Source organism: Epinephelus lanceolatus, chromosome 11, assembly GCF_041903045.1.
Source record: "Epinephelus lanceolatus isolate andai-2023 chromosome 11, ASM4190304v1, whole genome shotgun sequence".
Lineage (NCBI taxonomy): Eukaryota > Metazoa > Chordata > Actinopteri > Perciformes > Serranidae > Epinephelus > Epinephelus lanceolatus.
Genome location: NC_135744.1, coordinates 9340753 through 9412841, shown reverse-complemented (window position 1 = coordinate 9412841; position 72089 = coordinate 9340753). Strand labels below are relative to the sequence as shown.

General features: G+C 40.6%; 3 protein-coding genes across 6 annotated transcripts; all 3 read left to right on the top strand.

The window, feature by feature from the left end:
• Window positions 1–5849: 5849 nt before the first annotated feature.
• On the top strand, window positions 5850–13832 carry pcdh1g32 (protocadherin 1 gamma 32). Its single transcript, XM_033635710.2, has 4 exons — window positions 5850–8572; window positions 11710–11771; window positions 11877–11989; window positions 12338–13832. The coding sequence occupies exons 1-4, from the start codon at window positions 6041–6043 to the stop codon at window positions 12607–12609; spliced, it is 2979 nt and encodes a 992-aa protein (XP_033491601.2). The 5' UTR covers window positions 5850–6040; the 3' UTR covers window positions 12610–13832.
• A 5696-nt stretch (window positions 13833–19528) lies between these two features.
• On the top strand, window positions 19529–26834 carry LOC117271867 (protocadherin alpha-C2-like). 4 transcript variants are annotated; one of them, XM_033650395.2, is made up of 3 exons: window positions 19529–22112; window positions 24276–24312; window positions 26163–26834. In XM_033650395.2, the coding sequence occupies exons 1-2, from the start codon at window positions 19677–19679 to the stop codon at window positions 24285–24287; spliced, it is 2448 nt and encodes an 815-aa protein (XP_033506286.2). In that variant the 5' UTR covers window positions 19529–19676; the 3' UTR covers window positions 24288–24312; window positions 26163–26834. The 4 variants fall into 4 exon arrangements, with proteins under 4 accessions (XP_033506286.2, XP_033506277.2, XP_033506268.2 ...); XM_033650386.2 differs by having other exon boundaries at window positions 26160–26834; XM_033650377.2 differs by lacking the exon at window positions 24276–24312 and having other exon boundaries at window positions 26163–26349.
• Window positions 26835–40036: 13202 nt separating this feature from the next.
• LOC117265881 (protocadherin alpha-C2-like) lies at window positions 40037–66962 on the top strand. Its single transcript, XM_033640676.2, has 4 exons — window positions 40037–42871; window positions 47845–47903; window positions 55577–55662; window positions 64176–66962. The coding sequence occupies exons 1-4, from the start codon at window positions 40331–40333 to the stop codon at window positions 64484–64486; spliced, it is 2997 nt and encodes a 998-aa protein (XP_033496567.1). The 5' UTR covers window positions 40037–40330; the 3' UTR covers window positions 64487–66962.
• The last annotated feature ends 5127 nt before the right edge of the window (window positions 66963–72089 follow it).

Sequence of the window (72089 nt, the reverse complement as noted above, 5' to 3'; positions counted from 1 at the left end):
TTGTAGGCACTTAAAGAAGTGTATTATTATGCATCTATTAGGAGATTACTATCCACCTATCCACCTCGGGTTAATAAATCCTTTATTTATATTTTTTAAAAAGATAGTAAAAGATACAGGGAATGACACATAGCAAAGGCCTATGGTTAATATTGAACACAGGCTGCTGCAGTGTAAAGTCGTTCTTAGTGTGCTCACTCAAGGTGAGCTACTGGGCCACCCTATACAATTATTAATAGGTAAGTGTACTTTCCGCAGCTCCTCCATCAGGAATAAGCACAAAACACACTTTAAGACAGCCTGACCCTTTGCTGCATGTCATCCCATCTCTCTTTAGATATCTTAAAAAAAAAGTAATAAGTGCATAATAAAGAATTTATTAACACTAAGGCATTGTTCTCACTTAAGATCTGCTGCAAAAGCATAACTGTTAATAAGTGCACAATAAAGCATTAATTAACCCTAACAAGGCATTGCTCTCGCTTTAGACCTGATAGCTGCAAACAGCATACTTAGCTGGTAATAACTGCATAATTAACTGCTTATAAATGCATAATAATGCTTTTCTTGTAAGTGCATATAAATGTTTTATAATATGAAAATGTGTATGGTGCTATTATTAGTACTTCAATAGTTTTATTAGATAATAATGTTAATAAGCATCTTAAGGACTTATAAAGCTCTTATAACCTACTTAATAAGACTTATAACAGGACTTTAATATGGAGCGTTGCTGGAGAAACCACCAGTATTTGGAACACATAAGATCAGAAGGGGAGTAAGAAGTTTGTAACAGCAGACATGATGACTTTTAGAAAGTGAGAAGCCCATGAGCACACAGTCATAAATGTTTGTAAGTCATTATTAAAGGAACCCATCTACTCTGCAGTTACACATATTACTTAAGAAGTCAGCAGTGACATTTAGAGGACATACTCTGTCAGTGTGGAATGAAGAAACCTGAAATGCGTATATATTATATTCCCATATGTTACTGTCAGCTTCCCTCTGCAGACATGTCTGTGTACAGTCAATGCCATGGCAACAGTGTGTCATACTGTCACTGTTTGGCAAGGAGGTAGTTGCCTCATGCACACATCAATTTGTAAATGGGAAAACAGATAGAGAAACAGGCTCTCCAGCTCTGCCTTTCACTTCTTGGTGGCTGTGGGTTGCCCAGACAAGAATTTAGTGATGATTCCAGAAGGCTTCTGAGCAACTATCAGTATCAAGAGGTTCCTATGTGACAACTGCAACAATAACTGTGCTCCCAGCTGTCCCTCTGTTCCTCTGACATCCATGTCAAGTTCCAACAAACACATTGAGTCCAGCTTAATAACTCAGGTGGTGACCCATGTGCTGCCACATTTATAAGGGGCATAGAGAAGGATAGGTTCACACCAAACTGAGCTTCCAAGGTTTTCTTTACAAACAGTATACACACAGTTTAATGTTGGTAATAATACTTATGTAACATAATATTGAAAAATGACGATAAATATCAAAGCACTGGCTCCATAACAATTTCTGTAAAAATGAAATGAGAACAAAGGACTTTACATTTCATCTCCTCTAATTCCTTTCGATTGCTGATTTTTCTGCACTCTGACAGAAAAGAAAACATTTTTTGTGGTGCAACAAAGATTTTAATAACAAACACAATCAGCCATACGCATGAGGTAATATCCAAATTGATTTTTTGCAGACTATTGAATTGCTTAATTTATTAATGAAAATCTATGTTTACAGATGGAATACCCAAATTGAAGCCAAAATCCTTTTCTTCTGGTAATGTTATTTGCTCTGAGTGAGTGCTTCTGATCAACTCAAACCATCACTTTCTTTCTGACCAACCCACATTTGAATGTTTGCACATGCCTCACACTAGCGCAGGATCTCATTCCAGCCCAGTCGTCAGAGGAAAATGTTGGCATCATACATTTCTGCAAACTACAAATGCCTTACATTTACATGTGTCATATCTATAATATCAACATTTCTAAAGTGATGCAGTATATCAGCCAGCTTTGTCTTTAAGAGGTGGAGGGGTTGGTGGATAACGTGACACCCATGAGAGATGCCTGCCAAGCTGCAGACCACTGTTCAACACAAGCAAACAACACTGGCTGTTTTTCAACTGAGTGTCCAGCTGCTTTTTGCCTCCAAACGTGGGTGTTCTTTAGAAACCCCTTGCTGTTTTTCCATCAAGAATAGTGCTGGAGAAAGTGATTGTTTTTTCTAAAACATCACTGCTTTTCTGCTGTAATAGTGCAATGAAAAGTGAGTGCTTTTTGCCAAGATATCAGTGCATTTACTGCCAGGATAGTGCCATGAAAAGCAGTTGTTTTTTACAGAGACATCTGTGTTTATCCAGGCAGGATAGTGCCAATAAAAATGTCTGTTTTTACAGAGACATTGGTGTATTTCCAGATGAGATAGTGCCATAAAAATTGTTTTTACAGAGACATTGGTGCGTTTCCTGCCAGGGTAGTGGCATGAAAAGCAGTTGTTTTTTACAGAGACATCTGTGTGTTAACTGCCAGGATAGTGCCACATAAGGCGATCGTTTTTTACAGAGACATGGTTGCATTTCCTGCTAGGGTAGTGCCATGAAAAGTGATTGTGTTTTACAGAGACATCTGTGTGTTTCCAGGCAGAATAGTGCCATGAAAAGCGATTTATTTTTTTGTAGAGACATTGGTGTGTTACCAGGCCAGATAGTGCCAAGAAAAGTGGTCGTTTTTTAAGATATCACTGCTTTTCCAGCCCCTGAGACCTGGTATTTTAAGCCAAAACATGATCTTTTCCTTGCCATAACTAAGTGGAGTTTGTACCTAAACCTAACCACATGATAACCACAATATTGTTGAAAAGTAAAATTTCAACGTATCCAATACAAAAATTTGCAGTGTGTTTAATAAGTCCCATGTTATTTCATTTTTCTGTTTTGAACCTTGCTCTCATAGTCTGTTACTAATATAACAGGAAATACAAGTTGTATTTGTATACAATGTGGCAGGTCAAACAGGAGACTAGATGGAAGAATTTCCCTCATTACCACAGCAGTCAATCATGTGAGAAGTCATTGCTGTCAGTTTGCTGCTGGCTCTTCATACCAGGTGGTGCAGAGCATCTGTAATGTCTCACAAGAGGTTAAATAAAATTCAGAATAATTAGGTACACTCAGACTACATTACATGACAGACATTTTACCATTAGAGCGGAATGCACAACACTGTGTCCAACTAAAACCGCTTAAGTGTTAAAAGCTGCAGAATATAGGCTAACCTGTTCTAATCCTGCAATTTTAAAACTGGGAAGTAGTTAAAGACAAAGGGATTGATATTCTACTTTTGCCCTTGAGTGAGAGAAAGAGGGAGGGAGAGAGACTGTGTATGGGTGTGTGTGTGTGTGCGCATGAGAGAGAGAGGGGGAGTGACAGAGAGATAATCTCTTTTGTATTTTTGATCCCTAAATGTGGTGGTTGTGTCCCCTTATCCCAGCTACTTAGTCTCTGCAGTTCGTAAGTGATGCCATGCACTTAGGCTGTGAAAAGCAGGTCAGTATGACCACTGAGAGAAAACCACATGTGCATCACATGGATAGCCTTGGGATTATTCCTCACAAAATGTCTTAATTCCTCTGTTCACTAATGATCCAGGGAAAATGCCCTCTAATCTCCATTCCATTAATTAAAAAGAGCATGAGCCCATGGAAAACCTCACCATCTGCTGCAGTTTCATTCCTGCAGACAGATTGTGTTTTCAGCTTTTAACCAGGGGAACTGGGTTTTTCAGAGCAAGCGGGTGGAGCATGCATTGAGGTGGATGGTAAACAGATACAACTGCTCTGTTTGAGTATTAATACGCTGAACTATATGCTGAAACGTCTGTTTTATTAAACAGGAGCAATCCTTGCCGGGGTATACTGTGTTGATGTCTGGGAATTGGAGCTGCTTCCTGAGGACAATTTTACAACTTACAGATATCAAACCCACACTATTCATAGAGTCACTGCACATTCCGCTTTCGAGACTTCATAGTTGTTTTATCATGAGTTTCTAGCAACTGTTTTTTATAAACAACAGATGTACTTTCCTTTTTATAATGCGAATGCTGTAATGCAGTCACTGTATTCTACTTAACAGGGAACTACACCCATTTTGAAAACTCATACATGTTATTCCTGTGGTCTAAGACAGTCCAAAAATATTAGTAAACATGAACAACTCTCTCCTAAATCCACAAACTAGAGTGCTAAAGCTCAAATTTGTGATATCATAGATTATAAAATGTGGAGCTGCTCCACTGATGACATATTCACAATCTGACCTTGTCACTTATCGACATTTGGTCATGGACTTTCAACGTCAAGATATGACTTGCAAGGTACCCTTAGTGCGTTGGTTGTTGATGTTCTGGGAAGACGTATCAACCTCTGCCTGTTACATGCATTGTCTGTTTTCAAAATACACCTCCGTTTTCACAGGAAATGTGCAGTTTGCACACAGTCTCTTTCAAAATAAACACACTATGTAGGTATAACACCACAGATTGAGTTTTTTTCCCTTCAAGAACAAACGCACGTGGTTGGGTTAAGGAAAAAGGAACAGGGTTTGACTTTACAATCGTACAGAAAGTGAACACCGGCCTCCTGGGTGAAAGGCGGTGATTATTTGACCCATCCACCTCCCCTCCTGCCCACCCAACTCTGACTGACTGCCACCAGCTGAACTTTTGCTGTTGTCCTGTTGCGTTTCCCTGTGATGCCGCTGGGAGATGTTAAACAAAAAACAGCGATGATTGTATATCACACTGACGTGAAAAGATGGCCTTTTTTTGGCAATGTCTGACACCAGAAGTCAGTGACCAAGCGCTGGTTTTTGACAACGTTGGAGTGAGACCAGGTTGCCATTGACAGTAAATGGTGCAAGATTTTCTAGATGACACCTAGGGGAATTTTCTGAGCATATAAGCACATTTTTTGTTTAAGAACTGAGAACACTACAATAAAAATAAAACTCATTTAAAAACACAAAACATTTTGTGGGTCCATAAAATCAGTCTCCCATGAAGCAGCTTCAGACTTTATACATGATGACATGACAAGTTTGAAACTTATTTCTCTGGTTTCTGACTTTGACAGAGAGAAGCTAATGTACATATTGGAATTCCTAATTTAGGTGGTGTTCCCCTTTAAGGATTGCTATCACTCTTTATTAACTGGGTAAGGTCTTGAAAGCTGGGTTGAGTAGAGGCTTCTTCTCCTCTTTTAAAAGAGAAGAAGAAGCCTCTACTCAACCCAGAATTGAGAACTTAAGTCATCCATGGATGACTTAAGTTCTCAATTCCAATCATAAACAAAAAAATAAAAGATTTTCACAGTGATTTCCTTCCACAATCTCAGCTTGTTATGAAAATTAATTTATTGAAAAATAAATAAATAAATAATCCCTCTCCAAATCTTTAGAAGCACAAATTCAAATACATCTTTACTGCACTGTAACACATAACAACACTTAATCCAGTAAAACATTTTATTCAAATGAAAGTAGCTTGATAAAGAATTAAAAGCCTACAACTGTAACTTTTTATTGGTTTAGTGAGATAGAGTAAATATGCTGTTTATATCCGCTTATGCTAAACTCCATCCGTTGAAAATAATGAAACACTCCTATAAGAAATTGAATCAAATAAGTCTGACCTGCGGTCAAAGCGTGGAGACTATGACATGAATTTGATCGGGCTAGTAGGCAGGAAAGATTATCAGAGCAGATGTCGTTTCCCTCCTATTGGAACAGTAGGGCCAATAATAAACACACGCACACACAAACCCACACTAATCTGAGACAGGCTAGTAGCCCTTGCACATCCCTTTCTCTCTCCTCTCTTTTCTCTCAGGCAGACAGCCGCTGTTCCAGTCCCACCAATGTCAAGTTTTTTCCACACTGTATTTTGCACAATTCTGCCTTAATCATCTTGTATGAGTGCACCAGACACATAGTGCTGGGTGTGAGTTGCGGCACTGCTTCAGCCTACAGATGGACACACGCGGAGAGAAGAAAAGACTGTACTGTGGGAAATGGCACGTAGTTTGCCATTTTGCGTTGTTCATTTGTTTCTTGGATGCAGTCCGGGGACAGATTCGCTACTCGATCCCTGAGGAACTGGAGCATGGAGCTTTTGTTGGCAATATAGCAGAGGACCTGGGCTTGGATTTGGGAAAGCTCTCTGCGCGCAGATTCCGGATAGTCTCAGGTGCCAAGAAGCAGTATGTGGAGGTAAATTTAGAAAACGGAGTTTTATTTGTCAATGAAAGAATTGATCGGGAAGAACTATGCGAGCAGAGTTTGTCCTGTTCTTTTCACTTGCAAGTGGTCATTGAAAACCCTCTGGAGCTGTACAGGGTGGAGATGGAGATATTGGATGTGAACGATAACTCTCCTAGTTTCCCGTGGACCGAGTTTAATTTGGACATATCGGAGTCCGCTGCGCCAGGATCCCGTTTCCCACTTGAGAGCGCACAGGACTTAGACGTCGGGTCCAACTCGCTCCGCACTTATTTGCTAAGTGTCAATGATCATTTCCTTTTGGATATACAGACGCGCAGCGATGGCAGTAAATTCGCAGAGCTGGTCCTTCAAAACCCACTGGACAGAGAGCAGCAGAGCGCGCATCAAATGGTCCTGACGGCGGTGGATGGAGGCGCGCCAGAGAGATCCGGCACTGCGCAAATTGATATCACCGTTTTGGATGCAAATGATAACGCGCCTGTGTTTGATCAGTCATTTTACAGAGTGAGGCTGGCTGAAAACGCACCCAAGGGCACAGTTGTCATAAAACTCAATGCGTCCGACTTAGATGAAGGTCCCAATGCTGACATCACCTATTCATTCAGTGGCCACGCGCCCATCAAAGTGCGCCAGCTTTTCAGCGTGGACTCGCGCACAGGGGAAATCAAAGTTAAAGGAGTGATAGATTATGAAAAGTCCAGGATGCATGAAATTTATGTACAAGCAAAAGATAAAGGCCCCTCTGCTGTAGCAGTTCACTGTAAAGTGCTGGTGAACGTTTTAGATAAAAATGACAACCTTCCAGAGGTGATTTTAACATCAGTGTCCACACCTGTGCAGGAGGACGCACCACCGGGAACGGTGATAGCCGTCATCAGCGTGATGGACAAAGACTCGGGTGAAAATGGGAATGTGGACTGTGAGATCCCCCATCACGTCCCATTCCAGCTCCACTCATCCTTTAAGAACTATTATACATTAGTAACGTGTGATTTTCTGGACAGAGAGGCGGTCGCAGAGTACAACATCACCCTTACTGCGCGAGATATGGGCTCCCCACCTTTATTCACAAGGAAAACTATTTTGGTCCAAGTGTCTGATGTGAATGATAACGCGCCCCGCTTCAAGCAACCCTCCTATACTGTGTACCTGACTGAGAACAATGCGCCGGGAGCATCTGTTTGCTCTGTGACTGCACTGGATCCAGATTCTGGTCAAAACGCATACCTCTCCTATTCTATACTGGAAGGTGACATACAGGGAATGCCCGTGTCCACATACGTGTCCATAAACTCGGACAACGGGAACATTTACGCACTGCGATCCTTCGACCATGAACAACTTAAAAACTTTCAGATCACAGTTCAGGCTCAAGACGCAGGGTTCCCACCTCTGAACAGCAACGTATCAGTGACTATTTTTATTTTGGATCAAAACGACAATGCACCTGTAATTGTTTCACCGGTTGCGCAAAATGGCACCGCGCCCAGCGAAGCGGTGCCCAGATCAGTTGACGCAGGTTACCTTGTCACCAAAATCAGCGCGGTGGACGCAGACGCAGGTCAGAACTCGCGTCTTTTTTATCAGATGCTCCAAGCAACAGACCCGAGCTTGTTTAGCATCGCTCTATACACAGGCGAGATCAGGACGATACGCCAGTTGGTGGAGAAAGAACCCACGAGGCACAGATTGGTCATTCTTGTGAAGGACAATGGTCAGCCGCCCCTCTCGGCCACTGTTTCCATCATTCTGTCAGTGGTTGACAGCCTGCCAGATTCGCAGCCCGATTTGGGTGACCTGTCACTAAGCCCACATCACAGCTCCAACTTCACCCTGTACTTAATCGTGTCTCTGGGCGCAATCTCCTTCACATTCCTGGTGGCTATTATCGTCCTGGTTGCAGTGCGGAGACTGAAGGGCAGGCCGTCCAGCAGAGAATCCAACTTCCCCTCCATCGGCGGGTGTTGCTGCTGCTGCTCCCGCTCAGAAGCATCCACCACCACAGAGGTGTTCAAAAAGTCCAACTTAAATGTTCGGATGTCTTCAGGCGCGTCCGGCTGCGCGGAGACAAACAGCAATGGGGCGCTCCCTCAGGTCTATTGCTACAAAATGTGTCTGACACCGGAGTCGTCCAAAAGTGACTTCATGTTCCTTAAGCCTTGTAGCCCGGTAATGTCAGTTCAGCAGAATAATGCCAAGAGCACAGATTACCTCACCTCTGGCTGGAGCGCACTGGACCGTAATGAACTGGCCAACAACAGAGCAGCGACCCCAAACGAGGTAACACACTGAAATCTATCGAAGCATACACATCAGCACAATAGAGGGGTTATTTCTGTTATCATTTCAGAATTACACTTATCCCCAAACTATATCCATCCAGCTATGTCTCTAACTAGTCCGCCTGCTGTCTCACTTCAATTAGAAATGACAGACGGGTTGACTCAGGGGCAAATGTCAAAATGCATTTTACACAGTAGGGGGCGCTCTAACACATTCTGTCATTTATTATTAATATAATTATGATTTTGATATCATTACTAATTGAAATATTATTGAAAATGGTTTTGCAGGAGATGTTGCCAAACTGTTAAATACCATAATTATTAAATATATGGAAAAATAATGAGATGAACATCACATATATGATATTACAATCACTTCAACCCCAGTTTGTTATCTTGGATAAAAACTGTTCTGCAGTTTTGTGCAAGTAATGCTTTGGAAAATATATCCTCAACCCAGGCCTACTGTAATGGGGGTGGGAGGTGGGTTAAAAGGCAGAGGTGACCCTGGCCCAAAGCCCAGGGCGGCCTTGCTAAGGGTTATGCACCACTGTTGGTGCAGGAGTTAGTTTGGATGAGAGGCCCAGTTTGGAAAATTTAGTCCCCCTGCCTTTAATTCCTAATGGCTGGCCTACTTTAACTAACCCACAAGTAGTGAAAACATAATTATGATAACAATATGGCAAATTACCAGTATGTCATGGTGTGTGACATGCATAAAAGGTGTTGCAGGGATAGAAGAGATATATGTTTTTATCACTTGAAGTTGTACTTAATACTGCTGCTGTATTTTTGCTGAAGTCAACAACATCAGTAAAATATCTATCAAAGTTAACCCTCACATCAGTCACATCAGCAGATTGGACACTAACTTTGCAATTGATGTGACATCTTCTCCATCATTATAAAGTAGCTCTGGGGAGCATTTTATGTCCCTTTCTCAGTTTAAGACATGTATTACATAATGTAGTAAAACCTGACTTTGTTAGAGTTTCTTTTTATGGAACTTGACTGTCGGCTGTCAACATGAACGTCAAACACAAAGTCATGTCAGTCACACCGATTTCGACTATACAGTATGATGCCTTTAGCCCTGCCATTACAGAGTGCTGCCAGGATGACGTTTTTCTGTAGGCTGATGCATAAGTAAGCGTCACACTGGTTCCCTTGTCAAAAAGCCTGGGGATTTCTCCATTGGACTTTGGGTCATTGCTGGAAATAAGCTCTGTGGCGAACAAATGTTTATGATACTTACATGTTTTGTTCAGCAAGATAATCTTCATAAATGCACATCACTTTGATGACTATTGAAGCCTAAATGCAATCACCAGAGGTAAAAGGCTAACGTTGGGCTTTTAACAAACTACACAACGGTCTCATTACGTAATGTCACCGCCATAACAAGACTGTAAAGCCTTGGCTTGGCTTGGTGTGATGATGTTTAGTAGTTTGATTTAGCCCCTTGTTAGCAACTGCCTTTTTTTTTAAGACACATAGAAGCTCCCAAGTTCACAACTGGAGTATTTCCTAATGTATTTTATGTTGTAGAACAAAACATGAACATCTCCCAATCTTGTGTTAACAGCAGAACTTGTTTCAGACATCTAACCAAAAACCCATTCAAAAAACCACTGACTATGAGATAAGGGAACTGGGAGTGCAAAAATGCTAACTAATTTCTGGGTTTTGGGAGATCTTTCTTGGGGCACTGTATGCATGACTGCATCCAGACAAGGCTGTAGCCATGCAGTCACCATTGGAGGGGGGGGGGGCACATCTATTGGGGATAAAGTATTATTTATTGTCACATTTATAGTTCCAGTGCAAAATGACACATTGATGTTAACATTACCTTTTCACACACTTCCTGACTGAAGTGGAGTGTTAATATTGGTACGGTGTGATAATAATACATTTCCATTAATCAACAACCAATTAACAAATCTTGATGTTATGCAAAGCTAGGGAGTGGAATGTATTCAGAATGTACAGCTATCGGCTGTTGGCTAGAAAATGCACGGGATGTATGCTTGCGATATAACGTTCATGCAGGTGTTTAGAATAATATTGTAAGGAGATAACCATTCATAAGGTGTTCACTTTCATAACACTTAAAAAACTATCACAATCAACAATGATTTAGCCAACATTACAATCAAAGTACACTCTAGTTTTCCAAATTTTATACATTGATAGTAATAAAACAGAGACACATTAGGGTGTTTGACACTGACTGTACCTGCTTACAGCAGACGAGCAACGGCTTCTCCTAAGACAAACCACACGCCGAACTGCAGCACACCGCAACACTAGAACTGATAGTAGTAATGATAGCATTTTTTAAAGTTCTTTTATGATTATAATTACATTTGCGAATTATTATTTTGGACTAACCAAGTCTCACTATGAAGTCATCAAAACCTGGTGGCTGGTCACTGACTTCCGGCGTCAGACACTGACAAAAAGCGTCAGCATTACACACAGCCAGTTGCCATTATTGTGTAACGGCGCCCAGCGGCAACAGGAGGAAAAGCAGTACACAACAACTTAAGTTAAGGGGGCAAAAAGTCCAAGTGGGTGTGTGGGTTGTGTCGCGGATGGGTCCAGCAACCACCGACCTTCATCCAAGATTGGACCCCAGATTGGATGAAGGTTGGTGGAAGGTCAGTAAGATTGTAAAGCCAAAGCCTGTTCTTTTTTCCTAAACCCAACCATGTGCTTTTGTTGCCCAAACCCAAACACCTGTGTGCTGGCTAAACATAACGTGTGTTTGCTGCTGAAGGAAAGAAATGTCAATTCGCGGTGTTGTACCGACATAGGGCATTTATTTTGATAGCGACTGTATGCAAACTGCACATTTCCTGTGAAAACGGATGTGTATTTTGAAAACAGACAATGCATGTAGCAGGCTGAAGTTGACACGGTGTCCTAGAACATCAACAACCAACCCACCCAGGCTACCTTCCACGTCACATCTTGCTGTGGATAGTCCATGGAATGGTTGGAATGAGAATGTGTTGTTTAGATGGTGGTGTGCAGTTTCCTGTTGACATAAGACATAAATGCAGTGCACATGTTCAAATTGAGTAACTGAGCTGGTCACTAAGTGTTTTTTATGTTTCATCTGTACAGCTTAGGTATTCAAACAAGGACTGGACCTGGACCAAGAACCAGCGCAACTCAGCATACAAGAGGTGAATACCTTGGTTGACCTACAGTAGTTATAATACATACACATGCACACAGACACACATAAATGCACGTGCCTAAACTTATATGTTTTATCTCTTTATCTTCAGATACAGTTCAGCTAATATGGAGGGCACTCTTACTCGTCAACAAAAATATGATGACCATGGGTTTTCCTGCTCTGTGGCACCACAGTACTGGACCTGGGGAAACCATATGAACGGTGGGTGAACTGTGCAATTTGGGTTCATTATTGTTCACATGAAAGAGAGTGGTGGGTTGGGGGCTCTCCCTGTGTCTGTGCCTACGGATTTATTCTGAAATATAAAATGGTAAACTGAAAAGCAGATAATACCAGGCCCCAAAATTGGTGGTGGGGGGATTTTAATGCATCAACATGAGGATTAGTTAAGTCCCTGCAAGATGTGTTTGGCTTTTTTTTCTTAAGCTGAAATTAAGAGGATGCCTTTAAAGCCACCTTATTCAGATCAAGTATACTGTATGTAAATACGGGCTCTTTGCAGAAATAATCTTCTGATACAAACTGTAATTTATGCGCATTTTTTAACAGACTGCAAGATGTCTCTTCAAGAGGGAACAGTTCCTCACTACTCATGGACCCCAAAGTACACTCAGCCTCATTCTGAACCACCAGACTACCAGCACAATGTGTACATACCTGGCACCACGTCTGACTACAGCACTCTGAAGCTGGCACCCAGAGGAGAGCTGGATGTGTACAACACTTTCTCTACTTTTGGAAAGAAAAAAAAATTCATCTCCAGCTACGAACAATCTTTTGACAACGACGATGGTCTCATAAGTAATGACATCTACAAATGATACACCAACTATACTGTATATTCTGTGTCTGACATACATATATACCATTGCTAGTTCCATTTATAACTATAAGACAGACTGTGTTTCTCCTTTCCAGTGGAATTTAATAGCACTACTTACCAGAAGCTATTTTTTGTTTTTTTTGTTTATACTGATATAAAGAATAAATAAAGTCTATTTCGAGTCATGGTGGGATTAAGTGATAACTTTTCCATCATGAAGTTGTATCTTTATTTAAAGGGAGTAAACCACTAGAGAGAAGACTTTACTTTTCCAGCAGCAGTGAGCTCAGGTACACGTGATTTGATCTATTTGGAGCCTGCTGGTTCTCAGTAGGGTTATAGTGAATGTCTAACTTCAAAAAAGGCTTGCAATTTCAGCAGCTTACAGTTTATTGCACAAGGGTCGTCCATGTACCAGTCACTTTTATGTAGACCTTCTTTGTTGTGCAGGGACACCTGCTGTGTGTCAAAGTTGTGAACTGACTAACTGTACTAGCAGGAAACTTTATACTTCATAGCCTTCAAAGTAGTTTCTACTTTAAAGCTAACACACTATGTATTTCAAACATCATAACTGCTTTAGTCCACATGAACAACCTTTGTCGACATGATTTTATCCGACCAAGATATACAACATTTTCTACAGTTGCAATTGTCTTATAAGTTCAGCCTCTTTCATCAAGTCATGCCTGGTGCATTTAGTGACGTCATTTGTTCACAGTCTGAATGCAGTCCAGGCACAATGCACAAACAATGCAAACAGTTAGCAGAGGTAATACAATAGCAAAAAGACCCAAATACATCTGATTTCAGAGATATAACATTGACATAAGGAGTGTAACCAGCTATGTGTCCATCAACCAGGGGTTACAGGGTTTTACAACAAGTATCATCACAGCTGTGACTGTACTCATCGGGCCTGTGCAGCAGACCATTACACTGACACATCACATCCAACAGTTGGCACAGAGAAGGGCAATAACACAGGTGTAATGTTGCTGCAGGCAACACACACATCCCAAGACTACTCAGACTGTTTGATTACAAGCAACTGCTGACATGATTCAGTCACTGGTTATATGCATTCCAATTTGTATTTATCTTTGAGTATGATTTGTGTATCTACAGATGATTACACAGTTATGCTTGGTGAAACTATTCTCTCTGTAAATACTCTATGTACAGTATATATTAATATCAATAAATCTGTCTGAAACTCTGCAGCTGTTGCCTTTTTCACAAAACAATCATGCTTTTATTCCTGTGACTAATGGATGATATGCAGAACCAATGTGTTTATGTGGCTCTGAAATAACTGCTAGAATAACTTAGTGTTCATTTCATTATGAATAAATAACCCAATTGCCAGAAAAATGTTGGCATATGTTACATTTGTATGCTATTATATAGTGGATATGTTGAATTTTTTTATAGTTTCAACAGTGTTGTTAGGTTTAGGCACAAAAAACACTTTGCTATGGTCAGAAAATGTCCATGTTTTGGCTTAAAGTACCCAGTTTCGGGGCACAATCTAGGCTAAAAACACAGCGACATCTTGGTAAAAAACAATCGCTTTTCATGGCACAATCCTTGGAGCAAATGCAGCGATGCCTTGATAGAAAAACAAATGCTTTTTATGGCACTATCCCGGCTGGAAGTGCAGCAATGTCTAGGTAAAACACAAATGCTTTTTTTGTGAAACTATCCCAGGTGGAAACGTAGTGATGTCAAGGTAAAATACAAATGCTTCTCATGGCACTTTCAGGGCAGGAAGCACAGTGATGTCTCTATAAAAAAGAAACAAGTTTTGTGGCACTTTTCCAGACAGAAATGTTGCAGTGTCTTGGTAAAAAAAAAAAAACAAGCACTTTTCATGGCACTATCCCAGCAGAGAGTGCGGTGATGTCCAGGTAAAACACAAATGCCTTTTGTGGCATGACACTGGCAGCAAATGCAGCCATGTCTTTATAAAAAAAAACCAAATGCTTTTCCTGGCACTATCCCAGCTGGAAGTGCAGCGATGTTTAGGTAAAACACAAATGCTTTTCGTGAAACTATCCCAGCAGGGAACTTAGTTATGTCAATGGAAAACACACATGCTTTTCGTGGCATTATCCAGCAGGAGACGTAGTGATGTCTGGCGAAAACATGAATACTCGCTGTCTGTCACTGTCTGGGCAGGAAGCACAGTGATGTCTCTGTAACAATCAAACACACTTTGTGGCACTTTTCCAGCCAAAAATGCAGCAATGTCTTGGTAAAAAAAAAACAAGCACTTTTCATGGCAACATCCCAGCACAAAGTACAGTAATGTTTAGGTAAAAAACAAATGCTTTTTGTGGCATGATCCCAGCAGCAAATGTAGCGATGTCTTGATAGAAAAACAAATGCTTTTCAAGGCACTATCTCAGGTGGAAACACAGCGATGTGTCTGAGGATAAACATGCCCTTTTCATGGCACTATCTGGGCAGAAAGCACAGCGATGTTTGCACTATCCCTGGTGGAACAGGGAAGGCAGCACACAGACAATGTTAATTACAGTTAAAATTACAATTATGGTAGTTTTGCACTGATCAATATGATTGAATATTATCTCATGGCACTGAGAGTGTGGAATAAAATGTGGCAGCTGCACGATTAGCTAACTGGCTTCAAAAGTGCCTCCCTGAAACAAGCTCAGGGCAGAACTGGCAACACTGCTGCTAATCTGGCTTGCCCTGACCTTTCTATGAAAGAGCTCTTTACAAATTCATTCATTTTGTGCCAAGATGTTGATATTGAGTTTCGTCTCCAGAGGGGTCAGCGGTGTGAACCATGGAGTCACATCTTTTTGGGACACCAACTATGAACGCCACTGCACAATTCGAACCATTTTCCCCCATGCTGAGATGCAATCAAGCATAGTTATTTCAGCCAACCTCACTAAATCTTTAAGTTAAAGGCAAGAGCTCAAGCTTTGGATCCTTGCTCTATGACAGGCACACCAGTGTACATGAAGCCTATGGAAGAAGAAGCGGTTGTGACTTATAGTTCTGGGTGTCATTTAACCTTTGCTCTTGATATTCTGGTCAGCAAACCCAGCATTTCAACTACCACTCTGGAGATAATCCTCAAGATCCATCACCTCTAACTGGGCTATTGCAGTCCGAAGGGTTAATCTTGGGCCTGACTGCCTCAGTGAACTGCTTCATGTTCAAAAATCCGAGTGCCAAGGGCCATTTTCAGATTCATTTTGAACTCTGAACATGGAGTCAGAAAAAAAAGTCTGACAAAAAAATGAATATATAGCTCCATCATTTAAGACTAGGATTTAAGAAACAAATCCAGATAGGCCCACAACTATATCCTGCCAATAATTACAGATAACCAAGCCAAGACTTATCTTTGACTGTATCACAACCAATACCAAAAACAGCCAGGCTTCGCCTTCACAATATGTCCCTTGTGCAATGAACAGAGACACATTGCATATGTCTTGCTTCTGTGCCATGTAAAATCTGTTCAGAGCCCAATCTGTGTTGCTTTATTTCTCTTCACATCTCTCTCTCTCTCTTCCAGCAGTCACCAACTCCCACAACTCTGGTTTCTCCCCTTTTCGTCCACTAGAGGGCGCCTTTCCCTCACATATACCTATTTAAAGAGACTAGTGTGTGCACTATGTTGGAATTCATCATTTTATTTCCATATTCGAGCTAAACAGTAATTCTCTCTTCTTTTACTCTTCATCTGATAACTTGTGCATTTGCATATGTTTAAAGAAAATCATCCCATTTATTTAAAGGAGTCTGACAAAAAAGGTTTAGGATCAGACTTGACTATCATTTAACATGGTGGAATTGCTACATATAGTCATATATATGGTACGGTCAGTACATGCAAAACCAGATTAAATTGGCTATTTTCATGCCTCATGCGTGCCAGGAGTTCAAGCTTGTCCTCTCCACTACTCTACACACTGTTAGGCAGTGGGCAGGTGGCATTGCTTCTATAATAAGTACGTGACACCTGGTATGGCCATGACTCCTATATCCTACATTTAGTTAGCAGCTGGGTGAGAACGGCCTCACGAAATACAACTCTAATTCCAAAAAAGTTGGGACACTGTCTTAAACATAAATAAAACAGAATGCAATGATTTGTAAATCCTTTTTGACCTATATTCAAATGAATACAGAACAAAGACAAAATATTTAATGTTCAAACTGATAAACCTAATTGTTTTTTGTAAAATATGATGCCTGCCATACATTATAAAAAAGCAAAAAAAAAACCTCTCTGGACGGACACAAAGTGGAAAAGCGTGCTGTGGTCTGATGAGTCCACATTTGTGTTGTCTGCGTTAAAGAGGAAAAGGTCAATCCAGATTGCTACCAGCTCTAAAATTAAAAAACCAGCATCTTTGATAAAATGGGAGATCCTAAGTGCCCATGGCATCATGGGTAACCACACATCTGTGGAGGCTCCATTAATGCTGCAATGTACATACAGGTTTTGGAGCAACATATGCTGCCATCCAGACAACATCTTTTTCAGGGACATCCCAAGCCACATTCTGCATGTGTTACAGCAGGGTGGCTTTGTAGTGAAAGAGTGCCATACTGACCTGTTTGCAGTCCAGTCTCCCACCACAAATTTGTGGCACATTATGAAGTGCAAAATGCAGCAATGGAGGCTCTGGATTGGTAAGCAACTGAAGTTGTAGATTGAGCAAGGATGTGAAAGAGTGCAGCCTCAGCCCTTCTGGGGCTTTATAGAGATGGTTTGGATGGACCATGGACACTCATCAAAGAATATATAAACAAAAGACACGTACATTTAGTTTAAGAGCTGTTATGAATGTTGAAGATAAGCCAGCACAAGGAAAAGAATTCTGAAGGCTTTAAGTAGAAGGCAGAAACCTTCTCAAGAAGAAGCGGTGATATGATGATCTCTTCAGCAAGTATATTATATTGATGTATTTTAGTCTGTAATCTCTGGAAAACTGTCTTTGTTAGTGTCCTTGGTTCCCAAACACTACTTACATGTTATTAAAAGAAAAGGTGATGTCACACAGTGATAAACATGCTCCTGCCCCAACTTTTTTGAGCTTGTTGTAGACATCATATTTAAAGTGAAAGTTTATTAAAGTGAAAAGGGTACATTCTATGAGCTATAGTAACATAGATTTTCATAGTTTTATTGATTTAATAACATAAATCGTACTTTTTTGATTTACTTTAGAAGTACTTGACTCAATTGGATGCATAATTTTTATATTCATTGAAATACGTAAACCTGACAAAAAAGACCAACTCATTTCTTAAAGTGTAGGAATAATATGTATGAATTTTAAAAATAGGCAAAGTGCCCCTTAAATTCAACTTTAATCATTACAACAAAAAAGTTGATTTTAAAATTGCATATGAAATTTATCCATGTATCTAAATTTATCTATTTGAATAAGCATTTTTCCTTTACTCACATACATGAACCATGTGCAAAATGGGCCACTGGGTCGTTCTTTAATATGAGAAACCTTCAAACGATCTCAACACATATGACTTGCGTGTGTGTCTTTTCCATATTTAATCATCATATAATTTAGATACACACAGTTAGTGCAACACAGATATATTTTGAATGCACACATGAAACAGAAGGACTTACAGTGAAAAGGTAAATTAGTAGAAAAAACTTTAAAAAAAAACTTTAAATGCATTTAAGTATAAGATAGTATCTATGTGTGAGTGTGTGAGTAGGTGGGTGTCCTCCTGTAATTCTTTAAATTGTCACCAGATGGAGCTCAAGGAGACCATATTTAGGACCATCCTCCTCTTACTGCCCATGATGTCAGTATACAACCCCTTTAGTTGGGGAAACCAAACACATTTAATTAAAGCAGCAAGCACAATAATAACAGGAAGTAAAATATGTGGTCAGTGAGCAATGGTCGTAATTCCAATATAAAGCTTTAAACTGTAGGTCACTCCAAAGAAAAATGTAGGGATACAGTTTCTTATTGCAGGATATATATTCAGGTGTATTTTAAAACAGTTTCATGCATATTATCTGTTTGTTTGGTGAGGTCAGACTGAGTGAGAAATATCCTTTAAGACAGAGGTGATGGGATGCAAACACAACCTTCTGCTTAAAACATTTTGATAAAGACCATATCTTAAATGCAGAATGAGATACAAAGTGATATCATTTTTCTAACTATTATCTGAGTGTCTATGACATATTGCATTACAATATTAGCAGTATCCACCAAAGGGATAGAGACAGATATGAATGATGCAACATACCCACCAAAAAACAAAACAAAACAAAACAACAACAAAAAACAAAGAGCCTTACATGGCTTCCTTACATGTTTCTCTCATATTTTCCATTTGGTAATATCTTATTTTGTTTTTCAGAATTAAATAATTCAAGAAAATAACAATCTAAAATTGCTATGTTCAGCAAATACTTTTATGTAGCATTTGCATTCCCTACTTTTCTTTTTTTTTTTTTAAATTTCAACATAACTTTACAAAATGTGTGGAGAATGTTCATTGAAAGTCTTCTAATTATGACTGGCAAATACATTTTTTAACCACATCTGTCTCATGAATGAGATAACTTAAACGTGCCAGGTGAACGACATGGGAACATCACTTTGTAATCATGAGTTGTATGATTAGACATTTCCTCAAATAATATTAACTTTGAAATTGGGCCACTTTGTCATCACATCCAACTGTTGTTTTTTTTATATTTTAAATGAGCATAGAATTCAAGTTGCAGCACAAAATTCTGAATAGAAAAAAAATCTATACTTAAGTTTTAGAAATTCAAGTATCAGTCTGTGTGCACCCCTTAATCTCAGTGAGCCCCCCGGAGCAGGCCACACAGACGCTGCCTCCGCCCCTGCAGAGCATTGCCGTGTGAGCCCCGCTCCTCCAGCGGTATTGCACCGTGCATGGCCTACTGCAGCTCCAGCTACAACTGGTGGAGGCAAGAATGACACCGGCGCTCCCCTGCATCAAGACAACCTGATCGTAAGGACGGATCTGTTTTCATTTCTATTATTAAATACCACAATGATGATGCTTGTAATTGCACCCTTACGGACACGTTTTATCGCGGCTGTTTTCACATTCATTGCACTATGGGGATGTGCGCTCTCCATCACTCGGTACTCTATTCCGGAGGAGATGGAAGAGGGCTCCTTTGTTGCCAATCTGGCCACAGATTTGGGTCTGGATGTTCGCAGTTTGGTGGAGCGCAGAGCCAAGCTCGATGTCATTCACAGTAAAAATTACCTTGACATTAACAAAGAAACAGGGGAGCTGGTAATCCGCGAGAAGATAGACCGGGAGAGCATATGCATGACTAAAACAACCTCGTGCTTTCTGAAAATGGATGTCATACTTGAAAACCCCATTCGCATTTTTAATATCGAGTTAGAGATCATGGACATCAATGACAACGCGCCCGTGTTCCGCAGAAAGACAATGCATTTGGACATATCGGAGGCAACCCCTCCCGGTGAGAGATTTTCATTGACAAATGCTGTGGATGCGGATGTGGGGGCAAACTCTATCAAGACGTACTATCTCAGCGAAAGCAAATACTTCAACATTGATATACAAACTGGCAGCGATGGCTCCAAATATGTCGATTTAGTACTGAACGGTCAATTGGACCGGGAGGAGCATTCAATCCATAATTTGATTTTAACCGCTGTGGATGGAGGGGTGCCTCCCCGCTCCGGCACAGCCAGCATCGTTATTAATGTCTTGGATATCAATGACAACGCCCCCCAGTTCAGTCAGCCGGTTTATGCAGTCAACGTCTCAGAGAACTCGGCTGCAGGGACAGTGGTCATGACCTTAAACGCAACAGACTTGGATGAAGGCACGAATGCTCAGTTGATATATTCATACACGCTGTACACCTCAGAGAAGACTCAAGAGCTTTTCTCACTTGATCCAAGCTCAGGTGAGATCAAGGTGAAGGGGGTGATCGACTATGAGGAGAGTCAGAGATTTGAGATGCACATACAGGCTCAGGACAGAGGGGCCAACCCGAAGTCTGGACACTGTAAAGTCACTGTGTACGTCACAGATCTGAATGATAACTACCCCGAAGTGACCATCAAGTCTGTGAAAAGTGCACTGACAGAGGATGCCTCTGTGGGGACGCTGATTGCTGTGGTCAGCGTCAGCGACAGGGACTCTGGTGTCAACGGGCAAGTAGAGCTCACTTTGAACCGCCAAGAATCTTTGCCTTTCCGGCTAAACAAATCCTCAGAGGGTTACTTTGAGCTGCTGGTTTCAAAGCCACTGGATAGAGAGATAATAAGCAAATATGACATCACACTGAGGGTGACAGACAAAGGGTCACCGCCCCTATCTGAAAACGAAACCATCACTTTAGAGATTCTGGATGTCAATGACAATGCACCCACGTTCCCCCAGTCCTTCTACACAATCCATGTGGTGGAGAATAATCTCCCAGGGGCATTATTGACATCTCTTAGTGCGTTTGACCCAGATCTCAATGAGAACCAGTACTTGGTTTATTTCATAATGGAGAAGGAGATTGTTAACACGTCTATGTCAATGCTGTTCTCCATCAACCCTGAGAATGGTGATCTCTATGCCCTGAAGACCTTTGACTATGAGAGAGAGAGGGATTTCCTTTTCCACATCGAGGCGAGAGACTCTGGTGTTCCCCCGCTGAGCAGCAACGTGACAGTTCACATCATCATCCTGGACCAAAATGACAACACTCCTCTCATTGTGTCACCTTGGCGGGCGCAGGGCTCCGTGGTAGAGGAGGTGATACCAAGGTCTACGGATAAGGGGCACTTGATTGCCAAGGTGATCGCCATCGATGCAGATTCAGAGCAGAATGCCAGGGTCACGTATCAGCTCTTGCAGATCAGCGACTCAACCCTCTTCAGCCTGGATCAGTACAACGGTGAAATCCGGACGACAAGGATGTTCAGTTACAGAGACCCAAGACAACAGCGGCTGGTGATTGTGGCCAAAGACAATGGCCAGCCTGCTCTATCTGCCACTGTCACCATCAAGATATCAACAGTGGAACATGTCATGTCCTTTTCAGAGACCACAGAGCTGCCGCTAGAGTATGACGTCTTCACAGACCTGAACCTGTACTTAGTCATCGGTTTAGGGGCTGTGTCATTCCTGCTCCTGATAACCATCTTGGTTATTATTGTGCTGAAGTGTCAAAAACCAAAGCCAAAGGCCATCAAGATCCCCCCAGCCAACAGAAACAGTGTGATCAGCAGGAACAGCGTGATCAGCCAGAGAAGCTCCACCATCGCAGATTCCACCCTGATCTCCAGCGATGCCTACTGGTACAGTTTGTTCCTTGCAGAGACCAGGAAGGGCAAAGTGGTCGTGAGACAGCCGATAATCCCCAAAGGAGCAGGGTATTTTGTGTCCAGTATACCCAGGAGCATAGGGCCGAGTGAGACCACAGACTCCAGAGCATCCACACTGGAGGTATGTATAAATTAAATAGTAGATGAGTGCTTACAGACAACACAGAGGGAACCAGAACATGTTGGTAAGACAACTAAGTGTTGTGTTCAGGGTCTTACTGCGGTCTAAAAAGTTCTTACATGTCATGCTGTATTTCCTGAAAGGCCAACCAATGTCTTGTTGTATTTACTGAACACGCAGTTTGGTAATGCTGTTAATAATGTTTGCAGATTCAAAGAAGTGCTTTTACTACTGTATAATTCCTACAGTGGCATAATTTTTGCAGTATCAGGCATCAATCTTTAATGTTCCTTATTATTTTATTTCATACACAATATTGATTATTCTAAACCTAGAGACACTTTGGTTGATATCGCATTGTGCACAGGTTTAATTCTCCAATGGGGAATTCTACACAAAAACACAAGATAAGTTTATGAAATATCATAAGTCATTGGTTTCCAATCGTTTTGGCTTGTGGTTGCTTCCAAAAAAGCAGTGTGCCTTTGGAGCGTGCTGCTGAAACTTCTGTTGATGTGTATGAGTTGTAACATTTTCCCTCTTAACATCTCAGCTGGTTTAGTTTAAAAATTATTTGAGGCTTGAAAAGGTGATATGATGTTGTTATTTATTATTTGAAGGACTCTAGGTTGGGACCCACTGGACTAAACCACCCTTCTGTATATAAAGTATACATATATAATATATACAGTTGTTAAAACTAGCTCCACCTAGACCAGCTACAACATTAATATAGGTCTGCATATTAGATAATGTCATATATAATAGCCTCAGTAACAGTGGCAACTTTTTCTGCAGTAAAAGTACTTTTATTTTTGATATTTTGAAGTACTTTTTGTGCTACTGACACTTATGTTCTTTTACTTCAGAAAGGTTTTGAATACAGGACTTTATTTTTTAGCGAAATACTTTCACCATACTTTTACTTTAGTCGAGGATCTGATTATTTTCTCCACTCTTACTTTGAAATACATTCAAGCTGAAAACTCAAAGCAGTTTGTGTCTTGGTTATGAGTATGGAGTGTCCACTGGCGGATATCAATGGAGCAATGAAGTTGAAAGTTTTGGTGTCATTTATTTGAATAGTCCACCAACTGTTTTGCTTTATTCTGTAGATGTTTAGCAGAGTTGCAATAGAGTTTATGTGAGTATTCATGAACATATCTACATATTCTCAGAGTAATTTAGTTGAACTTGAACTACACACTCAAACTTTGCAGCAAAGGTGGAGTGAATAGTTCAAGTTCAACTTAATTATTCAGAGAATATGTTGTGAATTGCCATATGAACTAAAGTGAAACAGTGGAATTTTTGAATCTCAGCTAATATGCTGTCTAAACAATCTGTAAACTACCTGTAGGCAGATGATGTAATTAAAGTGCTACCAAAGTTGTTCTTCTGTGTAGTCAGAAGTCAAATTAAAATGTGATGCATTGGGGTTGAGGGTGTAAAAATACTGCAATTATTTGGTCCATTTTTTTGAAAATTTTCTCCACTGATATATTGCTGTATACAATGGGTTGTAATGCACCAACGGCAACAGAAAGAAAATCTGGGAAAATAGAAATTACAACTAAGAATATAATCATGCTGATGTTTATTATCAGCCTATATCTAGCACAAACTGTCTCAATATAATCAGGCTAAACAAATACCCCCACAAAATGGAAAATGTGCCACTGTTCGATGTCTTATGTAGTATGTAGGTCATTTATTGGAGATGCATAACACACAATCAGAGCATAACTAGTGGGTGTGAGGGGGGAATAAACTTCAAAGAAGCCCAGACATGGAGGGGTTCTCTTCAAGGACAAGAGATCTCGCTGTACTGAGATACATCACGCTAGGGGTCTGCGGAGTCTCCAGCGGCGCTCCTGCACAGAGACAGCAGACTGTAATCAATGTAGAACGGCTGAAACCGATCCAGATGTTGTTTGCTTTTGTGCAGCTGGACTGCAGACTGAGTGATCCGCTGAAAGATTAAACAACATGAATATGCATAAATGCACAGGTGCATGTGGAGAGAGACAGAGGGGGGGGGGGGGGGGGGGAACAGAGGGAGAGACAGAGAGAGAGATTTATGTATGTTGTGTATGCATTGTAAGTGTGAGTGTCTGAGTTTCACTCAAACCACTGAACTTGTCTCTTTTTTCTGTTCTTAAGTACTCAAAATGAAAGGAAGTCCATTCTACAACTGGAGGTATGCTGGTTGCTAACTACATTCTGTAGAGCCACTATAATTGTGTAGACATTTTGTCTCCTTTTCCTATTTGGTATATATTCTTGGTTTGGCTAAAAAATCCTGCTTTGATAAACAGTCACAGTTCCCAATATTTGGTGTAATCCTTTGGTCAACATACTGTCCTGATTAAATAGAGCAGAATCAAATATTTCCATTTGTCCCCTGTCAGACACTGTCCCTCTGCAAATACAACACTCTGTTCCACTGCAATGCTACTGTGAGCAGTGCAATTTAAATTGGCCGGTCTCTCAAGTGCGAAAACCTATCAGCTTACTGAGAGCTGAGATTAGAATAAAATTGGCTGCTGGTCAGACCTGTGTTGTGCACATCTGGCGAGCTTGGCAGAGATTCAGGGCAAATTTGTGATGGCACAGATAGAAAAAGGGATCAGGTTATGAATTGTCCCGAATTGGTTCTCAGCATGTAACATACCTGAGAGCACAGACCGTATCGAACTATCCTCCAAGGGCATGTTTCAAATGGGCAATGTCCTATAATAAAATGGAGCCTATCCTACCAAAAATGGAAACACAACACTTTTGTTTTTGCCCCCCTTTTTTTTTTTTACAGGTTTCAGTTAAAGATCTAAGACTTTTTCATGAACTCAAATATATTTCTCTTAAATCTTGGTCACAAATTTGTTTAAAAAACATATTAGTGAGCACTTCTCATTTTTCAAGATAATTTATCCACCTGACAGGTGTGGCATATCAGACTCTACTGATTTAACAGCATCATTACTACACAGTTGTGCCTCAGGATGGTCACAATAAAAGGCCACTCTAAAATGTGCAGTGTGATCACAACACAATGCCACAGATGTCACAAGTTTTGAGGGAGCGTGCCATTGGCCTGCTGATTGCAGGAATGTCCACCAGAGTTGTTGCTTGTGAACTGAATGTTCATTTCACTACCCTAAGCCGTCTCCAATGTTTTTTTTTTAATGTGAATTTGACAGTACATCCAACCAGCCTCACAACGGCATAAGTCAGTTATGATGACAAACTGCTGTCAGGTCAAGACGCTCAGCTGTTCAGGTGGCTGGTCTCAGAAGATTATGCACGTGAAAACACAGGATGTCGAGATCCTGAGCTTGTGTGGTTACATATGGTGTGCTGTTATGAGGCTGATTGGATGTACTGCCAAAAAGTATGGAAATGACATTCGAGACAGCTTTTGGTCATGAATTAAACATTCAGTACATAGACAACAGCTCCTGCCAATGACATGCTCCCTTATAACTTGTGGCATTGTGTTGTGTGATCAAACTGCATATTATCTTGGAAAAGGACAAGTGCTCGCTAACATGGATTTTGCAACCAGAATTTAAGAGAAATACATCTATTGAGTGCATAAAAAAGACTTAGATCTTTAACCTAACCTTGTTAAAATGGGAGCAAAAGCAGAAGTGATGCATTTAGGTTTGGTTCAGTATATTTTCCCTCCATAGATGTAATATTGGCCCACCAAATACCAAATAGCACACTGTGATGCCTGCTTGTGCATGCTTTAATTACACGCCTTGCTTCCCTATTATAGTTTATGGCTTTGTCATATTTTATTTTAGCTGTGTATGTTAGTCTGACTTCTATGGCTGATTTGGGGAAAATTCTGAATCCTCAACAACTCTGATTTGAAAGAAAAAAAATACAGAGGTTCTGATTAGATGTCCCTGAAATCCAATGACATGTCAATGATGGTGGCAGTAACCAGTCACGATCCACTGTTGCATGAGTGAGGACTTTCCATGAGTTTATATCGAGGTTGACTTCCTGTGTCGGCTAATTCTATGTTCTCTCTCTTAGCAGGAACCCAGAAGAGAACTGCCATGATATAATCATCTCTTCATGGTATTCTCTGGCTGGAATTCTTCCCCATGACTCACAAAGAAGATGCAAAACAACTGTCCTCCCTCAGTCCCGCTGCTCCAACTCATTCTTTCTCTTTAGCTCCTCCAGTCCCCCGTACAATCATCGACCACTAATCACCTCAGCTTTCTACCTGCTTTTCTCTTCTAAGCATGGATCTGCATGATTCTACAACATGTTTTAAATATTTGGACATAGACTTTAAATCATTTATGGCATTTATAGCAGCATATTTGGACATTTCTAGAGTTGCCTCATGTAGTAAATCATTCCCTCCTTAACGCTTTGAAACTCCTCAGTGGACAAATTTGCCTTCTCTCCAGGGTTTACGCTGTGTGCTGTAGTTTTAGAAACCAACAGTTAGTCACCTATATGTAAGCTGCCATCGACCTTTTTTAAGCAACAGTTCAAAACACGCCTATTCACAAATACACATATGAATCAGGGTGAATATGATACTTCCATAAGTAATACTAAAGTGTAGCTGGTTATGTCATTGATTCAGGCTTTGCACTTGGTGTTTATGTTTTTTGAATAACCATTTTTACTGTATTATGAGTCTTGCTGTTCAGCAAGGGTCACACTCTCAATTAGTAACTTGCAGAAAAAATAATTGATCTAATTTTAGTTTAGTTTTTTTTTTGTTTTACAGTGTTTGTTGTACTCAACAGTGATGAATGTGCGAAAATGATGAAAAAAGAATGAAAGAAAACTGTAAAACTGAAAAAAAAAAAAATATAGGAGATACAGTGTTTCTCTTTTTATTTGATTGTTGATACAGTAGTTCTATAGAAATTATAATGAGGTCAGAGAAACAAAATGACTTTTGACACCCTCACTGACATCAGGTGTGCAATTCAAACCTTATAGACATCTGTGCTGTTTTAAAGTATCTGACTAAACACACAGTTATCTTGCTGTATTAACACCCAAGTTGCCAGAAGTAAAGGTTGGCATTGTACATTTGTGCAAACCATGAATATGTAACATTTGCACATACAGTATGAGCTGACTTTGTCGTCATAAGGTGGAGAGGATGTTGAACTACATAGATGAGACACCTGCCAAGCTGCAGACTATTGTTCAAAACCAACAAATAACAAACTAGTTGTGTATTAGGGAGTCACTTCTGTGTTTCCAGTGGCTTTTGAGCAACCATACATGGGTGTTTTCTTATTGCTATTTTTCCAACAGGGATACTGCCGCATTGCTGCTAAAATGGTGGCCCAAAAAGCAGTCGTTTTTTAACTGAGACACTGCTTCGCTTCCTGCTGCGGTAGTGGCACAAAAAGTAATTTTTTATTTATTTATTTAATTATTTTTAACCAAGCAGGGATTGTGCCACAAAAAGCAGGTACTTAAAGCCAAAACAGAATCTTTTCCTGACCATAACCAAGTGATTTTGTGCCTGAACCTAACCAAATGTTAGCTCCAGTGTTGTTCAAACATTAAGTTTTAATGTTTTTGCTATATAATAACATACAGATGTCATGTATCTGTGGTTTACCAACCTTTATTCTGGTGACTGGGTTGTGTATTACACTGCAGTATTAAATTTTCTAAACTATGGTCATGTTCAAACTAGCATACAGTGTTTGAGCCTGTCTCCTCTTGTTGAGGTCAGTGAGCGAGGGTGCATGGGGGAGGTGTGTTCTCACATCAAATTTTCATTCAGACGCACTATGACATAACAGATTTGGGCGGGGCCAGAGTGGGCCTCATGTCAAACATGAACCATATTTTTCAAAACAGAGTCAAATGTCAATTCAACATTATTTGTAATAAGATTTTATTGATGACGAGCGATTATTGTTCCTAATTCTCACTGATAAAGCTGGAATTGAAATATGAACTGCATTTATTAATTGCACACAGTGCAAACCATATAAATCAATAAAAAAAAATTACAATCATAGTGGAAATTTAAAAAAAATATTTTGTAATGAGAAATACTCTGTTTATTGAAAAGATTGAGAATATTAAAATGTATTAATATTTGCTATGGTACAAGGGAATATAAGATCCAAGCAAGGTATTGTTTTATGAATATTCATGTTTTTATAGATATTTTATGTATTAACTTTTAATGCTGCTTTTGTGAGCTTCTTCAAGGGCATTTTGTGTTGCATATTTGTAGTTTAGTGCATATGATGTTGTTTTGATAGTGTACATAAGTTACTGAAACTAGAGTACTTTTCTTGACCTCAGAGGTAGTGCCGTAGCACTACTGTGAAGCCCAGGACTTTCATTTCTCAGAAACAAGGAGCTCATTAGGACAGCTTATTAGGGTGCTAAACGATCAAATATAATTGGGTGAGGTAAAGAGATGGGAGAAGGAGGACACGGTGTTAATTATAGTTGCAGTATTCCAGTGCTGACTTTGCAAGTAAAAAAAAACAGCCGAACACATCCATGGTGCATAAGAAATATTAAGCAGCTGACAGTATTTTGAAATGTGCACTAGATCTAAATGTGATCTCAGCACTCACTCAGAAATACAGCGGAGACAGAATATTTCTAGATGTATTGAGCTACATATTCTGAGTCAGTGAAATCTAACCTCTCTTATCCTCTCCCGCTGTTGCCTGGTTTCAGTTGTACACCAGGCTTCCTAGACATCAACACAGCCGGCTGCCTGTCTGTCAGCCCGAAGATGTCACTTAATGAGGGATCTCTTGTTGTGGAGTACATGTATGTGCACAATAAATGTCTGAACCGGTCGATTCCAACAGTGTTTAAAGAATTAATGAATTGCACATGTGATGAGCTCCTTGCGTGCCTTCTGCATTGTAAAAGATATATGTGACTCTTGATGAGTGAAAAAACAGCATGTCATACAGTATTACAAATTACAGTTATAGTACCCCAACGATAAAATACCCTAAATAATAAGGCATTGTTGGATATGGGCTCAGCCTTTTGGTTTCAGAGCAGACATTTTACTAAGAGCCGGTAAATGCATTTACTGTAAATTAAACTGCTTTATACTTTGTGTTTTTTATACAGTAGACTTTTTTGATATCTTCTGTATTCACTGTGATCAAAAGGCACAAGAGGTGCTTGTGCTTGGTATAGTAAAAGTGTGTTCTTTCTCATTTGTGTACGCAGCTCAGTTTTTTCCTCTTTGCTAATTTGCCAGTCAGATTGTACAGTATGCTTTGAGAGTTGCATCAAACCTAATCCGGTCCCATCCCACTTAGTGGATCAAAGACAGTATGGGAGAGAATGGTCTATCTTTATTTTCAAGTCTGGTTAATTGTCGAAATTTTTGATGTTGCTTATTTGGCTTAAATGTTCTGCCTGATCATGCTAGTTTGAATAAAGCTTTTTAATCTGTCTTTCTGTTGCATCTGTGATGAAAAATGCACCAAAGTTATCGGAAGTGACTTTTGGTGTGTGACACACTTGCTCTCTCTCTCTCTCTCTCTCTCTCTCTCTCTCTCTCTCTCTCTCTCTCTCTCTCAAAGTCCCTAGCATACACACATTTTGACCCAGTTTCTCTGTATAACGCTCTGTGCTAATTCTTGGAAATTGAAAACTAAATAAAGGAGATGTGTCTGCAGTTCAAATCGCAGAAGCAGACAAATAATAGCTTTGTCGGGATTAGTAAAAGCCCAGAGCCAAATTGCACATTCTGCTCTTCGCTGTGACCACACAGGGCATCAGTCTGCAGTCCTGCTGGACACTGATGTGTGAGGGTGCCATGAATTTGTCCTGACATGATGCAATTTCTATTATAATCAATGGCATCAAGTTTGTCTACCACAGTAATATCTTAGTTTGAAAAGGATTGAGTGAGTGAGGATTAAATTTCTGAGGCCTAAATTGCCGCAAACATCTTCTGTAATTTATCTATCTTTTAGTTGCCTGAAAGTCCACACTTCTGATCTCACAAAACATCTATCACTGAGCTTCACACTGCATTTGCAGGGTTATACTTGCATACTCATTGGCCAAATGTAGATAACCAAATCACATTAATAATTATGTTCCTACATAAAACCTGCCTCTCCTGTACTGCTGCAATAATAAAAATATGATTTTTGCAAAAAAATTGGTCTTAAATTTTGTTTGAATTTGATCTTGAAACAATCTTGAAAAGCACTAAATTTCAGTGTCTGATACCTACAGACATCCTTCAAGTGCATTTGCACACACCTGGGGTATTTTGATAAATGCAGCGTGTCTTACAGTGCTAGAATGTCACGTAAATGTCCATCAGTCTTTGTGCATGCCAGGAAAAATTTACAGAGTTTAGTGAGAAATGCAATACAGTTGTAATCAGTTAAATCTAGAAAAATGAAATTCAAAGTGGTCATATATTTTGGATAGTTGGATACCACTCACCTCACCAGCACTTTGAAACACATGCACTACTATATTAAAGGCCTTAAGGTCTTCTGGTTACTTGCACTTTAAAAGAATTGAAAGTAGGTCGGAAGAAATAAAGCAGTGCACCTGTGGCTACACTTGTGTGTGCTGAGTATCGCTGTAATACTTAACATCAATCCTCTTCCTCCAGTGGTCTGCATTTTCAGAGCTGGTGCTGAAAGTGTTGTGCAACCCAGCTGTGATAAACCAGGACACTGGGGTGCAACAGTTTACTTTTTATTACACTGTTTACTTACAGGTAAAATTTGACATTTTTCCTTGTAAACCATTCACTCTGCAGGTGGCCCTGCAAGTGTTTCTCACATATTATTTCAGTAATTTCTCTACACAGTATCTTCAGTAAGAACAGTATGTGGGGCAGCTTTGGATCACCACCCACATCTCTGATTTGTTTAGCAATTAAAATATTATTTGTGTTGTATATCATTTTCAGGGAATTCAGTTTGATTATCAGGCTGAGGTCAAGTGTTCTGAAACCTTCATGTGCTGGCCCTGTGATGGACTGGTGACCTGTCAAAGACTAGAGTCCCGTCCTGACATGACCCAGAATAGAAACAGGCCAGTCTAGAGAATCAGTAAATGGATGGTCCATGTTGTTATTATTGTCTTTATATGAATTTTAGAGGGAGAAAGGATTTTAAATTTATTTACCACAAGCTCTTTTTGTTGGGTGCCAACAGCAGCTAATGTCTACAGTACACTACACTGAATATCAATCACTGAAAACTTTCCTCTCTCCACAGCAAAGAAGTAGCTCAAGCTTTATCAGATGATGATTTGTGGTCTTAAAAAGTTATGCAATTAGGCAAACCCATTAAACATCATTAAGATTTCTTAATGCAGTGCTTTCATTTCTAGTCTTCAGGCTTCATCATAAATCACTTTAAAATCTGCTTCCTTGACAGTCAGAGAACGGCTTTTGTTTGCATAGAGCCAGACCAGCATAGAGCAGCATATTGATCCAGTAAGTGTGTTCACTATTGAGTACTGTCTATTTCACCGTTGAGTACTGGATTAGAGTATTAAACATGGAGATTTTCAGAGATGGGTGAAAGCTGATTAAGCATATTTTAACCATATTTTGTTAATTTGCTCAAGCCTGTCTAGATTTGGCGACTATAAAAGTAAATTCTAATTTTCAGTGTATATATTGGCATTAACAGACTAGTCTCCTTGTCCTAGTCGCAGTCTCCTTTTGTACAAATTCATATAATGTTGCTTTAGTCCTTAATAGTGATATTTGGAGGCCAGTTCCCTGCTTAAGGCTGCAGATGGCAACAGTCAATTCAAGCTTTGGCATGCAGTGGCATTTCAGCAGAAGGTGTTCTCTAGTGCCCTCTGTCTGTGTTTTTAGGCCTGGAGGATGTGGAGGATGTGAGGGAAGAGATTTGGGAAAAGGATTTGGGTACTATCATAATCAGTGCAAACCATAGCTATTATTACACTGGTGATTTTGATGTGATAGATTCTAAAGCTCAGACAAAATTAGGTCACGTCAGAGCAACTTTGCCAACTAGACGAGTTCAACAGTGCAACTGTCTACAGCTGTACAACTCATTTTACACTGAAAACAGTTACTGAATAAAATGCACAGTGGTGGCTTTTCCTCAAGGCAAACTGGGGCAGCCGCCTTAAAATCCCCTCCACTCCCAACCCACAAAAAAATTCCAGAAAGAAAAACCAACAAAAAAACATAGATCTAATGCTAATAGTTGGCTGGTGGTAGGGGTACCACCTCTAGTCCTGGCAATGCAGTTCAACATAATCATTAATGAGTGATCATCACAGTCAGATCACGCTAGAACATTAACAGGTAGAGTGGAGTGTATGTGGAGAGCATTAAGGCCCTGACATACCAGGCTGATGGTCCATCATCGGTCAATGTTGGGCTGTCAGTGAGCATCAATCACCCCAGTCAGTGTGATCTGTCCCACCATGTTGCCCCTCGTGGGCCTTTGTCTGCTTTTTTTTGGAGGGGCCAATTCAGCATGTTGAATCGGCGTCGATGACAGCAGAGCCCTTCGGTGAATGCAGTCACCCTGATTGGCAGTTCAGCTCAGCGCACAAGAAGAGAAACAGAAATGAGGAAAGTAAACAAACAGCTAAGGTCAAGAGGAAGTGAGATCAAAACAAACTTGTTTCATGAAGTAAGATTATTTTTTTAGTCATTTAGCTCTTTAGTAGAAACGTTTCATGATGGTTTGAGTTATTGTTCACTGGCACATGGTAAATGTGATCTGTTCTTTCAACATTAGATTGTGTTGTTAATGTGCTAACTGGCTAACTTGAGTCATGACGGTCTTCCAGTTTCCCTTTTTGAATGACAAACACAGACTACCACCGTCTGCTGGTGTGAAGAGTTATTTCCTCCCATGCTGGTTTGCTGGCACCTGTAGTCTTTGTGGTGTGTTCATGTGCAACTTTTTGGCTGAGACTCAGGCTACATGAGGCGACACAGCAGGGGGCCTAAGTCGGTTTAGTGTGTCTGGGCCTTCAGTGTAAGAGAATATAAAACAGGCAAAAGCTATCAAGGGTGAAAAAAAGAAGAAAACAAAATTTGCAAATTTGCACATGCTGTATACTTTGTTAGTTATTATTGTTTTGTTAGCTAAGTTCTTCATTTGTGCTGATTCTCATTAGCTCTTTTTCTTGTTTGTTATAAATACAAGATAATACACTGATTTTTTTTTCTGGGTGGGGGGCACCTGGAGAAGCTTGCCTAAGACACCAAATGTGCTAGGTCCGGCACTGAAAACACAAATCAACAGTGGTCATATTCCAAGCTTCTCTTGGATATATTTCTAAGTGTTGGACCGTGCTACTAAATCAATAAATCTGCACATCTACCAAATGTTAGTGTTGTTTATTAAAACCACATTGCAATTACAATTATGACAATATCAGTCAAAGTGTGAGACAGGCTGTGGGTGCTTGACCCATTTGTATGAGTGAGTCAGATCAGAGAAGATACTCTGGCTGGGGCCCATGCACAACGGGGTCATGAGTCTTAACACCTAGAGCTTCAGATTCCACTACAGCTGGAAGGATAAAGTGAAGAGGACTTAAGCAAGTGTCCAGTGCTGTGCTGTTGGAGCAGAAGTCAGAGGGAGGACTGATATGTCATTTTTTTTATTTCATGACTGGGCTGCGTGAAAAGATAAAGCAGATATTTCATTGCAGTGGAAATGGATATGAACAGATTGTCACTTTGATTTAAAAACATATGCTGGACGAGACAGGAACACAAATCTATTACTGCATCTGCAAAGTTTGTGATTTTATGCACTAAATCTCCACAGACAACATCTGTCCTGTTGCCCTTACATTACACCACTTGGATTTTGTTTTGATGAGGCAAACGCTGCTGTAGATTAGAGAGTATTTATGTCTTACATTATTGTAATATTTATGTATAGAAGTGTATACATGAATAAGGAACATGCTTGGCATTCACATGGGAACCAGTGACTGTAGTAGTCTCTGCTGATCTGGTGGCCAGGCTGATGGAGTACTATGATGGAGTTAAGTGCAGTGAAATTTAGGCTCCATCTTGAGTGATGCCTGTGGCAGTTTTTTTTTTTTTTTTTTTTTTTTTATGTGTGGCTGCCCTTGCCAAAGGGTCACTGCTGCACTAGATTGCGTTGGCCGTTCTGTGTTGGTTGTTTTAGATGACTGCATGTAAGCTGCTGCACAGATGCAGTATAGTTTGTAGAAATGTCCTCTTAAAAACTTACAGACAGGTGGATTGTTATGATTTTTAAACTGCAACAATAATTTGTGAACTTGAATCTTTTAGACAATTGGTACCACATGTGACGGACAGATGGACAGACAGTCTCGCTCAAGGACACTGCAGCTGTCTCTACAATCACAGCTCCATCCTGCTGCCCAATAACTTAACTCAAATTAAAATGCAAATTTTAGTAACGAATGTGAATAGCATAGCTGGGTGTTTTATGTTTTGTTTTGGGATGCCTAACATTGCTTCCACAGACTTTCCAGTATGTTGGCATGTAAATAAGCAGGAGTTTTGTGTGGGGACAGCACATCTAATTTAGAATGTTGATCACAGCTGGCACAGAAACATTCATCAAATTGCTGTTGCTATGGAAACACTATTTTCTGAGGCTTATGCAACAAATCCAAAATGGTTCCTATAAGCAGGCAGGTTAACAATCAGCAAAGCATATTTGAATGGGAATGCATATTCAGTCAATTCAAAACCCTTAAATGTAACACATCATTTTTGCATGTTTGTTGTACAGTCAGTGTGGGGGTGAGTATTTGACTGACAGTAAACACTAGGACCGGATGTTTTCCCCCAAACTTAAGTATTGTGTACTTGCATATGCTTTTCTATAATTTTGCCCACATTAATATGAGTCTTTGCTGTTTTGCTGATGTTGATATTATGCATTTTTTAATGTATTAAAATATGTGTTTTGATGAAAACATTTCATAAAACTAATTATTTTCATGATTAACACCATCTTAAAAGTGTTCCAACGGACTCTGCATGGATTATTCAAAGGAGCCATTATGGCTCTCCTCCATTAGATGTATTCACCCAGTGATCTATTCTGCTCAAGGCTTTCAGGACAGCCTTGCCCTGCCAGCTGTTGTGACCGACTTTGCTTGTCTGTGTTGGACGGATTTCCCAGACTCCCTAAGCTTCGGCCAAAAATGGTGTAGCTTCACTCTCACAGTGAAATAGTAATGATTCCTTATCTTTAATAATTTTGTTGCTTTTACCGAGGCACAGTTTACAGCTGCTGTTCCTTGTTAGTCAACTAAAATGTGTGCTATGTGTACTCCATATTCAGCAGTATCCCTCCAGTTTCCTTTTTGGTACATGGAGCAATGGCTGCTAATTCAGCCACTGCATGATTGTTGTTATCTCTAGGCTCTACCCCAAATTTTACACAAGAGGGCCATGGTTACTGACCTAGCAATCCCTGTTTAGTCTCATTTTTTATGACTCACAGGCTCCTTCAGTGTGTTTCCATATAGTTGCCTGTTTAGAGATAAACATACAACCAGATATTTTCCAAAACCCTTATGTAGCAACTCGAGTAAATTTAATGGTAAACAATGAAATTAAAGAATGTAATTCCAATGCATTCACATATCTGTAATCAGTCAATCAGACTTAATTTGCATAGCACTTTTGCAAATTAAGTCTGATTGACTTAGTTCCAGAGACAAAAGCTATACATGAGTAACATCATTCAATACAAATAAAAACAGGGCCTGAGGAAACATCATAAATCTCATCGAATTACGGTCAGGAATCACTAACTTTGTATATACAGGCATATACCAAAATGTAAAACAGACTAAATTAATAAACAAAAGTAAATAAACAGATATAGTTAAATTAAAAGCCAGACTAAAAAGATAGGTCAAGATAGAGAACATTCTGTGCTACCCTCATCTTCATGCATTTTTGGATGTTGTACATCATCCTTGGATGGCTGTAAGAAAGCAAAGACCATGATGATGTTTGTAACCCTGATGTCACATTTTACTCAATCAGAAGAATTTCACACAAATGCTATGTAGATTTTCTTAACACTTCACTGTGGGTGGTCCAGTCACATTATTTACTGTGTGCATGCCAACCCAGTCTACAGGATTTTTTTTTTAAATTTGTACTTTATTATGTGGAGCATGCATTAATATGTTACATTTCAACAATACTGTGGTTATCATGTGGTTAGGTTTAGGCACAACAACCGGTGAAAAACAAATTAATGCCACTACCCCAGCTTGAAAATCAGCAATGGGTTGCTAAGAAACACCCACATTTGGGGGCTAAAAAGCCACAGGAAACACAATGACAGGTTGCTAAAAAACACTCATGTTGAGGGGCGAAAGCTGCTGGATTAACAGCTACAGGTTATTAAGAAACACCCATGTTTGAGGGCAGAAAAGCCGCTGGAAAAACAGCCAGAGGTCACTACAGAACACCTATGTTTGAGAGCTACAAAGCCGCAGGATTAACTGTGAGAGGCCCTCACATAACACCCACATTTGTTGCCTGAGAAGCTGCTGGGAAAACAGCCATGGGTTGCTAAAAACACCCACATTTTGGGACTAAAAAGCAGCTGGAAATGCTGCGATGACTTACGACAAAACAACCAGTTTTGTTGTTTATTGGTCTTGAACAGTGATCTGCAGTGGTCTGCAGTGGTCCACCATCCCCTCCGCACCCTGATGACAAAGTCAGCTCATATGCTACGTCACTTTAGAAATGGTGATGTGATATATGATACATATGAAACATGCAAATGTAATGTATTCATGGTTTGCAGAAACACACAATGCAAACATTTCGACTGGGCTGTGCATGCAAAACTGCATCAATATATAATTTTCCTCATATAACTAATACAACCAGATGGGATTCTGAGCTAAATCACCACAATTTGTGACTCTGACATAAGTAAATAACAGATTATCATAATTCATATCAGAGTAAGCAGTACATCTTCACCAGATCGATCTTGATTAAAGTAGGAGTTTAATGGGATAATTATTTTACATTCAAAGACTCAGATCAGGTCAGATGCACACATAGCCAGTATTTATACAAGTGCACCCAGATTTATCCAGAAGTTGTGGCTAATAATGCAGTCATCCCGTCACCTCAGCCAGCCTGAGCCTGAGGAGCTGTCCCTAGTGCTGAAGTCATTCTGGACCTGAAGCTTTCCTTGCTGTGCTGCTCATTCCTGGTTTGTGTAAGTATTAGTGCTAAACAGTTAGTTCATCACCAAACAGATCATTTTGATTAACTTCACTGAAGTTCACTTTGTATATATAAGCCTGAACAGCTGCCATCAAAATAAAACAAACAGTAGCCAGAAACTATCTTGAGATCTGCTCTAACTGAAACAGATGAACAGCTTATGTATGTGTTTCAGATTTTATGTCCATCAAACCAGTCAGTGCACTAAGAGCCTGTGGATGACAACATCTTTGAGAACGCCACTCCCATTAACGCTTTAACATAAGATACAGTGCATTATGCCTCAGAACTGCTTTGTACTGAGTGGTTTTTACCTTATCTCTGGGGTTAACTGGACATTAACCATGATATAAAATGCTACCCTAGACCACAAGAGTCATCAGAGTGTATGTGTTTTATCTTAACTTTCCCCACTGATGTTTAATTCATCATACATCAACAGCAATATATGCTGATGTGCAACACCAGGTACACTTTTTCACTGATACGACCTAAATATTAAAGACTAAAGGATTAAAACTGATTTAAAAAAAGGGAATAGACAATGCATTTAGGCAACAACAAACTATGTTTTGGAGCTGAAGGTAAAACACAGAGTCAGTGTTCACTAGGAGCCACTGGCCAGGGTGAGGGTCACTGGGGGGGGGGGGGGTTATAAAATCATACAAATTATACAAACACATAAAAATATAAATGATATAATGAAATATATACTTTTGGGGGAAATCCAGCACCAGTGCTAGATCCAGCACTGTCAAAGCCAAAAATGTTTATTGTGCATACACAGCAAACAACACTGAACCAGGCAGCGAAAGTCGTGATCTAATCATCCTACCAGGCCCTGGCTTGAGCAGACACAGGACCCCTATTCTGGTTAAGCTCTGGAATAAGACAATGACAGAAGACACACATTAGGGTGGACAGATGGTAAACATACACAAGAACTAACCTTCAAACAAAGAAAAAAACAACAAGAAGCATCTTGAACTGCAAGGAAAAAGACCAAAGGAACAATCACACACTGACAAGAGCCAGTGTAGTCAGTGTGTTACTCCAAATGTTGATTACACACTGACATTTAGAGAGCAGAACTCAAGATAGCAGATAGTTTAGATCTTCAAGTTCACCTGCGAGAACATGCACACTCTGGGACAAGAACAACAGTTGCTTATGTATTCATTATGTCATCATGTAGGATATTTCGGTGACTGCCAGCTGAAGGGATGGAAAGCAAATTCCTAGACATTCAGTAAAGGAGCATGTGAAAAGGGGGAATTGTTGCATTCTTGAAAAGTGGAAATACAATAATGAATCTTGTAATGTAGGCTGGATCTTCCTGACAAGGCAAAAAACCCAGTTATGAATCATGCATGTTAATTAATACAGCCACAATATGGATTTATTTTATATTAGGCTATATACAGCACAGTAACCGCCTCCTGGTTTCCATGCCCATATATGACCCCATACTGTATCATGTTTCTCTTCGGGATGTACTCTATAGAGAGGAAATGAGACTTCTGCTTTATGGGGTCCACCACGGGCATCTTAAATATGATTATGTGACCTGACAGTCTGAGGTCTACCACTGACAGTGATCCATGTGGAGGGAAGGTTGTGATTGTCAGTGCAATGCTTTCTTTCTGCTGCGCCTTGCCCAAATGCTCGCCATGCGGTAAGCTGCGCTGCAGAATCGCTACCGGCAAATTAACCATCCTTACGACTCCAGTGTACAGACAAAGGAAGACATAAGCCAGTCCCCAAACATGTGTCCGTGTACAGCATGTGGCCACGCTCATTGTATATATCTTCCATTTCGGAGGAGGTGTTGGTGCTGAATGTTGTGCAGATTAAAGTCTTGACCTTGCCTGTATGAGCAACAGTGAGTCCACACTCATTAACCCCGGTAAATTAAATGTTGCAGCCACATCTTCGGGTTACATTTTCCATTTTCACCATATATTTTTCAGCCACGTGCTGCACAGATATTGAGATTTGTGGAATAAATGACTGGTGTCGCTGAACGCACATGTATTTGTATGGCTGTTTTATGTGGCCGCCATTCTTTTTCTAGAGGTGCTTTAATGTGTTGGTCGTCTATTAGCTCCCAGACCCTACACCGACATCGCTATGGAGGGATAAGAGGAGAGAAATGGGTGGGGAAGGAGGAGGGGAGCTGCGCCACAGTGGAGGGGAGAGAGCTGGAGTCTGAGTGCGCGCTAGGGTGGGATGCCGTCCTTCCTAGGTCAAGTCAGCTATATTCAATTACACAAGTTCCGGTTGCTGTTTTCAAAATAAATCCCTTTTAAATGAACATACTGTGCGGCTATGTTTTCAATGAAACACATAAACAGCGGGTATCTGGCACATTGTTCATGACAATAGAGACTAAATTAAAGGCGGCATTTATATAGCAAATGGAATGCGCAATTATGCATAATGGAAAAACAGGTAAACACTGTAAAGTATAAGTTAGGCATTGATAGGAACCCTGACAAGCTATAGCTCCCAGCCCTTTATTTCAACGCTTCACTAAAACACTGGAGGGATCTCTCCAGTTTCGGGCTCCCTGTCCGAGTTTCTCCTTTCATTTCTCTAAGAGAGCTGACTTAACTTGTTGGAGAAAAAGCGACACATGTGTCATTTCATTTTGAAAGACACACACCTCTTTTCCGGTTTTATTTTGCCGAATTTCGTCAACCTTGACGGATTTCACAGCTCCAGCAGCAGGGAAACACACCCGTCAGCAGCGCGCATTGGAGACAAAAAAGCGCATCACGGACAAAGGAAACATGGGTGCGCTGGAGAGGATTCACCTCAGCCGGGTAACACAATGGATGAGCCGCTTGTGTTTCGTTTACCGGGAGACCAATTAGCCCACCTTAATGAGGTGCTGGGATGCAAGATACTGCAAGCTAAAAAGGCGGAAGGCTGCGTTTAATCCGTCTGCGGATCCTATGAGCTTGCAATGGCTGTGGCGGGGATATGCAACTGGATAGGGAATAATGTGCCTTTTTATTTTGTGATATTTTCCTTATTTTGTGGCCTTTCGTTTGGACAATTGCGATATTCTATTACGGAAGAACTCGAAAATGGGGCACTGGTCGGTGATCTGGCGCATGACTTGGGGCTGGATATTCGAAAGCTCGCCACCCGAAAAATTAAGGTAACCTCCAACAGCGGTAAACGCTATGTGATTGTCAACCCCAAAAATGGCAAATTACTTGTCAATGAAAGGATCGACAGGGAGGCACTGTGCGATTTATCCAGCACCTGCCTCATTAATCTGGAGGTGCTGGTCGAAAACCCCACTGAGGTGCACCATGTCGAGGTGGAGATTGTGGATGCCAATGACAATGCGCCGCAGTTCCCCAGAGACGAGTATCAGCTGGAAATCTCAGAATCTGCTCTGCCGGGGTCTCGTTACCCGATTGAAAACGCTCAAGACCCAGACATTGGGTCAAATTCAGTTCGTATGTATCAGCTCAGCACAAACGACCATTTCGCGCTGGTATCCAATAAACCCTCCCTAAACACAAAGCACATCGAGCTTGTGCTCAAAAAGCCCGTTGATCGAGAACAGACGCCTTACCACCAATTAATTTTAAGTGCTGTGGATGGTGGGACACCAGAGAAAACAGGCACGGCTAAAATCAATGTCAGGGTCCTGGACTCAAATGACAATGTCCCCACGTTCGACAGCTCAGTATACAAGGTGAAACTGTTGGAAAATTCGCCCAAAGACACCCTGGTTATTAAACTGAATGCCACTGATCTGGATGAAGGCACAAATGGAGAGGTTTATTACTCTTTCAGCAGCTACACTCCTGAGAGAGTGAGGCAGATGTTCAGCATGGACACCAATACAGGAGAAATAAGAGTGAGAAGCAATGTTGACTATGAAGAGACCAACTCCTATGAGATGTACATTCAGGCAATGGACAAGGGCCCTGGGGCCGTGGCAGCACACTGTAAGGTAGTGGTAGAGGTGGTGGATGTGAATGACAATGTCCCTCAGATAGTGCTGTCATCTCTGTCGAGCCCCGTGAGGGAGGACGCCCGTGCAGACACGGTCGTGGCCCTCATTAGCGTTACTGATCGAGACTCTGGCGCTAACAAGCAGGTGAGCTTGGAAATCCCAGCAGGCCTTCCTTTCAAGATCAAGTCATTCAGAAATTACTACACTCTGGTTACCTCAGCCTTCCTGGACCGCGAGACCACCGATGCCTACAATGTCACTCTGAGTGCCACGGATGGAGGAAACCCTCCGCTTTCCTCCCAGAAGACCATACAGGTGGATGTGGCCGATGTTAATGACAACCCACCGCGATTTGAACAGACTTCATATACTGTCTATGTGGCTGAGAACAATGCCCCCGGGGCCTCTTTGTGTACTGTGAAAGCTCAAGACGCAGACATCAAAGAGAACGCACGCATCACCTACACAGTGCTCAATGACAACAACCATGGCATCCCTGTCACCTCATATGTGTCTGTGAAGGCCGATACGGGGGAGGCTTATGCCCTAAGAGCCTTTGACTATGAGTCACTGAGAGAGTTTCACTTCCAGGTCAAAGCCCAAGATGGGGGCATTCCTCCACTCAGTCGCGTTGCCACTGTCTACATCTACATAATGGATCAGAATGACCATGCACCACTGATAGTCAACCCTCCCGGCAATGGTACACGCTCACTGGAAACGGTACAAAAGAACGCAGAGCCTGGGGCCTTGGTGACCAAAGTGGTGGCATACGATGCAGACGCTGGTCCAAATGCCTGGCTGGTGTACGTGCTGGAGACAGCCACTGACCTGGACTTGTTCAAGGTGCACGAACACACTGGTGAGATCAGGACCACTCGGAGGATCCTGGAGGACAACTCCACCTCCTTCGCTTTAACCGTTGTAGTGAAGGACCATGGGCAGCCTGCTCTCTCCTCCACTGCCACCATCAATGTGGCCGTCATGGAGGTGCCCCCCAAAGTGGCTCCTGACCCCAAGAGGATCATCCGACCTCACAGCACACTACTCTTCTCCAATGTGACCCTCTACTTGATCGTGGCTTTGAGTGCTACCACCTTTGTTTTCCTGGTCACTGTGGTGGTGCTGGCCATCGTTCGCTGCCATGCCTACTGCACCCAGCCTGGGTCCTGCTCCCCTTGCTGTGTGTCTCAGAAGCCCCCTCCAGATGGCGGGAGCAGCAGCGTAAGTGCTGGTGGGGCAGGCGGCGGTGCAGCCGGAGCACAGCCTAATAACAATGTGGTGCTTCGGAGAGACCTTAAAGTAGAGCCTCACTACATTGAAGTGCGCGGGAATGGCTCCCTCACAAAGACTTACTGCTACAAGACCTGCCTGACAGCCACCTCTGGTAGTGACACTTTCATGTTCTACAACACGGGACGCCCCATCAGTGGCACCTGGGGCAGCGGTGCCGACCGCTTCTTCACGAGTAATAGTGGATTTGTACGAAGACTGAGTATGCCTGATGCCTCCCTGCAGCTCTGCCCAGAGGTGTGTCATTCATTTTTTATGTTTACCTTTGCACGCATAACCGGAAGGTCATGAATCATCATGTTTACGTAGTAGTGGCTTTAATGATGTTTTAGTGAGCCTTAGACAATACAAGACCTTTTCAACCATATGCTCAACATGGCTTTTCATCAGGGTTATTGCTACAGTATCCATTTTTGTCAGATATTTTGTTGGGTGAAGATATTCCTGTGTGTCAGGTTTGATCCCCTACTACAATGAATCGAATCCTTGCAGGCCTCATCCTCTTTTGTTCAGTTCCCACTTGCACTATGCTGTCGCTCAGCTCAGCTCAGCCCAGCCCAGCTCAGCACTCACACTGCATTAGTGTCAGGCCTGATGCTTTTCAGGGTCCTGTGTTATTTCTGATGATTCAGAGATTTGTGTTTCAGTTTGAGGTTGTCATCACATCTACACTAAGAACAGGTCATGCAGTCTTCAATACTGGCTCATTCTCTGTGCAAGTGGGTTTGACACGTGTGTTTGTGGCTGGGTATGTGTGTGTGTGAGTAAAACTGTTACACTGGAGCACTTGGGGTTAATTGAAGTGATCAAAGGCCCTGCAGGACTAGTTGTTGTTGCCTCTGACTGTGGCGGAGAAATGCCTTTACCTACTGTTATTTTATTTTCTTGGTCTTAAGGGCTGCATTACACTTTATGATTCTGAACTACAAATATGCTAGATGAGTGAAGTTAATGCCTTTACTTGCTAGGCCATATGTTTATTAATAATGACTTGATTTCTCAGACACTGTATCAGCAATCCCTTATTAATATGAAATATTGTCACGCAACAGTCACATCTGAAATACTATCAATACGGAGGTAACAATTGCTGTTTAACTGACTTGATATCAATCAAGAAATCCTACATATCTGCTTTCCTAGCCATATGCATCATTTATGTTGCTCTTAAATGTTGAAATCTTCATGTCTATTACATTTAAGAGATTTCGGGGTGGATATATTCTGCTATTTTGCTCCAGAGATTGGTGGTAAAAAAAAAAGTGATAATATGATTTTTAATGCCAGATTGTTGATGCAGTGGTCACTATGGTTAAGACATTCTCTCTTGGATGCATCATCCTAATTATCAGGTGCCAGCCACTGGTACATTAGTTATAAGAAAACCTCTGACCAAGACAAGTGTAGCAGTGTAAATTAAATTATCCTCCAGCCTCTGTTCCTCAGCCCTGCAAATTAGATTTACTCAAAGAGGCTGGGTCTACCAGCAGAAAATACTCCCCTCTGAATTGAACTGAGGAACATAATGTGCCATCTTTATCTGGGACACTTGCTACTGCCTGAGCAGGTTCGTGTCTTAAACACAGTGTCTCTTATTCAGTGTTCTTGAGGTCCAAGGCTACAAGCCACATGATGCTGACAGATTTTAGCATTAGCTGTAATGCAGATGTTCACAATCATTTCAAACAGTGCATGGGCGCAGAACCTACTCATGAGAGAGTAATGAGTAAGCATAATCAGGCATAATTAATGGCCATGAAAGATTAGCTCATTAAAATATGGTTTTTGCCCCCTATGAGATTCTTATGGTTCTTTGAATTTAAAGGCGTAATCATCAGCAAAATTTGGCTATCATCAAAGACAAATGAATCCTGGCATGCTTATAGGGGAACTACGCCCGTTTTAAAAACTCATACATGTTATTCCTGTGGTCTAAGGCAGTCCAAACATATTAATGAACATGAACAACTCTCTTCCAAATCTAAAAACTGGAGTGCTAAAACTCACATTTGAGATGTCATAGAGTAAAATGTCTGCAGCTGCTCCATAGACAATAAATTGGAAAAGATGTTCGAGATGACCCCCAAGAGCAGCCAGGGGAATGCTCTGAGTATATGGGTATATCTTCTGTTCAGAACTGAGAACACTGCAATAGAATAAAGCTTATTTTGATATAAAGGAAAAAAGAAACATCCTGTGGGTCCACTAAATCAGGCTCCAAGTCATTGTCTATGGAGCAGACTTTTTATCATATGACGTCACAAGTTTGAGTCTTACTTCTCTCGTTTCTGGCTTTGAGAGAGAGTGGCTCATGTTCACAAATATTGATTGCACATTTCTAGGCCATGGAGATAAAATTAGAGTCCAACCACATAGGGGATTTTTACAAGTAAAAATTACAACCTCTATTTATGTTTTTTGTTAGGTGGTGACCTCTAGTGGCCATAGTAATTAATGGAGTAATGGAGGAAGCCAGGTGACGTAGTATAAGGAGTGAGAAAATCCACTTAGGGTGGGATGGTCAAACAAGCACTGTACTTTCATCCAGGAGGCCAGTGTTCATATCCCATGTGAAACCAAAAGTCAATGTAGAGTTTTTTTTTTGTTTGTTTTATCAATGAAACACAGTACATCAACATATATTACGTGATGTATGTCAAGTTAGATCCATAATTAAAAAATGTAGTTATTTTAAACCAAACCATGATGTTTTTCATAAACCTAACCAAGGAGTTTTGTTGCCCACATGTTTAAAACTATGACAGTTAACGGTCATAGGAGCTATTCTGTCCTCCACTGGTAGGAGCACTAATTTAGGAAATGCTCCTGTAGGTTGCATTCAGAGGTTTGATGATACGACTTAAGTGGTCATGTGGGTTGGATTACTTGTTGGAGATGTTTTCCCATTTAGCATGGTAACTCCAATACTCCAAAAAAAAAAAATCAACATTATTATATTAGTAGGAGTAGCACTGATAGACATACAAACCCAGTTAATACTAATATCTCTGACCAGTATTTCATACAATGTCTTTATTACTCCAAAATGATTCTAAACAATCACTGTAATGACAATTTTACCAATTGTAGCTACTGATGAATCAGTCTTTAATTTAAAGGGACAGTTTGTCCCAAAAATTAAAAATACATATTTAACTAACAAAGGGTGATTTCCATTTAGCATTTACCATTTACTTTATATTTATAATTTAAATAGTTAGCCAAAAAATCCTTTGTCCAGGCAGTGCATTTTTGATTTCACAATACTTCTTAATGCTCTGTGTTCTTAGAAGCATCTAAATATATTGTTTATCATTTATTTTAGTGCAAACATGCACTATCAAAAAGTTGTCCGTATAGTAGCTGCAATTTGATCATGGCCATGGAGTCATGGAGATATACAGAATCAGAAGTAAGTCATGTAAATCTCCAAATTAAGACAGATGGAAGAAGATGAAATCAGTTTATACAACAGTGATAATTTGAAAATATTATTGATGATTTGTCCCATACATTTGTCTCACACTGAATCCTACACATATGTAATACATCATATTTGTAAATGATTGCCCCTTCAACATGATCCCACAGAAATATGAAATGACCACAACCTCTTAACCAACCTGGTCTCACTCTCACCTCATCAAACACTCAGCGTCAGATACCAACGTACCGAGGCACCCTTTTGCGGCGGTATGAGATGACTGGGCAGAGGCATTTATTGACACTTTGAGCAACTGCTGTAGTATAAAGAGCGAGAAACTCTGCCTAGGGTGGTTGGGAATGGAGGTGGATGGTTTAAACAAACTCTGGACTTTCACGCGTGAGACCGCTGTTTGTGTCCCATGTCAAATTAAAAGTTAATTGAGTTATTTTGATAACAACAGTGTGCTAATATGTGTTGTAGGCTACGGTAGTGATGTATGTCACGTGACGTTACATTACATCATGTTAGTAACAAACTTACTTATTTTAAGCTGAACGATGATGTTTTTTTCTAAACCCAACCACGTTTTTGCTGCATAAACCTCAGGAAGTAAACCCCCAAATTTTTACGTAAGTTTTAAAAAAGGCTGTATTTAACTAGCAGAAACTGTCTATTTTCTGTGAAAACAACAAATTTGAGTGTAAGTTGACATGCTGCCCAGTGTGTCTCATACCACTGCTAAAGAGTGCCTTGGTGTGTCGGTGCTCAATGCTAAGACCCACTAACCAAACGTCGCTATTTGACAATTTAGGAGTGAGAATGTGTTGTCCTAACATCGCATTACATGGTGTTGGCCTGTATTGTGTTAAAGCTACGACCCCATACTGTAGGTAGTTTAAGAGCTAGAAAGTCTGCGTAGGGAAGAAGTTGGGGTGGTCGATGGGTCAACAAACCCTGGACTTTCACCTGGGAGATTACTTTTTGTGTTGATTTCTTTTAACTCAACATATTTACATCCTTTATGACATACTTGAATTACATACATGACAAATGTAGTTACTTAAACCAAAAACAATCTTTTTCTAAATCTAACCAAATAGTTTTGGTGCCTCAACCCAACCATGCTACCACCATGTATTTTCGACACAATACGTGCCACCACCCTGTAATGCGGTGTTAGAGGTCGTGGTCATTTGGCTCTTGCTTATTGGTTTTTAAAGGCAATAATATACCAGAGGACTGCTGGGAGTTCTGAGCACTCAGCCCAGGTTCATCAGGAGCAGACAGATACTCCAGTTACCCACCAACACGTACACATCATTCTGTACAAACACCCCGGCTCTCAGGGAAAGGCCATAACTCCCCCAGCTCTCACATTTATAGAGCCATGAAGTGAGAGACTGTCCAAAAACTCATCAATATGGCTCTCAGTCACTGCCCTTTTTAAAGTCCTTCTGTGTCTATGGGGGGATATCAATATGTATGCATGTGTGTGTGTGTGTGTGTGTGTGTGTGTGTGTGTGCCTGCAAAGGGGGACACAACTGCAGTGTTCCTATCACGTCCAGAGCTGGGATGTGTATCATGATTAATTGATGAGACCATGGCCCAGCCTGGCTTTGCACTGTGTGAGATCAAACTAAACTCTCTCTCTTCCCTCCTGTCTCTCTCTCTCTCTCTCTCTCTCTCTCTCTCTCTCTCTCTCTCTCTCTCACTTCTCTTTTTTTCCACCTCTTCCCTCTCTTCTTCTCTCTCTCTCTCTCTCTCTACCTATTGCTCGCTCAGCCGAAAGCCCCGAATGCTGACTGGCGATATTCTGCATCTTTGAGGGCAGGGGTGCAGAGGTAAGCACTTTCTGTCTTTAACTCTTTTGCAACTTTTGATAATCTAGAAAAAGTTATTCATCTTCCTCACAGTGTCTACAGCCTGTCCATGCTACCACTACAGTGACCCTTCATAATGCTCTTGACGTTACCACAGCTGCAATGTATGGAATCTTTAAATGCAATTTTTGTACACCTGCACCTCAAAATGACACTGCAACACACAGCAGATCAGTGTCTGCCATTATCAGAAATGGCCGTTAGTGGCCCCTCAGCATCAGTTTGAACCTCAACCCTGTCCTCTTCCTTTGGGAAAAGCCATCTGCAGCTCCCATCAGTGGATGTGTAGCACTCCTCCTCTGCAGTGTAACACTATATAGGTCATCATCTACATTCTGAGCGTTGCCCCCCCCCCCCCCCCCAGTTACAGTCTTTAAGCAGGAAGCATGAAGGACAAATGAGCTGACTATGACCTTTCTCAGATCATCAGATGCACACATGCATCAGTGTCTGCATGTACAACTGCCTCACAAATGTGAGTTTCTCTGGGGTTTTATATATTTCTGTCCAGAGACAAGGGGAGAAGTTGTGAACACAGACAGCAGAGGACATTTTGGACTCTAGACACACTTGTTAATGCAGTGGCATGCACTGTTACAGATATGCCTTCATACGCCTTATTGCTTGACCAAAATCCTAATTACACCATAATCTAAAGATCTTATAAGCTACCTACTGCAAATTAGAGAATATTCATATTAACAGGATCTGACAACAATTAGGAACATTTTTTTGTGTGTGTGTCTCCATCTGTCTCTTAAATTTTGTAATGATCAGGTCACAAAAGTTGTATTAAAATACATAATGAAGTGCTTTGCTAATTTGATATGAGGACAGCTGAAACATCAGGGACTAATGAGTTTTACCTCCACATGTTTGTAATGTGGACTCTATTTTCATAATTTCATGCCAACAATGCTGACTGCTCACTTGTGCAGTCTTCTGCTCTGTCTAAGTTTGATTTAATTGGATATTAGTGTTAATTTCTATGGCGTGGAGGGTATCATAATGTGCATCATGTCATCAAGTCACTGTAACATGACATGGATTAACATAAATCATCATTGCAATTTGCCGCTGCCATCTCTAAAATGGCAGTGCCTGTAACAAGCACAGACGCAGAGAAGCTCATATTAACACTTAACCCTGACACACACACGCTGCAATGTCTCACACCACACACGGCGCGTAGCACCAACATTACTGACCCACATTTCTGGTGAAGTCAGTCAGTGTAGAAAACACCAGTAACTGTGTCATACTCTCACACATTAAATCAGCACCTTCGCTTGTGGAAAAAGCTTGAAACCTGCACTGCTCAGAATGTACATGACCATTTTATATTCATGACAAATCCCTATTCAATGTAACACATAAGCGTGTTGCAGTTTGAGATAGATGCTGAAGGTGCTGCATTGCAGAGGCCCCAGTCAGGGTTGGTCCTCCTATACAGTGAGCTCTATAGTCATTATGAATGTATGGGGGGGAATATCTCGAGCCTATGCTGGATGCTGCATGCATGCACTTGGCTTTGCATGTTTATTACAGCATCACAAGAGTTTCTACATTTTAAGATACATGTTTGTGACTCTGTGTAGGGATTCTGTATGGTCATATTTCCCCAGTATTATGTTTCTTAGGGAAAGCTTGAGTTAAAGTTTGTCTTCAGCCCCGCAGGCCTTTTTCAGGGCAGACAGTTTGACTTGTCACAGTTTGAAAAGTACAAGTTTAAATAATAAAACGAATGATAGCTGAACTCCATTTAGCTGCTTTGATTTCAGGCTCCTGGTACTGTACATGTCGGCTCTCTGTCACCTAAATGGAACGCTTGAATAGAACAGAGCCATTATTGGTGTTATTATGTAGCACCTGTGCTTTTCCTGCCATGACAAGTCAAAATATCTGCTGTGAAAAAGGCAAATTGCTATTTACTAAGAGCCTGTTTACTCCTGGTATTAATGTGTTTCGGAGATTTGAGCACAAGTGGACAACCGAGGCACATCGGCAGTCACACGTGTCCATCATGCATCTCCAGCTGACCACCTCTATTCAGATTTCGTTATTACTGCGTCACTTACGCTAGGATGCCAACAGTTATTACACCAACACGTTCGGTAGCTGCTCACAAGCATGCTTGCCAGTCACATTAGCAGTTGTGTTGATATAGCTGAGATATCACTATCAGCAGAATTTAACACTTCTCCTTTCATAGGGCAAAACAATGAACAATGGTAAAACTTCATCAAGCTGGTCATAAAATGGGCAAGTTATAGAGCGCAGGCAACCACTGTGTCCTGCCTCGATGACGTAGTCCTTGTTGAGGAAGCATCAGGATGCATTAGCATTTACACTACAAAAAATATGTGGTTAAATACATTCCAAACAGCTTTGGTAAGTGGTTTGATCGATCACAATGCACTTGGTGGTTGTTTACACTTGTGTTTAGCGAAGCCATAGCCACCAGCCAGTTGTCTTAACTTTGCCTAAAAACTTGCGTCAGGAGATCCAGATAGACAGCTGATATCTGGGCCAAGATGTCCTCTTCTGTTTGCTGGCTAATCTCTGTAAACACTTTTCTGCATCTTCATATAAATAAAATTTTAAAAGACTAACATACAGCTAAATCGTCATCAGACGATAGCCAATGTGCCTAGCCTTTCTTCACAGACTGTTTACCTGTTGCTCGAACATGATTGGTTAATACTACTTGTAATGCAAACGGAAACCAGAGTGCTCCCACTAACAAAATCTTGTCCCTTTGCCTACAGATTCTGCATACATATGAAGATATATGTTATGGTAACAAAATACACCTTCCAGCACCTATAAGGGTCACTAAAACAGGGTCCCCACATTTCCATAGACAACATTTCTAAACTTTTCCATGACTTTTCAAGGGGCCATTATAAAGTTTTTTTTATTGTAACAATTTTATTACACACAAAATTCCATGACATTTCCAAAACTTTGAATAATTTCAACCAGTCCCATGTCTTTTCCAGGCCTGGAAAATATGACTGTGAAATTCCATGACTTTTCCAGGTTTTCCATGACCATGTGAATCCTTACTAAAAACACTTTGTATCTCTTTTTATTTAATCCATACAATCCATACGTTAAAAACAAGAATATTTCCTCGCCAGGCCGAGTCGCAGCTGGTTGGTTCACTCGAACATCAAGACTCAAGGAAATCACATATTTTGTAAGCTTTGGACAGATAGTATAAATAAGTGTATATGAAATAAATTTTTCAATTTTCCCAGCAAATTGTTTTGTAATTGTCCGTTGTCCAGTGAAAGCCAAAAAGTGACAGTAAACTGTAACAGTGAAAGAAGAAGGAATTGTGTGTGCTGCATGCCCACCTGCTGAGTCGAATGAAACATAGAGCTGAGAAAAGTACACCCTCTAGGTTTTTTACATCTGGTGAAAAAAACTTCTGAAAAACATCTGAAACTTCAAGAATTCCACTTTGGGGCCATCCCGAGAGTTTATGTTGTGCTTGTAGTGTGAATTTTTTATATTTTTCATTTGGGTGTAGGAGTGTCCTAGTTTTATTTCACATAATTAATAAAATATAAATATGTAACAAGATAAGCTGGAAATACTTAAATACATTAAAGATGTTATGTATCCTAATTGAATATGTAAATAAATGTCATCTAAAGTATGTTGACAGATCCCAAAAAAAAAACAGCAGTAGAAAGTGCTACTGTGAGGTATAAAACAGCTGATTTAAACTCCATTATCCTTGATTTAAAAAAAAAAAAGTAGGGGTGGGTGGATCGATCCTAAAATATCGATACTCTTGACACTATGTTTGCATTTTGAAGATCAATCCGAGAGTCAATAGGATTGATACTGAAAAAGGGATCAGTTTCCCTCTTCTATGTCATACCTATTTGTATTTGTAAATAAACACATCTAATGCATGTACTTAATCCAGACCCAGCATCATCTTCTTAGTTTCACTTTCATCCGATTTCAGCAGTAGGACAGTAGGGCCACCTCCCAGCCCTACCGTTTACTGCTGGGCGCTGACACGGACCCTCAGTGGTACTATGAATAGAACCATTAAGCATCTGCATGACTGTAGCTGTCCACGGACGTTCAATGTGGAAATTATATCTGCGCCTCATTAGTTCAATCAGAAACATAGTAGCAGTGATGGATTAATGAAAAAAGAAAAACACGAGAACGAGAACTCGGAGCTGGAATCGAAATGGTGGGAGGATGAAGGACCTCTAACAGAAGTCGGAGTCTTTTTAGAGAGGCTCAGGCAAGTAATATACAGGCATACAGTAGTCAAAATAGGTATGTACTCTTGTTATATTGTTAGACTCAGGGGCGGACTGGCCATCTGGAGGTTCTGGAGAATCACAGAACGGCCGGTACTCCAGGACGGCCAGCGGCCGCCACGCAGTCATCACCGTTTTTTTTTTTCCTTTTTTCTCCCTGATAATCTACTGTTCCACGTCCAGTCTGCTAGGTGGCAGCCTTTAAACTGGATGCCAGCCGGCCCGTAGATATCTATGAGCCAGCCGGCCGCCAATCACATTGATGAAGAAGGAAGCGCATACCGTATGCGCACCGGTTGTTGTGGGCTGGGCCGAGTCCAGGGCTGTTTTTTAGTCCCAGTCTGCCCCTGGTTAGACACTAATTGGTCATCATTAGCTATTATTTAAAGAGGCAACAGATAGGATTCCACCTAGCGTCAGCAGTGTTGCTCGCATTGTTGCAAAGACCAAATTGACCATGGGGATCAGAGATAATCAATAAAATGTAGGCTGTAAAGCCACCAGTATACCTCTATGTATATGTAGAATGAGAAGGTGTGTGGACACTCTACTAAATAAATGAGTAAAGAGACTGAGCAACAATTATCAGATTTATCTGAAGAAAAAACAAATAGTAATGCAAATAATTATACCAGTACCAGTACCAGTTCCCTCCATCTCTTGAACGCCTGACTGAGGTTTACTCTTGTTTTTCCTCTTCTTTTATCACTCTCTTTTTGCTCTTCTTCACCTCCTCACACAGAGGAGCTCATTTTCTTTCGCTAGGCTGTTTTTCACTTGTTTCCAAACTTTGTCCATCTGCCATTGTGCTCGTGACTCAACTATCTCATGCCCAACTCCTCATAAAGACCAGCTCCAGTCCCTGATTGGCTGACCGACCAGTTTCGCAATACATGACGCATTTCCTGCCGTAAAGCAGATTTTTTCTGCGAAATTTCGCCCCCAGTGGCAGAAGCTTATTACAAAGATGCAAAGCCACTAAGTAACCTATGTAAACGCTGATAGTCTGATTTTAGTGTGGCCACTACCCTGTGCAACCTACATTATTTTCATAATGATATATTTAGGAAAAAATGCTGTCTGTTGCCTCTTTAAGTAGATTGATTAGTTACCTTATAAATCATGGAGTACTGCTTTATCCTTCATAAAAAAAAGTCACTTTTGATAATAAAAAGTATCATATTAGTATCAATATTGGAGATTCTGGCCTTGTATCGCTTCGGATTGGATGGAAATCAATGGGTCTTGCCCACCCCTTAAAAAAGTGACACAAAACTCTCAACAACAGCAAGGTCTATGTAACTTGGAAGCTACAAAATAACCGAAACAGATGGGATCAGTCCCCTCAGTACAAGTATTCACCACTGCCACCAGTTATATGATGAAAAGATGAAAGGATAAACTAACTTGACAATGATGCCTACAATATTAGCACTTATGATTACCATAACCTGTATGACTGAGAATCTTCACTGGCTAGCCATGGTGGTGTGGTGGTTAGCACTGTCACCTCACAACAAGAGGGTTCCTGGTTCAATCCCAGGAGGGAGCCTTTCTGTACGGAGTTTGCATGTTCTTCCTGTGTCTGTGTGGGTTTTATCTGGGTACTCCAGCTTCCTTCCACAGTCCAAAGACATGCAGGTTAATTGGTGACTCTAAAATTGGCTGTAGGTGTGAACCTGAGTGTGAATGGTTGTTTGTCTCTATGTGTCAGCCCTGTGATAAGCCCCTTTTACACTGCCAGATTTTCCGCGAATGTTGGGCCTTTTTGCCGGCAAGCTGCGAGCGTTTAGACACACAGAGCCAGACTGGTGAGTTGATCCGAGGTGCCCAATTTTCCACCTCGTAGGGTAGTCATATTGGCGGAACCCTTTTAGTTTAAACAGACCGAGACGGCCTTCTGCAACGGGAGGGGCTGTTGATGACTTGTGGGTGGAACTGTTGATGATGCTGCACCTGCAACCCACTGGCGGTGGATAAACAGGAAACAGCTCATAGCAGGAATTAGCAAGCAGCTAGTAGCAAGAGGGAAACGCAAACCTGAAAGACACTGTAAAGATGAGCAACTGGGGAGACAAGGAATTGCGTGCCCTCCTTGCCCTCGCAAGGGGATGGTGAAGAACGGGCCGACTTATGAAAGACTGACCAGCCGCGGCTTCCCTCCCATGTCTGGCTCGAAGGAGAAGGCGCTTGAAGGCGGCAGTAGCAATCCCCATAGGGATTTGGGTTGGGAACCGGAGGGTCGCCTGTTCGAGTCCCTGTCTGGACAAAGATATGGAGCATGGACTGGTGGCTGGAGAGGTGCCAGTTCACCTCCTGGGCACTGCCAAGGTGCCCTTGAGCAAGGCACCAAACCTCCCAACTGCTCGGGGGACCCCACCAAGGGCAGCCCCCTCACTCTGACATCTCTCCACTTTGTGCATGTATAGGTCCTGTTTGTGCATGTGTGTGTCTTTCGGACCTGTGTGTAATTGACAAGCAAGAGTGAAAACATTGAATTTCCCCTCAGGGGGATTAATAAAGTAAATAAACTTAAACGTCACTGTTTACGCCACATGCTGAGCTACACGTTTTGTTACTTGCTCACGCCCCCATTGCCCCGAAAAAGGCACATTCTGTATAAACAAAAGTAGGCAAGCAGCCATTTTGCCATTTTAGTTTTCAAGAGGCATATTTCTGTTTTAGCGGTTCTCTTATTTTAGCCACATTCTCTCATCTTTATTAGATGTTCTTTCAAATACAAGGCTTGATGGGTAGGTATTACAACTGGTTGCCAGGCAACTAGCCATTAACTTTGATTGCCAGAGTTAACAAAATACTTGTCGTTTTTGTCTTTTGTAGTTAACAGTGTAGGAATGATTTGCAGATTTCATGCATTTTTATTCTAAAGATTGACATCAGCCTTTTCCTGTGATATTTTGACATTTCTCAGGTGTAAATAACAAATTCAATGAGGACTCTATACAACTGCTTCATTGTAGGGTAAAAGGTCTCGTGTCACATTGTTTTAAGGTGGAGGATTCTACATGAAGGGTTTGATGTTTAAAAAAAAAAAGAAAAAAAGAAACAAGACCACAAGAAATGGTAGCCCAAAACAGATTGCCCCAGGCAACAAACCCTGAACAAACAAACAAACCTTTAAAACTGTAAGCATTTAACATGTCGATTATAATTTCAGTTGAGGTTTGGAAAATATCTACACTAACAAAAAAAGCAGCTTCTTTAAGGAAGGGATGATTAACAGCTAGATGTCTAATCAGCCCATATTTTATTTAAAGCTTTAATAATTTTTGATTTGACATGTCTAACTGAGTTTGCTGAATGTGTTCTGCCTTTCAGTTCGGTCCACATGGAGGAGTCCTCTGTGATGCAGGGAGCCCAGGGGATGCTGGTCCAGAACTGGCCAACTGTGTCCAGCGCTGCAGGTCAGTAGATCTCTAGCAGTCAGGATAGAGTGAAAAATGTAGATAATGACAACTTTTTAGGGGCAATGGTGACAGAGAACTGATAGAAGAAAAGGATTTGCCCTTTTACATCTACATTTGAATGTAAGGAAACCTAGCAAGATTTTATTTATCTTGCTTTAAAATGTATAAAAAGTAGAGAAAGTGGTATACTGAAATGTCTATGAGTAATGTGTGCAACTCCAAGCTATTTGTTAAAAGGCTTGTTAAAGCAGGCACCTGGGATTTGAACCTCTGGTAACCTTGGTTTGCCTGCCAAAAACATAACGGTTGGGAAGCCAGCAAGTGTTCTTGTCCTTGTCACTGTACTCCCTCTTGATAAAGCTAACTGCCGGCAGGTGAAGAGGCTCAACGCTGGCATTCATAAATACAGTAGGCTTGGAAACTTTTTGGGCACACTTAAATTACTTTCACAAAGTGAAACACTGCGTAGATGTAAGTGTGCGGAAAGCTTTTCTACCAGTATCTAGGAACCTAAAAGCATCATTTCATGAATCAGTTTGCAAGTAGCGCCTTCTCATCATTAGTGCCGGTGATAGCCACAGTGGTTTTGCAGATGCTGTTTGAGGTTACAGTTAGTTGTGAGGTCTCCAGTAGGTTTATTTTTGGGGTTAAAGCAAAGATTAGGTCAATAAACAACTTTTTAGGTTATGGTTTTGCTAGCCTTTCCAAACAGTAATCAGACAATCCAAAGCGAGCCAGGCACACAACACTGAAATAAGATTTTAGGGAGTCCCAGGTCACCACACATAAATGCCTGTTACAGTTACATATTAACTGTCCATTGGAGTATGTTGTATCAAATATGTTGAATTCATAAAGTTGGATTCATCTTTGTCCTTACTTGGGTTCAGATAATGGTGAAACTGGGGATTTGACAAAATTGTGCTTTGAATATCTGCATGATCTTGAATTCCAGTGTGATGTTCATGCAGAGCTTAAGTGAGGTGCCAAAAGCCTGGAGACCTTATGCAGAGCCACAGATAAACAAGTGTATCCTCCCATAAAAGCAGCTGCCAGCATGGAGAGCTACAGCTTGAGAAAGGCAACAGTGTTTTAATAAGAAATGAGTTGTCCTGAGTGGGCGGCAACATTGACAATATGTAGCAACACAACATAAGTGTAAATAGAACTGGTCTCGAAAATGACCTGTCTTTCCTAGGCACACTGTCTCAGAGCTAATGACTAACAGCTTTTGTTGGCAGCCTGGAAAACTTTTGAAACTTAGATTTCAAAACAGTGTTTGGAACATTGTGATCTGTTCCCTCCTTCCCTCTGCCAAGCTTTCATTTATTGATTTTCTGTCTAGCTGCAGGAATTAGAACATAGGTACAGACTTGAGGTCGAAGTGTAGCATCACAGTCAATCACTCGGCGAGTCAGTGACAGAATATGTCTTACCGTCTGTCAGCTTTTTAAGAGAGCTGGGGAATTGTTTGAGATGCAAGCTGTACCACTTCTCAGCATCCTTGAGCCAGTTTGTTGCAGAGGAATGTGTCTTTCTGTAAAGCAGATTGAAAGCTGCCTATCTGGTCACATAAAGACTCAAATATTGTCTTTAAGCAGAGTGCACAGCATACTGCAGACCTATCAGGGGTGCATTGGAAATAATTTGTTAGGAGTGGCTCAGTACTAAGGCATAGGCACGTGCTGGATTGCAGGTTGATCCTCTTTACTGTGCATTAAGAGGTGGAGCTTTTTTTGTGACATATTTCCATGTCTGCACTGAATTGTTATCATGATGAAGTTGTCTGATATGCTGTGATGCATCTAAATGCTGCACCCTCAAAACTGGGTTTATGTAAGTGACCCATGGTGCAGATGAGGAGACATTTGTCTAATGCCAGAGGGGGAGAGAGGCTATTATCAGTAATAAGAGAGTACCATGAGAAAAAAAGAGAAATACGGTAACAGTAAAAGCAATTTTGGAGAGGAAGAGCAGAGGAGACGTACAGGGGGATGGAGGGAAAAAAAAGCGAGGTGTGGGGGGATGGAGAAAGAGAAAGGTTAAGAGGATTGGCAGGTTCCTGCAGTAGTGTTGTTGCTAGGGAACGCCATGTGACCTGTTGCCTGGCAACACTGTCTAACTGAGAGATTGCTGCAGCAGCCGCACCCTCCATCAGCAGGGAGTGGGCGAAGGCAGTTTCCATGGCAACGGGTCATATCTCTGAATGGAAGATTTAGAGACAGAAAAAAAGGAAGGAGTAGGGAATGGGAAAGAGAAGGGGACTCTGCAAGGGCAGGTATTAAGACAAAAAAGAGGGCACGCAGTTATTTAGAAGAAATAATGCAGGAAAGAATGGTTTAGGCAGATGCGTCTCATGCAGAATATATGCAGTGTGCCACATATATTTACACAAGCACTGCACGACTGTCAGATTTGTGCATGTGCTGCAAACCACCATAGAGATTCATTTTAGATGGAACCGTATTGTGGACTAGACAGGAAATAACATATCCTATTTTAAATGTAGGACATCAGGTTACATGAAATGAGGCTTCAGACACCCACAAATCTACATCAGGTGTCATGGCAACCTCCTTACAAGGAGCTGTGCTGACCTGCTTACCAGCAGTTACACCATAATCCGTTTCAGATGAGCGTTTGCTGTGAAATATAGGCTAATATGAAGCAATGGCAGAGATACAAGTAATCCTCCATGTTAGAGAAACAGTGGCACAGGGGAAGCAAAGCTAGTTGTACCGACTCCACCGAGCCGTGACGTGACCTGCTTGTTCTGAATTATTTTTTCGGGAATATCTCAAATTAATACCTGGGCCAGGATTCTAATTAATAATCGCAGGGTTTTTGATTTGTCACAGCCAGTGCAGAGAGCCCTGGGATGTCCCAAGACACAGAGACAATATTCACTTGATTAGACGCTACACAGCCACTTGACATTTTAGCTCAGTTGGTCATGTGTAGGGACATGAACTGCTCAAGCACCATCAAGTGTACATAGGCCAGACGCTGTGCTGATGTGTAGTAGTGTACAATTCTCTTCACTGCAGGAAGACAGTCATTATAGCACAGTTTGTAGCTTTTATACCAGTCTAGTAATTTTGCACAGGTTTAATTATAACTTTTTTATTATATTACTGTGATAAATTGTCTGATACAATTAAGAATGCCAAAACCATTAGATGGCCAAATAACCAGTATAGTTAAAGATATTGTGTCCACATACTTTTATCAAATCAATATATCTTAAAAAATTACAGGCTAAATTGCCATAAAATTTCACATTAATATTAATTTGCCACAGAGAATGGATCCTAATGCTTCAGTGAACTCTTCACCTCTCCTCTGGCACCTTCATTAGAGTTTATCAATTTACTCAGCACATTCATAGTTTGCAGAGGATGAATTCTTTCAGTTTTGTGCACCCATTGACCATCCTTCTGTAAACATAAACTGGGTACATTCATGCTCCCAGAGGCAAAACCCCGTTTTTAATTTCAAAGAAAAAATCCTCTGTATTTCAGCCAAAATGTAGATCCCTGATGCTGCTGACAAACATGATTACTCCAGGGTGCTACTTCCTGTGTTTACTTTCAGTTGGACTCAGAGAGCCTGTTTATACCTGGTATTAATATGTGTCAGAGGTGACACAAGTTTCCAAGAATAGCAAAGACATGACCCGTCTTGCTCTGATTGATCTACCCTGACATTCTTACCCCAACCCTAACTAATCCCACTCCTCTTGCCTAAACTGAACCAACCCAACCAACAAAGGCAATAAGAACTAGCCAATCAGGGGGAGAGTAGGATGGGTCATACCTTTGCCGTCCTAGGAAATGTGAATTTGCATGTAGGACGTGATGGTTGTTTTGGTGACAGTGTGCTCTATAACTTTTTGGATTAAGTGTTGGGTGACTGTCCGTTGTTTTGCCCTATGGAAGGAGACATGTTGAAGTCTGCTGACAGTGACATCTCAGCTCTACTGACACAACTGCTAACGTGACTAGCAAGCAGCGAGCATCTAGCAAGAGTGTGGACATAATAACTGTGTGTGAGGCTCTTTGACCCTCTCACGTAAGTGACATAGGCAGTATCAAAATCTGAGCACAAATGGTCAGCTGGAGACATATACTAGACACAGGTGTGAACAGCGTGGATCACAAAAATGCATGCTACATCCAGGTAAACCTATAAACAGGCTAAGAGACAAATGGTTGCAAATATTAATATAAAACTCATGTTATTTTGGACAACTCTAAAGGGCTTGCACCGTCTCTTCCAATATATTTTTGTTGTCCTCGTTTCCCTGAATCTCTACAACAGAGGTGACAAGTGTGAAGCTAGCAGCATCCAAAGAGTCAAAATGGCCACATTTATGTAAAATATACCAGGTTGATCCTACCGGAATTTTCCTTCAATGACCCTATAGCTTTCCTAACCGACGCACAAAGTTACCTGAGTTCATAGTGAAAAGTGGTCTGCCAGTTCGTTGTCATCCCCAGGTCATCAAATACAGAAGCTTTGTCAAGTCCCATGGCATGTGATATCGACGCCAAAGGCACCATGGAGCATCTGTATGAGACACATTGTGCTTTAACTGACTCTAATGTAAACCCATCTGTGGTAATACTTAACACTGAGAGCGACCAACATAGTAAAAAGAGTAAGAAAGTCCACACAGGGCGGGACATAGAGTGGATGGGTCAAACAAACCCAGACGACCACAGTTTGCATCCCTTGTGAAAGTCAATGTTGACGTAATTTTAAGTAACTTACGTACCAATGTCCTGTGTGAACTCAAAAGTCCATGTTGTTTTAACAAAATGTAACATAATGTACCATCATCGAGCACTGACATCACTCACCTAACATATTTATGTCACATTACTGTATTTTAGGTACTATAACAAAGATACTCATTTTAACCCAAAAAAATGACCTTTTCTCTAAACCTTACCAAGTAGTTTTGTTGAATAAATTACAACACTTTCACAGCATTAACCCTGTGTTACAATGTGTTCCAGCCATGCGTCACATTGACGCTAAAGGGTGCCCTGTGCATCACTAAGAGATGCTTAGGGGCATGACAAAGCATCAGTATTTGACGACATGGGAATGAGAATAGGTAAAGTATGCAGACATTCAATGCCTGCCATGGATTAGGTTTAATGCTATGGTTTCAAATTGCAGAGTGACATACAGTCACCGGTAAAAATTAAATGCAAAATTTGCAAAGACAGAGGCTTCATAGGTCTTTAGTCATCTATTAATACGAGACTATCTAAATAAAGTATTCCCAAACTCTTATGACAGAGCATCAAATCTCCTTTCTTAGCATCAGGTAACAGGAAATGGTGTATCAGTTATATAAAATGGAGGTGCATTGTGTACAGTAATGACATGCACTGCATCACTAGCTCAGTAAGCTCATCCACATTCTGTTGCACCGTATTTTGCACATCTCCTTTTCATTTAATTTAAGCATATTTGTCCTCCACATGAGAAGCCATCTTCCTTACCTAACCACTGAGAGCCATTGAATGGGACTTATTTAAAATACTTCCTGGGCTTAATACCCAGATTAAATACAAACAGATAGACCATACCATCAGATGTCATAATCCTCAGAAACAGGCTGGCATTACAGTATTACAGTATTACAGCACTAACTCCACTAACGGTAAGATAAGATGATAACATCTGACACTGACTAATCATTAAACAAGCTAAATTACATAGGTCAATTAGCAGCAATTCGCTGTCTTTGGAAATTATGTAACATGAGACAAAATGTTTCCTCAGCAGTCATAGCTTGACGTGGTTTATTTCTTACCCCGGTCCTTCACGTGCTAATTATTTAATGTAACTTAAAAATGAATACATCTATTTTTGCAAGTAGATAACAAATTATTTATGTGTCTGTGTTCTCATGTCCCTGTCACAATGGCATGCTGCTGCTTTGTTACTAAAAGCAACAACATCTGATCTACTATATTCCAAACATCAATCCCTTACAGTGTTAATATATGATCAATTTCCAGTGGGTCATGACTCAGTAACATATAGTGGTTAAACAGGGTAGCAATGCAGAGCTAAAATATCGAGCAGCACGATAGTGTCCATTACATCTGCTCTTATTATAGTCTGTACATATTCTCATTCTTGATGAGCTCATTTCAGTGATACACTGTGCGTATGGACAAGTATGCATTTTCAAAATAGTGTACCTCCCAATGGGACATCGTTTGAAACCATTTCAGTGCTCCAGCAATGTCATAAATAGCCTACAAAGAAAAATCAAAAAGAATCTTTTTGCAAGGGCCTGTGTTTGATCTAAATAAAATCCAGACTGAAAGTAGGTCAGTGCAGAGGGAACTGGTGTGGGCCTGAGAGCACCGTGTCTGCAAAACCCGCCCACCCCCATCTTTCTTGCTGCCAGACTCCCTCTCTCTCTCTCTGCCTCTCTCTCCTTATCTCATCTAACATCCTCTTTCCTTTTCACTCTGCTGTCTTTAACCTTTTGACCTTAATAGCTATGTCTTATTTTCACTTTACATAATAATTGTTCTATATATAGATTTTTTTCAGTATCTTTTTTTTTTAAATTTGCTCCCTGGGTTCCTTTCTCTGTCATATTCATGCTTGAGCACTGAAGGTTGAATCCCTGTCTCTGGCCTCCTATGAGAGAAGGATTAAGCTGCTGCCATCATCCAAATACAAATACAAATCACACTGCCAAGCTAAACATCCCTGTGGTTTAAAGGTTAGCCCCCTCCAGTCTTCCCTCATGTGGTCTCGGCTGAATCGCTGTCCTGAAAATATCTGCTCCCTGTGGCTATCTCTCTGTTGTCAGGCTATTGCTCTGCATGCTTTTGCTTGATTTTAAATATTTCTTACATGTCAGATTTTATGAACATATCAAAGCCCAAATAGTGAAGTCTAAATAAGGAAAAATGCACGACAAGCAGGATAGGCTGCAAATGTGAGGGCTGCGATCATGTGTCCAATGCACTGATGGATGTAAGGAAGGAAGTAGTATACAGAGCAAAAGTCCATGTAAGCAGGAAGGTGGTGGTGGATGGGTCAAACAAACACACAACTTTCCCCTAGGAGACTGATGCTCCTGATGATCCTGTATAAGACGAAGTGAACTTTGAATTATTTTATGGTGCGTTGTACGATGTCATGTTGTCATGTTATTTACGCCGACCCCTGGCCATGATTCTTTTCCTTTCCTAACCTACGAAATCCTAATCCTAATCCTCCTAATCCTATGAAAAAAATCCTACAAAATTTAATTTTCCATTAGCCTAATGTACATAACTTTATTTTCAGTAAACCAAACCTATGTAACTTTACTCTCCTTAAACCAGACAGATGTAACTTTATTATCCTAAATCTACCCTGTGTAACTTTACTTTCCTTAAAACTAACCTACCTAATTTTACTTTCCTTGAACCTAATCCTACAAAACTTCATTTTCCTGAAACCTAACCGATGTAACTTGACTTTCCTTGAACCTAACCTTTTTTTCCTTAAACTTAACCTATGTAACTTTACTGTCCTACATCTGACCTTTGTAACTTTACATGAAGTATGTAACGTGACAATTCCCAACCATGATTCTTTTCCTAAACCTATCCTAACCAATAGGGTGCTAATTGATGAGGCGCTAATTCTTCAGCTATAAGCAGGACAGTGGGGGATTTACTTCTGTGAAGTCCAGGTCAGTGTGGACTGTCCTACCTCTGGCACTAGCCAGCGATCAAAAGATAATGTAAAGAGCTACTGTGGAATTGATATTTAAAGGAATAGTTCAAATATATTGGGAAATGTGCTTATTTGCGTTCCTGTTTGATAACAACACCACTCTCATATCTGTATGGTAAATATGTAGCTTTAGCCAGCAGCCAGTCAGCTTAGCTTAGCACAAAGAATAGCTAGCCTGGCTCTGTCCAATAACATAATCTGCCTACTAATACCTCTGAAGGGTAGACACTACAAGTGAAAACACTGGATTTTTTGTTAATTTCTTTCATGCACTTGTCAATTTTGAGATTTTGGGCTATTTCGCTTATATACAATGTCTTTCTTAGACTGCGGAAAGAAAACATTAGAAAATGTCTGTTAAATTAGGACAGATTCAGATAGTGCCTCATTTGCATATTCAAAAATACAATTTTAGAAAACTTGGAATACAAAATATAATTATCTTAATGTGAATAATCAGCTGGGGAAGTTTTATGGTGATATCTGTTAGTTAAATTTTTACCCTACCCTTCCCCAAAGCTCAATAACTAACATGTTATATGTCATATGTTTAATTTGTACTAAAAACATTGATTTCCTTATCTTACTCTACAAGAAAGCTGATAAGCTTACTTCCCAAGATGTGAAACTATTCCTTTAATGATGTGGTGTGGTCACAGTGATGATTGAATAAAAATAATGAGTAGCATGATTTCTAATGAGTAACATGATTTCTCTTTTTTCTTTTTTTCATTCCGGTGTAGATGGAGATGGTGGTGAACTATCGCCTCCAGTGGGTGCTGGAGTCAACAGCAACAGCTGGCACTTCAGGTACGGTGCCGCACAGGGTTACGGCCCTCCTCAGCCCCTGAAGCCTGGAGAGATTCCTCCTGAAGCCTTCATTATCCCTGGATCCCCAGCCATCATTTCTATCCGCCATGACGCCGGCCCTGTGGATGACAAAGGTGACTTCATAAGCTTTGGCAAGAAGGATGAGGCCAAGAAGAAGAAAAAGAAGAAGAAGGACAAGAAGGACAAGAAGGATAAAGGAAAGGATGATGGGGGGGATGATTAGAGGAGAAGGGGTGACTTGAAAACAGAGCTACCAACAAATCCCAATTACAGAGCCAGAATAAAAAGCCAAATGCATATTGTAGATGCAAGGGAGCCTCCTTGCACTATATTTGCAAAGACATTGTACAGTGGCCAACCCTCATTAGACAAGTCCTGGCTCCCCACACCATGTGAACTTGCTAAACAAATGTTTCTTTTTCTTTCTTGGCTCATTGGCTCATAACTTTAGCCTGTAAAAGTCTAAGGTTTATGGTTAACAAATGTTCGTAGTCGACAGAGTTCATCTAAAGGTTGGACCAAATTCAAACAGAAAGGGTTTTATTGGATTAGATTAGCCTTTCTGTGATTTGCTGCCCCCACCAGTTTGTATAATGAAAACAAAAACACCTGAAAAGGTGTACTATTTGTATCTGACCATTGTCAGCTGAGGCTGCCTGTGTTGGCATCTCTGTCTTTATGCAGCCCCCTTCCTTTTTGGCTCACCTAGTTGGAGGTGAAGTGAAAGCCAAACAAAAAAAAAAAAATGAAACAGAGGCTTTTGTCTTCAGTATTGTGGAGGCCTTGTAGAAATTCAGAAAATGTGGTCTTTTGTATAAAAAAAGAAAAATGAAAAAGTAACAACATACAGTATATGTACCATGAGATTAGCACCTTGAAGAGAATGAGGTGGCTGAGACAAGCAGGACCACGCTCGAGCTCTGTTTCAGTGTAACATAGCACATTGCTGAGGCTGAGGACCTGGACTGGGTTGCACCAACTATGCGCAAGTTTGTTCCCAGGTTAGGGTATAAAGTAGCGGCTTCATAACTGCTAGTTAATTTGCAAGAGCAAGTTACTAAATTCGATTGTACCATGGGTAGTAAGGGGGGAATACTACGGCTCTATCTAGTTATGACATAAGACTTTACATGAGTAGCCAATCAGTAATAGCATTACCTCGCTGCCACACTGATTTGCAGTTGACAAGATTGGCATAAAAATTATGATTGGTATAAAGAATCCATATTTGACTCTTTAAGGGCAATACTAACATGGTTTAGTCTCTTTTCTACAAATCTTATATCCTTAACCTCACTGCTGATATTTTGCGTTTTCAGCATTTTAAAAGTATTTTCCTATCTTTCAGGCAGCCATTGTTGATTTCATTTATTAGCACAAAAACATATATGTTGAGATTCCACATTTTTTCACATTAAAGCTGGGATAGGCCTATTTTTTGGCATCGTTGTCAAAAATCCTATGATAACCTCTGAGCATATTGTAATTTAAGTGGTCTGAGAGAAAACAAGACTTCTGCACCGCCTCTTGGCTCTGTTTTCAGGCCTTAGAAATTCTAGCCCATGACAGGAGACTTGAGTGAATCACAGGTCATTTCAAAGACAGGACGTTCCTGTTAGTTGTTGCTGCAAATGTGCACGTCCATGGAAATTGTGAAAGCCTGATTCAATGGTGGAAAATCCTGCAGAAAAAGTAGCTGTTCAAACACTGACAACAACTGCCAAGTTCATGTTTATGTAGCTAACGTTGAATGACAGTGTGTCATCTCAAAGGGCTTTACAGGCCCACAAGTTTGCAAAGAAAACAGGACGATATTTCTACCTCCAGTCCTACATAACGGCATTGAGATGATTGAAATCACTAGTCCTCCAGCGTATATGCCTGTCTAAACGTCTGGCTTTTTTTGCCTTCTCCAGAAAACTGCCTACCCCAGCTTTAAGAAATCCATCAAAGTGAACACAGCATCTGGTTTTATTGTGGTAATATGCAGATACATTTAAAAACTGCGTCATGTTATCACATAACATGGCAATGAAACACAGACGTGATGGATTAAAGTGCGTCTCACCATGTTGATTTTCGTGTTGTATGGAAATGAATGGGAAACAAATTATGCCTGAAAAAAGACAGATTTAAAAAAAAAAAAAAAACGGAAAGCAGTCATCAGTAACGTATAATTTGTAGAAAATGGGCTGAAACATCCAAAATCCCTGTTAAAGTCCTTCAAGTTTCAAAATGACATGGAATTATTAATGAAAAAAAATATGCTGTGTGCAAAAAAAGAAAAAAAAAATCCTGCTTTACTGTTAGTGAGTACAATTGTGTGACTTCGTATCATTTGCACCTACTTTATTGCTTGCTTAACTATTTAGTTGTTACTTAAGGTTACGTTGTAACAGATTTTTGTGGTGCTACCGCTTGTGTTTTAGCAATGCGTGAATCGGGATTAGTGGCTACTTCGGATATAACTAGGGAACCTACGTGCAGCTGTTGCAACCGGCCCCTGACCTTGCCTCTCCTCTTGGAATACGGCACAGGTCAATGGGGTCTTATTCCCACTGTGTATCGGCACACCCAGTCTGACACACATTAGTGTACACAAACACTGATTCTCTCTGCCTCCTACTCACACACAGACATACACACATGCTCTCTCTTGCTCACTTACAGATAGACACACAGTACATACAAACGACAAAGATATACTAAAAGAATACACACCCCTTTCTGGAAACTCCAAGACTGAAGGCCAGTGCCATCCTTAACATGGAAGTGTATTATATGGCTGGGACGCAGGAACGTTGCTTGTTGCTTCATTTCTGTTCAAGCCTGATCCCTCTGATTCTGTCTTTGAATGTTAAGTAGTTGTTTTTCAAGCCCTGCACCACTGCCTCGACTGCTTCAGTGCTTGTAGGATTTGCTTGCCCGCTGCCTGTTTCCTCCCTCTACTCCTGTTTCTTCAAATCAACATGGTTGGATAACATCTTTCAAGTCACTCTCCTTCAATGAACTGTGCGGCCCTAACACAGTGACATTTGTGCATTTGCATATACAGACTGAAAACACACATAGACATGTGCACATAGACTCCACACACACACACACACATACTTTGTTGGGTTCAGCTGAGCTTAGATTGCTTATTGTCGACAGCTCTGTCATCTCTCGCATATTGCATTGTAAGGACCTCTGACAAGTTAGCAGAATCTGAGAGTATGTTGTATTGGATATAATGAGACAAGATGGAGAGGCAAAGGAAGAGTCATTGTAGTGTGTAGCTCCATCGTAGAGGGTAAAGAAACCACAGCAGAGTTAATTGGGCAGGCCATCTTCCTTTGCACTAGCAGAGGTACTGCAGTTATTCCTGCGTCAGCCATTAGTGACAGCTGATCAACTTGGGCCAACTAAAACCACTTACACAATAAGTGCAGGGCAGTTCAGCAGCAGCAGTGGAAAGAGGTTGACTTGTGGTTGATTTGGAAGTGGGGGAAATCCACTTAAGGATTAATGGAGGGGAAGCACACTGTTGACACCGTTTATGTTGCACCAGTGAGAGGCGATGATACCAGAGAGCAAGCAAAAATCAACACAAGTCAAACCTCACAGCTGGAAAGACCTTAAATAATATATTTTTGGCTTAATTGCTGCACAAACATCATAAATAATGCTGCTGTGCAGGAGAAATGTCCAAGTTGCAGCGACCCAAGTGTGAACTGTGTGACGTGATCAGCTTTATTTGACCCTGACATTGTGAATCCCGGGTGTAGCATGGTAGAGAAAGTGCAGTAGATAGAGTGCAGAATGAGCAGTAGATATTGGAACAGCATCAACATGATGAAAAGTGTCATAAAATCTCACCTCAGTGTTCCTTTTTTTAGAACATCATCTTACCAGTCACAGTAGGGGTATATAGGTGCTGCTATCAGGCTCAATCCCTCCCATGCACACGTGTCTTTCCCCCCTGCTGTCCTTCAGGTGTACTTCTGTGCTGTCAGATCACCAAGTGGCTGTTTGCATGTTATAAGCAAAGGAAACAGATACTATATAGATACTATATATACATAGATATGTTTTTCCACTGGGAAATGCGTATTGGAATACATATACCTCTGATACACATTCTCAGAGACGATACACACACATTGAACGACCTACACTCATCCACACATTCATATACATACACACATATACTCTATTGCAAACAGTAATTTGTGGAAAAACCTAAAAGAATCACATTTTTTATCCTGTTGAAAATTTAATCTTCTAGATATACATAATGCTATTGTGTTATGCTATGAAATGCTTTTTTTCTGTTTTTACCCTTATGATTTTCATAGATAAGAAAACCGATCCTTAAAGTTGTGTTAAGCTTTGAAACAATGATCAAACAAACACTATTGTGAAATCGAATCATTTACTCACCCTCCATATGTATCCCTTAAAAAAAAAAGCAGAAAAAGAAAAAAAAAAATCAAAATACATAAAATGGTATTAAAAAAATAAAGTTGATGTATTCTCTGCTTGTGTATAGTGAATGTTCCTCAGTCGCTGGGTGTGGCAGTGAGTGGCACGCACCAGTCGACTGTGACAGTGCAGATCTGTTAATAACTTTTTTTTTGTACACCTGCTTATCATTGTAAAGGTGATAATAGTGATTCTTATGATTTCATCAATCTGGTAATGTGTTTTGTTAATAAGTCACAAATAAAGTTTTTCTTAAATATATTAATATCTAAGCTGTGTTTTGACTTGATTTCAACTAAGAGTGGAGTTAATACTGATGTGATAACCCAATGGCAGGATAAAATATGTTGGCAGACCACAGATATGTTACATTTGCATGTTATCATGGAGCAGATATGTTGAAACTTTACCTTTCAGTAATGTTATGGTTAATATGTGCTTATGCTTAGGCACAAGAGTTCGAAAAAGATCATGTTTTGGCTTAAGATATCCACTTTTGGTGGCAAAATCGCCACAGGAAAAGCAGCGGTGTCTCTGGTCACTAAAAACATGCACGTTTGGTGCCAAAAAAGCCGCTGGAAAAACAGGGATGAATTGATTTTTGTGCAACATCCCGTCCAGGGGTCTCATTTATACCAAAAAATATTCAACAATTCCTGCAATCAGGCTTCCACCTTACTATCTTTGTTGCCAATTCCCCATCTCCAAAATATTCTTAAGCATGGGTCAAATTTCTACGATAAAGTCTGTTTTTATACATTACAACTTTGCATGGGAAATGGTTTAGGCCTCTTTCAGGCCTTGTTTTGTGCATAAGCAAAGTTTATTAATGAGACCCCAGATGACAAAGTCAGCTCATATACTCTGTCACTTTAGAATTGTTGATATGATACATGAAACGTACAAATGTGACGTATTCATGGTTAGCAGAAACATACAATGCCAACATTTTCTCTTAGTGACTGTGCTGGATGTGAGAAAATCTTAGTTTTCAGGTTTCCTGCCCACAGTTGTCTTGTATCTGAATCTGAATCTTGTATACTACAGGGATGTTTACTCTTCATATTTTGTTGTTACAGTTAGCCATTATTTGGAACAATAAACTGCAAGTAATCAAACACAGAGTTTGGTTAATAGCCTGTCATGGCAATAAAGAAAAGGGCCTAACTACTTCAGTCAGTGACACAAAGGCTGACGTCAAAATGTAACATTTACTATTACCACATTATCATTATAGTTTGAATCTATTACATATTTGAGAACATTGTGAAAGTTTATATAGATAACCAACCTGTTCTCTTTACCAGGTCGTCAAATATTGACATTTTCTCACACCCCTTGGCATGTGACAGTGACGCCGATGGTGTCTCTATGAGATGTATCAGGCTTGCAAACCCATCTGTGGCAATATTTAACACTCAGAGCAACTGATGTAGTATGAAGAACAAGGGGGTCCATGTAGGGCGAGAGGGAGGGGAGGTAAAATTGGTCAAACAAACACTTTTACCCAAGAAACCACTGTTTATATCCCATTTGAAACCAAAAGTTAGTGTTGTTTTAAGGTAATAGTATCTAACTTATGTCAATTGGTCACATATTTACAACATGTTACGTACTTATTTTAACCAAAAACATGTTTCTTATAACCAAGTAGGGTTTTTTTGACAATGTTTACCACATGTTCCAACAACTTCAACTCAGGAGGCAGCTGTGCGTCACATACAGACATCAAGGGGTGTCTCTCAAAACCAAGAACAGGTGCCTTCAGCATCTGTATTACACACCAGGAGCACAAAAAAGTATCAGTATTTGAAGACCTGTGATGAGAACACATCGTAATAACAGAGCAAGTAAGCCAGCAAGAAGTGTTAACTTTTTTAATGTTTCCCGTCAGACAATGTCACATTTATAAATGTGTTCCTGGAAGCATCTGGCCATGAACTGAAATATTTTCTCCTTCTAATGTTGAGCAATTTAAAAAACAATGCTACGAAATCCCCCCCGCCAAAAACCACTTCAGCTCAGCCAAGTCATAAACATCTGTGTTTATTGGCAGCGAAAACTATTGAGACACATTTTGCAAAGCCATTCAATTACCAAATAAAAAACAGTGTGGTATTAACTTGATAGAAAACACATGCAGGAATCCAAGCAGCTGACCTATGACTGAGAAAAATCAATGGAACAAATAAAAGAAAAAAAAATCTGACTTGTGAAACCTTTTGTGCTTGGAATTCTCTGCTGAGCTCAGGGTGAAGGGGTCAGAAACATCACAGTACATTTACAGCTGGCAGGGATTCAAGGGCACTGGCTAACATGGGAACATAATCTTTTCCTCCATTTGAACAAAGAGCTCCCATTTTTAATGTTGTCTAGGAAGAAGGGGTCTGCTGATGTCTGTGCCACGAGCTCCATCTGTCTGTGGACTGGAGAAACTATTCATTCATGCCCCCTTCCTCCTCCAGGAGTCCATCTCTCCAGCAATACTGACACCTACTGGTGAAAGCTGAGACTGTCAACTGACCCACATTGTTCATATTCTGTAACATTATTTTGTGTGTTTAAGAAGAAAGAATAATGGGCAATGATGATACACAGACTATTTAGCAGAATATCTGATAATTACTAAAGTTAGTTTCATAATTTCACATTCTATACTGTCCAGCATTAAAATGTATGTATGACAAGTTAATCCCAATGATACTGGCACAGAAAAAGTTTAACAGTCACAGTTACATTATTTTTTTTGTTCTTAACTTTCTTTATCATCTATGCTTTCTTCAATAATACGAGAGATTTTAGGGTGGCAACTGTCTTGAAAATTAAATGCATGTATAAAAAACATATCAAGGAAGCACACAGGACAAACATACAACAGATTTTGAAATAGAAATGCTGTTATGCTCTATCCACTGGTCCCTGTTTTAATAATAATAACTCCACACTAAAGTTGTACTCAAAGGATTTGTTAGTTATCTGTTTGACGCTCATCTGCCCCTCAGTGGCCATTTTTTAAAATGCAGCTTTAGCTTTAGCTCTGACATCCCATATTATAGTCGTATGAAATGCTTTGGAATCTGACTACAATTGTTTTTAACTGCACCAGCCACACTGCAAACATGTATTCAAATGAACAATAAAAACATCTGGCGTTATGTGAAAATGTGCTCTTTAATGAATTCCTCCATGCAGCATTCCTTACTTCGCACCTTTATGAACGCTTGTGATTAAAGAGAACAAGTCGTTAATCAGATGTTATTTCACAAGCATGCTAGCTTTGATAAAATCAGTGTATTTAAATTTCAGCTGTTTCAAATAGGATTCAACATGGAGCGCATTTAAAAGTTGCTGCACTTAAAGGG

What these genes read in the sequence shown, in the direction of transcription:
- pcdh1g32 (XM_033635710.2), top strand. Translation starts at nt 6,041, where the DNA reads ATGGACACACGCGGAGAGAAGAAAAGACTGTACTGTGGGAAATGGCAC. An exon ending in GAGCAGCGACCCCAAACGAG is followed by an intron (nt 8,573 to 11,709) that starts GTAACACACTGA and finishes TCATCTGTACAG; the next exon opens with CTTAGGTATTCAAACAAGGA. An exon ending in CTGGGGAAACCATATGAACG is followed by an intron (nt 11,990 to 12,337) that starts GTGGGTGAACTG and finishes ATTTTTTAACAG; the next exon opens with ACTGCAAGATGTCTCTTCAA.
- LOC117271867 (XM_033650368.2), top strand. Translation starts at nt 19,677, where the DNA reads ATGATGATGCTTGTAATTGCACCCTTACGGACACGTTTTATCGCGGCT. An exon ending in CCAGAGCATCCACACTGGAG is followed by an intron (nt 22,113 to 26,159) that starts GTATGTATAAAT and finishes TCTCTCTCTTAG; the next exon opens with CAGGAACCCAGAAGAGAACT.
- LOC117265881 (XM_033640676.2), top strand. Translation starts at nt 40,331, where the DNA reads ATGGCTGTGGCGGGGATATGCAACTGGATAGGGAATAATGTGCCTTTT. An exon ending in CCCTGCAGCTCTGCCCAGAG is followed by an intron (nt 42,872 to 47,844) that starts GTGTGTCATTCA and finishes TTGCTCGCTCAG; the next exon opens with CCGAAAGCCCCGAATGCTGA. An exon ending in AACTGTGTCCAGCGCTGCAG is followed by an intron (nt 55,663 to 64,175) that starts GTCAGTAGATCT and finishes ATTCCGGTGTAG; the next exon opens with ATGGAGATGGTGGTGAACTA.